Source organism: Meriones unguiculatus, chromosome 11, assembly GCF_030254825.1.
Source record: "Meriones unguiculatus strain TT.TT164.6M chromosome 11, Bangor_MerUng_6.1, whole genome shotgun sequence".
Taxonomy (NCBI): domain Eukaryota; kingdom Metazoa; phylum Chordata; class Mammalia; order Rodentia; family Muridae; genus Meriones; species Meriones unguiculatus.
Window position 1 is genome coordinate 70,584,611 of NC_083359.1, and position 72,089 is coordinate 70,656,699.

A 72,089-nucleotide genomic window follows, 5' to 3' on the forward strand; every position below is an offset into this window, starting at 1 on the left:
CAGGTAGAGCAGTAGCTGTGATATCTACATCTGGATCCAAAGGCAGCAGGAAGAGACAGAAACCAAACGTGGCTTGAGCTTTTGAATCACCAGAGCTCATCCTCAGTGACACACTTCCTCCAACAATGACACACTAGCTCCCACAAAGCCACACCTTCTATTCCCTCTCCAGTAGCGCCACTCCCAAATGATCAAGCATTCAAATACATGGATCTATGGATCTTTTCCTATTCAAACCACCATAATCCACTTTCAAATGGGGAGTTGATGATAATGAAAGGTAGACACAAAGGATAAGCTGGGAAAAAAAAATTACACAGGACCTATTGAATTGTGTTAACAAGTTTTGCTTGATTCAAAGAGAAACTACAGCACAAGAAAATACTTCTAATAATACAACTAGTCAAAGGTTGTCACTGTGTTAAAGAACCTATGTGATGCAAGGGAGAAAGCCTACGTTATTATCACTTTAAAATACATCGGTCCAGACCTGAGAAACGGACTTGAGAATCCATAATACCTTGTCACAACATTGTTCTTCCAACATTTTTCTCAGTAAATATTTTATTTGCTTTTACTTTGTTTTTTTTTATTTGCTATTATGCTGCTTTTATTTCCTATAATAAAGAAAGTGTGGACTAAGTGTTTTGTTATTTTACTTGTGTTCTTTTTAAATATTTACTTGTTAAGTTTTGAATATTTAAGAATTAAAAATATTTTATTGGGTTTTAATTATTATATGAAATAATCCTTGTTTCCATTTTTTTTTAAACTCAGTTTCAAATTTTGGAGACATAGCTCAGTTGATATAGCTTAGCCCATGTAGGCCCCAGGTAAACACTTTAGCAACACACACACAACACACATACACACACACAGGTCTTGAGTCATTGAAAACAGAAACAGTTTTTGAATTGATGAAATGCTATTAATAAAGAAAGTGAAGAGAAATAGCATTACTCATGTTCAGTATCATGAAAATGACTGATCATTTAAAGGACATGAGGTTATCATTTCAAGCACAATGAGACACCATTTACCAAATGATACCCATGTGTCTGGAAGAGTTAATTTACCTCACATGGGTGAACAATTTTCTTACAGGGAGTAGTTTTCCCTTTTCAGTTCTGTGATGGTATTTGAATAAATGACAGAGTAAAATAAATGGACAGAAGTAATCTGTCTTTAGTGTATTGATTATAATTAATATTAATCTCAGTGATTGCCACTGATGAAGACAGATTTATCCTGGCAAAAATGGTAGAGTCTTTACTTTCAGAGTTAACTTCTTATTTTCTTTTTACATATTTATTAGTCTTTCACAAAGTACCCTATTAATCTTCAGAGTCAAATTAGGAAACCCATCAAACATTTGTCTCATCAAGTGCAAGCACTGGCAATTCTGCAATAAAGCAATGCTTATCCAAATTTATTCTGGAATCAAAATCAACATTTGTGTCTACTCAATTTAACCTAGCATGCTTTATGTTTGATTGATATAGATCATTTTCATGGCACATACTTAAGAGAAATACTTTTGCTAGTTCTTAATTCAGGGCATAATTACAATGAGAGTATCTTCTTTGCTCTCCCAGTGAAACTACAGATAAGAAAGTGTCTTGTGTAGTATGTCGAGGTAAGCAGCAATAATTTATGTGAAAAGTAGTTTGACTTCCTAAAAGGTAAAATGTCAAAACAAGGTAAAAGATCAAGAAAATTAGAAAGCCACAGAGCTGGCATGTCTGTGAGGTGTGCCTGAGGATCCTGAGATAAATGAAAACATGGGATTCACCATTCTGAGACTGCCACTGTATCTACTATGCCTTCAAGATCTCCTAAAAACCCAGAAGGACTTGAGAAGTTGCACTGTGTGTGTGTGTGTGTGTGTGTGTGTGTGTGTGTGTGTGTGTGTTTTGGGTTATCTCCAACCTTCTCCTGGTATTCCTAATTTGTGACCTAATTCATTCAGCTGAGCCCAATGTCCCAGGTGGGACCTTTAAAAATATAATTATGGGCTTGCTGCAGTGGGTTTTGATGATGGAAGAACATCTACCCAATAGGAAAGGCTTCAATCTACTCTTCTGGAAGAAGCAGGGGAACCTTCATTAGGGATGAATGGTGCTTACATTTCTGGAAACAGAACTTGCTGCCTTGTTTCAAGGCCATCATCAAGTTTCTAAGGGTCACCTTCCTAAGGAGTGCTCAAATTCATGTGGACTGTCTCCTTGGGTGGTTTGGATGTTGTTTGGTTGGTTGGTTTGTAGAAGACCAGAATTCAGTTCATACACACAGGGTCACAAGTGGTTTGCATACAGAAATCAGAGGAATGGGGGAAAACAGTGAGATTTTTCTCACTCTTTTTCCCATGATTCAGTTTACATAATTTGTGCAATTATGCCTTTATCCCTGGAACCCTCCACCATCTCGTGCCTTAACCTTCTCGTTAGGCAAAGGTTCAGAATTAGAATTGTAGCAGCAGCTGTATTTGTTCCAGCAAGGAAAGGATCAAAGATTGAATGTACAGAATCACAATGGTCATCACTGGTACAGAATCACAATGATCATCACTAACAACATGACCCATGGAATCTTTCTCCACTTCTTCATGCTGCCACAAAGGGCTGGAAAAACAGTTCATTTGGTGTTTCAAGTAAAAGTGAAATGGTCTTAAGTAATGTGATAGAAAATTTCTTACAAAAGTAACAAAGCTAGTAGAGAGTAAAAAGTTATAGCCACACAGTATTTCCAAATAAAAATACTTTCAAACAACAACAGAAGCTAAAGGGACTGAGAAAAGTGTGAAGTAGTCAGGAAATTATAGTTGCCCAGTGAAATATGATGTGATCTTGTGTGAGATGTGGAGAAACTGCTAGTAGACTCAGAATACCCTGAAGTGGAAGGTTCTGATTTCTTTGAAGACTCAGTTGAGTCATGCGATGTTTTGTTAAAAGCTTTCCTGTGAGAGACCATGTGGTGTTCTGCTGGAGACTGGGTTATAAGACAACACATGATGATTCACTGTGAGCTCTCATGTGAGGAGTATGGCTTTGGCCAGCTGAAAACATCCATGAGTAGACTCTGAAAAGAGGAGAGATTTCGAAGCCCACAGACAATGAGACATAACTTTTTGGATCAGCATCACTACACTGATCTTTGTGCTTTGACATTTGATTTCACTGAGAGAAACATTCAAGAGAACTTCTCAGAATCTGAGGCTTGAGGTTTTTGCTGATTTTTCCAGTCTTCTATAACATGCTGATTCATGTTGCTTCTTGGTGTTGTTCTTTGGACTGTAATGCTGGTATCGGTATTGTGAACTCATCCCAAAGAACTGCTTATAAAAAGGTTTACAATCCCCTTTCCCTAATAACCTTCTTTCTCCTCTACTTCTAGTGGGTGAGTGCAATGGCAGTAGACACATTTAGGAACCCTAAATAAAGTAGGTTTTGTGAAAAATTTAAGCCTATAGTATGTCAAGGAATATGGTGTTATGTACTGTAAAAGACAAACAGTGGCCCTCTGTGGTAGGCTCCTGTCCTGTTCCCTTTTTCTCCCTCTTCCAATTTCCATCCCATTTGCCTTTCTGAATGAGGATTGATCATCTTACCCTGGGTCCTCTTGCTTTCTTAGCTTCTTTACGTGTATAGATTTTAGTATATTTATCCTATATTATATGTCTAATAACTAATTGTAAGTGAGTATATACCATGTGTGTCTTTCTGCTTCTGGGATACCTCACTCAGGATAATCTTTTCTGATTCCCACCATTTGCCTGCAAATTTCATGATTTCCTTGTTTTTAATTGCTGAGTAGTATTCAATTGTGTAAATGTACCACAATTTCTGTATCCATTCCTCAGCTGAGGGACATCTGGATTGTTTCCAGGTTCTGGCTATTACAAATGAAGCTGCTACAAACATGATTGAGCTAATGTCCTTGTTGTATACTGACTCTGCTCAGCAGAGTATTGAAGCAGATGCTAAGACTCATAGCGAAATTTTGGGCAGAGTGCAGGGAATCTTATGAAAGAAGGGGGAGACAGAAAGACCTGGTGGAGATGGGAGTTCCACAAGAAGAGCAAAGCAAAAATCTGGGCACAGGGGTTTTTCTGAGATTGATATTCCAACCGAAGACCATGTCTGGAGATAATCTAAAACCCCTCTACAGATGTACGCATGGCAGCCCAGTCTCCAAGTTGTTTCCCTAGTAATGGGAACAGGGACTATCTCTGATAAGAACTCAGTGGCTTGCTCTTTGATCACCTCTGCCTGAAGGGGAGCAGCCTTACTAGGCCACAGGGGAAGACAATGCAGCCAGTCCTGATGAGATCTGATAGGTTAGGGATAGATGGAAGGGGAGGAGGACTGCTCCTATTGGTGGACTGGGGGAGGGGCAAAGGAGGAGAAGAGGGAAGATTAGGAGGGACAAGGGAGGGGGCTACAGCTGGGAAACAAGTGAATAAATTGTAATTAATAAAAAAATAAATTAATAAAAAGACAAAGAGCTGTTTAACATTTTTCAAGATACACATCTCAATATGAGGCCTGATGAAGATATGTCCATTCAAGGAGCTCCCAAGAAAATAGCAATGTCATTCAGGGAGTTGTCATCTTATGTCTGATTCTGTATACTCAGTTCCCAAGACCATGACCTATGAAAACAGAAGCATCTGATACCATGTAAAAATACTTGATACATTGTCAGTTTTTGGTTAAAGTTTACCTCAGGTTACCAAGGCTACTTGAACTACTGTGAACAGTACTGATAAACACAATGGGTTAAAGGAAAATTATTTTTTTAAAAAGGCAGTCAGATTAATACAAAATGATCAATCGGTTATTCAATGTAAAACAAAGTGATAATGCTCTTAATGAGTGTGATGTTATCTTTGCTGTATGGCATAGACATTACAAATCAAACTAGTTGACTTTCACTTATAAAGATTCTGAATACTGTGATCCAATATATAGTTTAAGGACCATCTCTGTATTACAGTACTCCTTTCTTTTCACTCAAGGTATCATTTAAGAAATCTTCTTTTTTGATTAATTTAAATTCATATTCATGAAGTACACTGAGAAATTTAGTATTATTTTTTATACAACAAAGAAGTTATAAATAGAGTTGTTAGTATCAGCGCTTAGAAAATATCCGATGATAGGAAAACTGCTCACAATGCACAGTCTTTTCTTAAAGTTTGAAATATTAAACTCTAATAATCTAAATACCATGCCTGTGATGTTTAGTGTTATTTAATACCTTAATCCCTATTTTTGTTCACTGTGGAAACCACATTTGACACACAATATTAAATGCTGAATTTAAGTGTATTTTTCGCCAAGATATAAGAATGATAATGTATAGGTGTGTACTGAGATGTCACTGTCAAAATCAGTCACATGTGTCTTCATGTAATTCCCAACTTGGCTCTACCAACTACTAGAAAACTTAGCGATCACAAAATAACAAAGGAGTTAAATCATTCTTTCTTGTGAAAGTTACTTTAGTCATGGTGCTTTATCACAGCAGTAGAAGAATAACTAATACATGGACTTAAAAATAACTATAGTAATGTTACCATAAATAACTGAAGTCATTCCTCAATGTCACACTGGATCAAAGCACCATAATTGTTTTCTTTACAGTTTCACATTCACTCTAATGAGCATCTGAAACAGGGTAAGCACATTTTATTTCAGAGTGATGCCTCAGAATACTTAGAGCTAGTGAAAAACCACTGTGTTCTTACTCTAGCCCTCTTTTTATTTATTTACTTTTCTGTTTATTGTATGGAGGCAGTTACCTTGTAGAATGTTTCATAGTGTGATCTTTCCATTTGTTTCCTTCTAGTGTCACTCAACTTGTCTCTGATCATATATCATTCTCCTTTTATTTCCTGTAATGATGAATTGACTTCATTTCCAGATTTCTTGTTTGGGAAAAGAATACCTCACAGATAGTACACCAGAATTTCCTATGTCATATCAAGGACAAACACTGTCCTAGTTTTTGTTGGTGTTCAATGATTTTTCTTCTGGCACCAGATACTTCTAAACTCTCTCTCAATTTTTTCACCTGATGATTCAATTTCTTGATGATTCCTATTGATTTGCCTATCTTAACTGTAGGAAACAGTTATTGCTTAACATCTTCAGTTCTTCATGAGCTTAGCTGAATTCCACCTGCAAAGTAAGTCTTCTCAGAGAGAAGTGCTTGGTTTTCATGAGGTTTGGTTCTAGAGATTTTTACTCCTTTACCACTTGGGTTTCTCTTGCTGTCATCAGAATCATAATAAAGTTATCTTATCGAGGCTTACAATTCAACACACTTAGTCATTTGCATTTATTATCATTGTGATGCCAAATCAGCCATCCTAAGCAGATGTGAGCTCTTTCAACTTGGTACTTCCATTATTTTAACAAAATGCTATCATTTCCTTCCTCTCAGTCTCCTATAGTTTGAATATGTAATGTTATACTGGTGTGGCTTTTAGATGTTTTCTATGTAGCTCTCTCTTGTTCATCTAGATAAATTTCTCCAAGTGTTTCTATTACCATTAGACATAATTAGTGAATGTACAGAGCATTCATATTGTATGTATGTTAAAATATATCCGTAAAGGCATTTTATTCAAGAGCAAAAGCTTAGCTGGCTCTGAAACCTACAGTCCTCCCAGTGTCAATAATATCACAGACCAGAAGGGTATGGAAGAGATTATAAGAGTGCACCTTAAGAGTGAAGCTAAGCCAGCAGGATGTGTAAGAGATTATGAATGGACCCTAAGTGTAAAGCAGTGGCACCTGTGCTCTGGAAAGTAGGATTGTTCACCTTCGTATGATTACCTACAATGAGAAAAACATGCACCTCTGCTATATAACCTTGACTGCTTTTACAAAAACTAGCTGGAACAATTTCTAATTTGTTGACTGAACACCATTTAAGGCATCCCTTATGCAGGTCCAAGTAGAATGCAGAAGAAATATTACCAGAAGAAATCTCTTATGAATTAGAAATTGATCTGCTCTAAGACACTGGGAAACTCCTTCCTATTGGAGAATGGAGAGGTCTGACGATTCCTTACTGTTAGGTACACAATTGCTGCATTTCCTGAGGAAACAAACTTACTCGAGACGTCCTTTCATGTAACTCTAACTTTAAAACTTACCTTTAATACCTTTTAGATATTTAAGCACCCTAAATGGTCCTTTTATTGTTTAATGCGGTTTTCAAAGGGATTGATATTTACATACATGATGATATATGAACACATACGCATGTATGCATGAGTATAAATACATCTAACATATGAAAAAAATTACTGAATTTTTAGATAGAACCAATGATATCTGAAATATATAAATATGAGATATTTAAAAAATAGTTTTTTTTCTACTTGAGACAGTCACAGAAATATAGTAAGTACCTTTTCAGAGATATGAGTAATCACAGTTTGTTTTTCTTATTAAACAATTTGGAAAACTGACCCAAATTCAATCACTGACATATAAAAGAGAAAATTACTTTCTAGATATCAGTCTGACTTTCATCCTTCAAATAACAGCCTGACATTAGATGCTGGTAGTTTAGCAGAAATTCTGGAGCCTGAGCCTGCTTTATGGCAGCCTGCTTTATTGATCCAGATCGTATTCAGTTATTTGTCATGATCTTTTCTAAAAATTTAACTTGCTTGTGTTCGGGGTTAGAAGAAAGAGCAACACATACTTCTTGTTGCCTCATAGCAAAATAAAATGCAAACTCTGCCACTGTCAGAAACCTGAGATCTTCATCATCCTCGGTCCACATATTACAGTGAGACTTTCAGAATTACTTGGAGATGCACTGTAAAAATAGACCTTGTCATGGTTCATGAGATGGCCTCTAGATTCCTATAGATAAAACATGCCATTGACTATATGATTTGGGAAACAGTTCTTAGTGTCTGCTTCTACTTCCTCGCTTATAAAGACAGAAAAGTAACACTTTGCCCTGAAATAATGTTATTTGGAGATGATAAAAGTGCTGGGATAGGCTAAAATAGTGTCTTATTCCATAGTGCAGGGTAGTCCAGATCTCGCTATTCCACAGTGCAGTATAGTCTGGAACTTGTTGTGTATCCCAGAATGACATCAAAACCATGATGATCCTCCCGCCTCCGTCAGGATTCTAGGTGCATGGGCTTTTAAGTGTGTCCCATTGTGTATTAAATTTTGTTAGCATTTAAAGTGAAGGTCTTTACATTCTAGGTTAAAGTTGATTTGCTCTTAGTGCTGCCACAGAAAAGCCAGTTGTAAGGAGAAAAAAGAAAAGAAAAGAAAAAGAAATACAAAGTACTTATTTGAAAACTTTTAAGACACACTTCCCAACACTCAAATTCTAATGTACAAATCAATTACCATAGGCATAACTGTTGTGTTGGTAAATTGTCAATGTAATATCTTACTTAAGAGATCAGACCTCTACTCTTGCCTGATGCGTCTAAAACAAAAAGGGGGAACTGTAGAGAGCTGCGGAATGCTATGCCTTAAAGATGGAGCTGGTTTCCGCCTTCCACCTTCCCGATGGTGAGTGCTCTCTGTCACGAACAACTCCACATTTGGCTAAGGCCGAGGATCTGGCTTGCTTCCATGTATGTGGACCTATCTGCATTGCCCACGTGGCACGCCTGGGTTGGCTACCCAGAGGCTATTTAAGCTGTGGGCTGGCTTTCCCCAGGGTCCGAGGATTGTTCAAGGTTCCTGAATAAACTGCATTGAAAAAAAAAAAAAAAAGAATCCTTGATTTTGGTAAGTGTAAATGATACATTTGAATTAAGAAAGGGGACCTCTGAAAGGCTCTGCCCTGCAGACAATCAATGCAGATGCTGAGACTTGTGGGCAACCTTTGGGCAGAGTGCAGGGAATCTTATGAAAGAAGTGGGAAATAGTAAGTTATGGAGAGGACAGAAGCCCCACAAGGAGAGCAACAGAACTAAAAAAAATCTGTGCACAGGGATCTTCCCTGAGACTGATACTCTAACCAAGTAGCATGCATGGAGATAAACTAGAACCCCTGCACAGATGTAGCCCATGGCAGTTCACTGTCCAAGTGGGTTCCATAGTAATGGGAACAGGGACTGTCTCTGACATGAACTGATTGGCCTGCTCTTTGATTACATCCCCCTGAGGGGGAAGCAGCATTACCAGGCCACAGAAGAAGACAATGCAGCCACTCCTGATGAGACCTAATTGAATAGGATTAGAAGGAAGGAAAAGAAGACCTCCCCTATCAGTGGACTTGGGGAGGGGCATGCATGCAGAGGGTGGAGGAAGGAAGGAATTGGGACTGGAGGAGGGAGGGAACCACAGGGGGGATACAAAGTGGATAAAGTATAATTAATAAAGAATTTTAAAAAAATGAAAAGAAAAAGGTGAACAAGTTGGGCCAATCATTGGTTGAACATTCCCTCAATCTCTGGTCTATTTTTGTCCCTGCATATCTTGTAGACAGGGTAAATTTTGGGTCAACATACTTGTGGGTAGGTTGGTGTTCTCCTCCCTCCATTAGCAGTCCTGTATAGTTAGAGGGATGCCTCTTCAGTCTCCATTACCTCTGTTACTAGGACTCTCAGCTAGAGTCAGCCTCATGTCCTCCCAGAAAACCTACTTTGTCATAGGTCTCCCGCTTGTCACAGAGAAGTACCCACCTAAGGTTTCTCTTATCTCTGTAAGTACTCTGCCTTCCTGCCCCAACTCTCACCATGTCTGATATTAACCACAATTTTCCTCCATGTCCCCCCTCTTACCCTGTTCCTTCTCTTTAACCACATCTGCTCTCTCTTCTATTTCTATTTCTGAGTAGGAGTTAAGTATCCTCCTCTGGGTCCTCCTTGTTACTTATCTTCTTTGGGTCTGTGAGCTGTAATACGATTGTCCTGTACTATATGGTCAAAATCCATGTAAAAGTGAGTATGTACCATGTGTGTCTGGGTCTGGGTTACCTCACTTAGGATCATCTTTTCTAGTTCCATCCATATGCCTGCAAATTTCGAGATTTCCTTGTTTTTAATAGCTGAATAGTATTCCATTGTGAAAATATAAGACAATTTCTTTACCCATTTTTCATTTGAGAGGCCCATGGGAGATAGCCAACCCCTGACACAATCAACAATAGCTTGCTATGCTTGAACCAAGCAGAGATGCCCTCTAAGAGGCTCTATCCAGCCGGCACCTGATGGAAGCAGATGCAGAGACCCACAGCCAAACATTGGGTGGAGTGCAGGGAGCCTTGTCAAAGAGTGGAGGGATGGATAGAAGGATCCAGATGAGACAGAACCTCCACAAGAAGACCAACAGAGCCACGTAACTAGGGCCAGGAGGGCCTGTGAAGCCAGAAGCATGAACCAAGAACCAGGCATTGACTGAATCTAAGCCTCCTACATAGATGTAGATAATGGGTGGCTAAGTCCTCATATAGGTCCCCTAGCAAGGGTAATGGGCGATGACTCTGAGATGGACTTTGTTACCTGCTCTTTGATCACTCTCCCCTGGCAGGGGTACCTTGCCAGGCCACAGGGGAAGAGGATGCACTCAATTCTGATGCAATTTGATATGCTGGGGTGGGTAGATAGGAGACCCTTCCCTTTTCTGAGAAGTAGGGGAGGAGAGATCCTGGAAACAGGGAGGGAGTGTGGGACTGGGAGGCGAGAAGGGAGGGGACTATGACTGGGATGTATTGTGAATAAATAAAAATTAAAATAAAAAAGAAAATTTAATAGACATTAGTCATTTGCTTTGTAGTCTCTGACATATATTAAGGAAAAAATATAGTATATCTAGCTTCATTATGACTTAATATTCTCCTCTGTCACGTGACAATTTTTAACTGAATCGAGGTCATGATGATTTTTTATATTAAGGTGCAGAAAGTCATATGGTTATGAGATCATGACCATATCTTCACCCCTAATGCACATTTATTTTCTTTCTTTGAGACCCCATAACCACATAAATATGCACCTAGGGATACATCAAATGCTAACTTCGGACTTTGAAGACTAAATAAGAACAACAGTATTCAAGTGTCTCAAGGGATTAATTGCCAAATAATGTGAAAATTCATATAAAGAAATAGAGTATGGAAAAAAATAACATCGTGAGAATAGTTCAAATGACATGAAATTGATAACCATTGTTTCACTATTATGGCTCTAATCTTCTTTAAATATAATTGTAAATATTGATTTCTAAAATTTTTCCAGATCTCCAATCTTTTTAAGTCATACTTTAATGTCTCTGCTAGAGAAGTCCATTGCTGAAACTAAATATCTTTGTGTATAATTTACGTATTTTAAAAGAATTGAATCTTTAAATCCTTTATTTTAATCCAGATTCTGGAAGTTAACAGTAATATCGGTGTGAAAATTAGATACTGTAGTGTTACAGTAAAATGTAGAAACAAACTTCTATTTTCTAACTAAATCTTTATACCAGATTTAATCTTTTGTTGTTGTATCCTATAAAGTTAGAGGTATTAAAACTAACTATATTGTCCACATAAAATAACTCTATAATTTAGTTTCTACCAGGAGACTATTAGAATATCTGTTCTCAAAGATGCTGTTAATGCAATTTTGAAATTTAATTTTGATGTATTGATTTTTTCCTAGGGGATAAGAAGTATTTTAAATGGAAAATATGATTTATAGTTTATACTTTACTAACAGGGAAAGCCTAGAGGTAATTTTAATAAAAATAACATTGGGTATAAGAGTAAATGAAAAGCAGAATTAACTTTGGTTGATAATCTTGGCTTTTATTAGAATAAGGCACTTAAGGTCATTCTGTCAGTGCTTAAGGGATAAGGATAGTGATTCCCTTTAACTTGGGACATTGTAAATTAAGAAAATTCTTCTACCCTATAAAATTATTCAGTTCATTCACTAAGTAGATTTACTTAGCAAAGACTCTGGCATTGTGGGAAAGGTATATGGGCTTTTCAAATTATCTTTTACAAGCCAATGTGACTAGCCATGAGGAAATAAAGCATGTTCTATAAATTAATTTATTTCAATTAAGTGGTGTTGAAACCAGTACCTGTAAGTGCTCAAAGATACGAGATAATTTATGTGTTCATGTATGCATCATTTCTCTTCATGATGTCACACAAAAGTCGCATCTGTGTTTTTTCCATCACTCTCTTCATGCAAAAACCATCAATGAAAACAAAATGTAGTTTGCATGAGATTGACTAGAATTATATTTTCAAAGAGAGGGCATTTAAATCAGAACTTTAAACACTATTTTCTAAGATATAACTTGAAATTTTACTTATTCTCTATATACCAATATATACACTTATGAATATATATGTAAATATATTTATATTATATGCATGCATATATCAGATAAATATATTTTCCATAATTTTAGTGAGAACAAATATTCTTCTATTTTTATAAGCCCAATTCAAATTGCTTTCACAATATATCTTCTAGAAAATAGACACTTTTATATTTTATTAACATTAGCATCATATTTTTCTTCAAAAGGTTTGTCCTGAAATCTCTGCTTTTCTAACAGATAGGAGAGTCATCTCTCTGTCTTCTGATTTTTCAGTATCATCTCAGCTACTTCTTTCTAATGATTATAGATTCCTTAGCTTCTTTCTTAATCCATGCCATCATCACAATCCTGCCCAGAGGCCAATGGCTGTCATTCTTCTATCCATACTACTTTGCTGAGTCGGGCATCTAATAGCTACTTAAAAATGGTTCTTGAGCTCATAAAGATTGTAAGTCACAACATTACATTACTTATATCATAACATAGGCAGTACTTATCACTCAATTTCAAGAAAGCACAGTAAGAAAGTAATATAACTCAGAAGGAACAAAGACAATCTCTTGAACTTGGCAACAGCACTGAAACCTGAACTAACCTTGACAATGTGCTCCCCGGAGATTTAAACCTGGAAGCACAGACTGCTGATTCTGCTGCTTTTCATCCACGGGTTGCTCTAAGGAGCTGGGCACACCTGTACTGACAACAATATACAATTTTGTGACTTTATTAAGGACTTCCTCAGTATTTACAATACCCTTGAAATCTACTGGGAGTTGCTTTTAAAAAAGAAGAAAACAAAGGAAATTAAAAAATTAAAAAAAAAGGCTTTCAGGTGAAAATGGTGGTAAAAATTGTCTACCTATATTATACTGAAATTTACATTACAGTATAAAATTGTTAGGAGTTAAAAGATATTCAATGGATATTTGACTGAGCAGAACTATTTTATTTTGTTTTATTTTATTTGAAGACACGTATATTTAGCATTGTCTCTTTCATTTATGGGAGACAAATACTTGAAAAGAAATGATGGGTTTATAAAATAAGAGTCAGAAAGGGTGAGCTCACAACATTAATTATAACACTCACATAAAGGATCCTGGGGCACTCATGTCAGTAAAATCTCTCACAGAGTAACACAATACAGACCTATCATCCATCACTCCTCAATAAAGGGGGTGATGCTGTGTCTCCTCTGACTCAAAATCTGACAAACTCATAAGGAAGACTAATCTTTTCTTGTTTTTTTTAATTTATTTTTTTATTAATTACAATTTATTCATTTTTCTATCCCAGCTGTAGTCCTCTCCGTAGTCCCCTCCCTATCCCACCCATCCTTCCTCTTCTCCTCCCATACCCCTCCCCCAGTCCACTGATAGGGGAGACCCTCCTCCCCTTCCATCTGACCCTAGCCTATCAGTTCTCATCAAGACTGGCTGCATTTTCTTCCTCTGTGACCTGGTAAAGCTGCTTCCCCCTCAGGAGGAAGTGATCAAAAAGCCAGCCACTGAGTTCTGATCTCAAGCTGTACTCCAGAGCAATAGTAAAAATAACTGCTTGGTACTGGCATAGAAACACATGGTGGATTATTGGAATAGAACAGAAGACCCAGAAATAAACCCACATACCCATGGATACTTGATTTTTGACAATGAAGCCAAAACCATACAATGGAGAAAAGACAGCATCTTCAACAAATGGTGCTGGTCTAACTGGATGCTACATGTAGTAAAATGCAAATAGACCCATACTTATCACCCTGCACAAAACTAAAATCCAAGTGGATCAAAGACCTCAACATAAAACCAGACACACTAACTCTGTTAGAATAAAAATGGGGAAGAGCCTTGAACTCATTGGCACAGGTGACAACTTCCTGAACAGAACACCAACAGCACAGGCTCTAAGATCAACCATCAATAAATGGGACCCATGAAACTGAAAAGCTTCTGTAAATCAAAAGACACTGTTGTCAGAACAGAATGACAGCCTACAGACTGTGAAAGGATCTTCACCAACTCTATATCTGACAGAGGGCTAATATCCAGAATATATAAAGAATTCAACAGTTAAAAAGCAACAAATGAAGTAATACAATTAAAAAATGGGGTACAGAACTAAACAGAGAATTCTCAATAGAGAAATACAGAATGGCAGAGAAACACTTAAAGGAATGTTCAACGTCCTTAGTCATCAGGGAAATGCAAATCCAAACAAGCCTGAGATTTCACATCACATCCATCAGAATGACTAAGATCAAAAACTCAAGGGATCAAGGGACAACATGTGCTGGAGAGAATGTGGAGAAAGTAGAACCCTCCCCCGTTGTTGGTGGGAATGTAAACTTCTACAAACACTTTGAAAAACTCTTTTAAAATAAGACATAAGAACTACTTTTTATACCAGGAAGAATCAAATTAATTTAAACCAACTTGTTTGTAGTTAAGATTGTCTCAATTATATAAAACATCATCTTCAAATTCAACTCGTTTTCTCTGTTAGTAATATTGCTAGAACCCATCCAGGCAATCTTTCTAATGATCCACTTATTCTGTTTACAGGGCAAAACCCATCCCTGCTTCTGAATTTCACATTTGAAGACAGATCATTACATTGCCACGGTAGTGATTGCTTCACACAGAATCAACCAATTGATAAAACACTTTCAGATATACCCTGTCATCCTGGCAATGGACTTGTCTACAACGCTGCAATTAATCCTTACTTATAGCTTTGTTTCTAATTTTGGCTTTGTCTCTTGAAAAAAAAATCTTTTAATTTTATCTCTAAAATATAACACAAGAATCTTAAAAACCAAAACTATAATTTGCAAAACATAAAGTATTTTTAAAGTTAATTAAAATGTACAAATTGTTTCTCCAAACTATTTTTTTTCATTCAAGTGCTTTAATTGCTTGGTCTTGATACAAAATAAATTAGTGACGCTGTGTGAAACAATACTACAGATGCATTAAATCCAAGAAAGATTAGATGTCTAAAAGAAGATCGCAATCCTTTTGTCCACTGTAATTTAGAAGTGGCATTTCAAAAGAGTAGTTTTCTGTTGTGCCTCTTCCTTGGCCAGGATGAGAGCACATTCCTGTTTTTCCTTTTTTGCCTCATACTACCAAAGCCTGCCTTTCAGTTGATGTTTATTAGTTCACTCAAACTCTAGCTCTTCCTGAAAATATTCTTCTCATGCTGTATTCTACAATACAGCTCTGAAAATCAAAATAAAATTTCAAAAACCGAAGGAGACCAGGAGGAATAAAGACAATCATGTCACCATTCCATCTCAGTGCAGAAGCCAGTGGAGAGTGCCAGGATTCAATCAAATTCACAGTCACCCAGCTTTCACCAGGAGACAAACTCTCCCTTAGCACTCTTTAGAACCACCTGCATCTACATAATTTGTGGTATACAAGACCCATACGAAAACACAGACTCCTTTATTCAGAATGCAAAAAATAGCTATTTACTTTCTCTATGTGTTCTGTCTCTTGCTGGCATGTATTTCATTTTTTTTCACATTTTCTTCAGTGCAAAGAAACCTATAAGATGTGAGAAGACCTTCTTACAACCAAGGTCCCACCTAGAGACTTGTGTCTGGAGTGTGGGCCCTGAGTTTGGCCCTCCTGATACCCCAACTGAAGCCTCCAAAGAGGGTGGGTAATTGGTGTCAATGGTCACTGAGTAGCCTCTGGAAGTCCACAGCTGAGAAACCATACTGAAAAAGTCAAGATGTGTTACGGGGTAGTGCTACATTTCAGCAGAAATTTTGTTTCCCTAACACATGCTTTACTGTCCCACCCAATGCAGACTCAGAGATACAGCTGTTAAAAATTTAAAGGCAGTGTGTGCCTGAGACTGCTGTCTGCAAACCCATAAATCAGCTCTGACTGAGATGATATGGAAAACACAGGAGCAAAAGCTGGAGAGAGGCAAATAGGAAGAATTGAAATTGCTAGCTAAGAAATTAGTTGTTTTTCCTCTAGATTTGGACTGGTTTTGCAAGTTAAGATGATATAACAATTATATTCTGTATCATAATATCAGCAATAAGCCACGTCCCTCTCTCTTATAAAGAGGAAAAAAACTTAAGTAATGCAATCAAAGAATGTCCCCTGAATGGATGGTTGAGGTAATGAAAACTGGCTTTTTCAGAATAATCATTAGTAGCTCCTAAGAGCTATGGTGCTCAAAACTGATGATTTCAACCATTATTATTTTCACAACCTCATCTTGACTGGGAGACCTGCTCCTGGTCATCGGTGCTAATATTTAGACTTTATCCTTCAAATGAAGTGCATATTAGCATTGCACATGTTGGGAAGAATTATTTCTAGACATATTGGCAGAGGCGTTTGCTTTCCATATTTAACTGCTTATAAAAGATATGGTCTCTTATGTAAGAAGTGGGAAATAGTAAGAGCTGGAGAGGACGGGAACCACACATGGAGAGCAACAGAACCAGAAAACTTGAACACAGGGAACTTCCCAGAGACTCATACTCCAACCAAGGACTATTCATGGAGATAACCTAGAACCCCTGCACAGATGTAGCACATGATAGTTCAGTGTCCAAGTGGGATACATAGTAAAGGGAAGAGGGACTGCCTCTGACATAATCTGATTGGCCTGCTCTTTGATCATCTCCCCCTGAGGGGGGAGCAGCCTTACCAGGCCACAGAAGATGACAATGCAGCCACTCCTGAGGTGATCTGATAGACTAAGATCAGAAGGAAGGAGAAGAGGACCTCCCCTGTCAGTGGACTTGGGGAGGGGCATGCATGAGGAAGGGGGAAGGAGGGTGGGATTGGGAGGGGAGGAGGGAGGGGCTTATGGGGGAATATGAAATGAATAAAGTGTAATTAATAGTAAAAAAATTAAAAAAGATATGATCTTTTCATGAATTTAAGCTCTTTAGTTTCCATTCTTCCCAGAATGCATATACATATGCAAAGATGCAATGATATCTATATCATCTATATCTATATCAATATCAATATCTATATCTATATCCCAATCTTCTAATATGAGAAGCAGTCTATTTTAGGAGTCCAAATTGTTTGCCATGTATGGCAAAGCCCTCAATGACAACAAAGAGTATTTTGTCTGTGTATGTTATTTTTCTCTTTTGGTAGCATTCAGTTTCTTGAGAGAAAAAGTGTTCTCCTATTTATTATTGAATCCCAAGGACTTCACAATCTTAGTTACATTAGAAGCTGAACAAATATTAGTTGATTGAATGAATGTTGACTTTAGAGATTTGCCTGTGAATGAGCAGGTATGGGAATCTGATGAGATTTTGGAGAAAAAAAATAGTACCAAGAATATTCATGGCAGGATTAAATCTGTCCTAACTCCAAGAGCATCAGCTGGCATCTCTCTTTCCCTCCTCTTTCTTCCTACCTGGCACAAGAGTGGAGAGGGGATTGTGATTAGATTTTCATCAGCTCGGCTCCGCGGTCTTTTGGCCATTTAGACTCTACAAAGGCCCCTATCCCTGGAAGGCCTGTGTAGCCTCAGCTGTGGCGCCCTCCCCTAGTGCTGCTTTCCAAGACATCAGGCTGGATTGCAGAGGCTGTCCTTAAAAGCATGAGTGCAGCTGCTGTGAGATCTGCCACCACCTAACGGTGGCTCTCTCCAAGAACGCTCATCAGTACTATAGCATGTTTACAGAAAAATTCAGAGCAGAATAATAGGATCTGTTAGCAGAGGTGGCTCTTACTCCATGACCCAAGTCTTCTCAGTCTGTTCCACTTTGCTTTGGCATTCGTTATTCCTAGGAGAAAATGTATTCTTAGAAGAATGTCAGCAGCCTCCCTTGTGACTATCACATGTGTTTGACTGTCCTGGTTGGTGTTCCGGGGGAGGAGATACAATGGTCCTCGCCATTCTAAAATATCAACTGCTCCTTTTCTTTAGTTAAGTTGTTGTGACTTCACAGCTATTCCCATATCTGCATCTAGTCTCTAACATAATCGATATAATAAAGCCAGAAAATTAACTCATTCTATTTAAAAGAAATAAAAAGAAAATTTCAACCACTAAAATTATCAGAAAGCTAGTAAAATCATCATGAATAGAAACTATTACAATGAATAAAAAGAAAAGAGACACATCCAATTAAAAATAAAATGAATTGTAAAATTTTAAATGAAGAAAATTAAGATGAGAACAATTTACTTTGACACCCTTTTAATTTAATGCTCATGAGAAATTCTCTTTAAGAATAAAACTGTTTTGTGTTTGTCAGCCAGATCTGAGAATCAAACCTCACATGTGTGTCTTTCGGGAAAAGGGGAAATGTTTGACATCTTTTTGGACAGGAGAACATTTATTATGCCCTTCTTATGAGTGAATTTATAACAAGAGAGCCTGTTCCTAGATGTCTGTTAACATCTCTCCCACCCAGCATTCCTCACCTGAGGAACATGACTCAGTGGGACTTCATAAGAGTGACCTAGGCATGAATAATGTCGCCTTGTGCTTTTTTCTTAGGTATATATATACTCTTAGAGACTACACTTATGCTACTATGGCAACTATTCTCCAGAAAAACAGTAACACCTAGGAGAGTAAAAACTATGCTTTGCCTCTCCCTGTGCTCCTTCTGACCTTCAAAAAGAATCATGTCCTCCTCTAGGTAACTTTTATTTCAGGGAAAAGTTTAAGTCAGTCTCATTTAAATGTTCTTATAAACACTGCCAATTAGCAAATATCACTTAAAATCATGTCCTCCAATCTCCAGCAATAAAAGTGATGAGTGGATTTTTCTACCTATTGCTCTTTTCTTTCTCAAGTTGTTCTGAACCAGCACAAAAATTGGGGTCATTATTTTGGAAAGCAACCCTTTGTGACTCTCAATTTGATGAATTTAAGAATTAATTTCCAACAAGCATTGCAGTGTTTTATTGAATTTCTGTTCTCACACAGATGAAGTGAAGTGATTTGTTCTTTGAAAAGCATCAGTGAGATGCTTTTTATCCATTTATTCACAACCAACTAATTTCAGAAATATTTTAGGAGAATTTATCAAATTTTTATAGTACTCTCCATTGGCAAAATAGTCTCAGAGGATTTTGCTGATAAGATTGCAATGAGACGTTCTAAACGTTAAAAGGGGGGATGTTTACAATCCTTTTGGTTGCTTGTCATATGAGACAGTTAAAGAGTACATAATGTCTAGTACCACAGTAACAGTTACTCCACTTCTCATGATTAGTAGCTGTCTGAAACTTAGCATGCCTCTTTTGATTTTCACCATAGCCCATAAGACTGATGCATTTTGTTTCTAATAAAGTTTGTCTTTAATAAAAACAAACTCCAATTCATGGAGATTCACATAGATTACACAAAATGTTAAGGATAGAACCAGTTCTAGTCTGGTTAAAGCCTGAATACCCCTAGTTGAACCATCAATTGGTAAATTTCATCCTCAGAAAAGATAAATTATAATCCATGACAGTAACTTGGCCTCTAAGGCACAGAGTACAGAGAGAGGATTTTTAGAAAGGGCTAATATATTGGAAAAAGCTCAAGAGAGGGCGTGGCTTTGTTCTGGAGGTCAGGCAGCAAATTCTGTTTATTTTGCTAAAGAAAGTAATAAGTTAGCAGGTAGTTAAGATGATGAAGTTTCTGACACTCAAAAACAAACAAACCAAAAAAACCTTCATTCATTGAGAAAGACAATGGAAGAGTAGGAAACATAGTGTCTTTTGAATGGATATCTTCTATGATCCCAGGCTGTGCCAAGCACATTAAAATTATGCTTTTAGCTTTGCTGGCACTATACCAGAGAGATATGTTAAGTTCTGTTTTAGAAGTACATTAAGATAAGCACAGAGGCACATGCCCGCATCACTATAATTTTAGAGGTAGAACGAAGATGATAAGAAGCTACACGGTGAGTTCCTGGCCAGCCAGAACTTTATAAGATTTCATCTCAAACACACACACACACACACACACACACACACACACACACACACAGCCAAATGTACAGAACTGGAACTGTACCGTGGTAAATAACTCACTGCCACTCAAGTAAGTAGTAATTGGCTGAAGTTTAAAATATGTTTTTGCTACCTTCTTAAAAGCGGTCAGATTGGAAAAAAGTCAGTGAGTGAAATTGACTTTATTTGTACACATTTACATTCACAAGAACAATGCTTTTTTATTATTATTATTGGTGGATTTTATATCTTTAGTGATGTTGAAATTTTACAAGGATACTACTATTGGTAGCCAAAGTAGACATGAAGTCCTGCAAACCTTGAACCCACACATACCTCAGGAGATTCACTTTTTGTTCCCTGCTAGAATCAAGAAGATAGAAGAACTAAGGTGGCACCTTGCTCTAAGCAGTATCTGCCTCTATGAAATCCCTATCTCTATTACCACAACCATTGATCATGGAATGAATTTCTATATGGGGAATCCTGATGCTTTGGTTCACGGACAGGCCTGTGAGTAGAATGCTCAAATATGTTTGAAATTGTGAGAAGCTGCTTACAACAAGTCTTTCTCTGGGCTGTAAACATAGAGTTGTTTTTTTTTTTTTTTTTGGCATCATATCATGGAGAATTCAACCAAAGAATGATGCTAACTCCTACTTCACTCAGTCTGAATCTTAGCCTGCCTCTAGAATCTTTAGTCACTTATTCTGTTAGATCTGTTAGTCAACTCATTGCTTAACCCAATTTAAACTTTGTGTGATGGCATAAGCCTATAATCCTAACACTTGGGGTACTAAGGCTGAAAGTTTAGCAGGTTTAAGGCAACCATGGGCTCTTCTATGAATTCGAGGCCAATATGGGTTACAGAAACAATAAATTAAGGGCTTGGAAAATAGCTTCTTAGATAAAGTGTTTGCTTTGCATGGACACGGATAAAAGTTGACCTGCCAACACATTTAAAATGCTAAGCATGTTGCCATATGTTTACAATCCAGGTACTGAGAAACTGAAGATAGATAGATGCCTAAAGCTTGCTAACCAGATAGCATAAACAAACTGTCAAGGTCCAGACCCCAGACAAAGACCAAGTCTCAAAACAATTTCAGTTTTTCTTCTGTCCCTTTGATATGTAGGTATTTTCAAATATCCTTCCAGCTTTGCATACCAGGAATATCTTTCTCAAGAACCTAATGGAACCTTCCTTCCAAATATAGGCTTAAATAAAATAATCTTTTTATCTCCAAGGAGGAAAGGTAAAGAAATCTATACTAATGAGTTTTTGTCTTTCTACAAGGTCAAAATACATTGAATGGCAAAAATTCACAATGTATGATGGTTTCAGTGGTAGCTGTTTGCCAGATGTTGCCACTTTCTTTGGTCATCTTGACTGAGGAGAATACCGGTTCTCCTCCTAATATTAGATCTGAGATCATTTCACACCTGGTCAGAAGGAGGAGGTGGAAACAAGGACAGTAGGTTCATATGGGCAAACAAGAAGACAGGCTGACAACAGCTGACTATGCAACATCAATAGTGAGGAGCAAGCTGATGTCCCTGCGATAATCGGGGTATATCGACACACACGGTAATCAGATAACAGGATGGCAAGGTCAATCACCAAAATAATGCTAATTATCTACATGTTATGTTATCCAAGTGAGTGAGTTACATATTTTTATGCTAATATGTTCAATAAATTCTTAGGCATGGTTTCCTTGATATGATGCTAGTATCCTCAACCGTGCGTTGTTCGACTCACAATTCATCTCAGGAAATGTACACAGTGATCCACCATCCTCAAAACAAAGTCCAACACTGCTTATAAAGTGAACTCATTCAGTGAAAGACAGTCTATCGAGGAAAACAAACAAACAAACAAACAAAAAACCAAAACAAACAAAAAATGATGTTTTACAGAACATGGAGAAACTTAGAGTATAACACGACAACTTGAGCTAAACAAAGTTACCTCTTCCCAGAAATATGAAGAAAGCATATTCTTTTCTTAAATAGGAGCAGTCATCACACCCAGATAACCTGTGAGACCCATCTTCCACCACCAACTCTAAAATCACACCTGATATGTTTTGCCTAAACTGTGTCAAACTTCTGCCTAAATTCTTTTCTCTAATGCAATGGCATTGAATAAAACCTTCTTTGCCCAAGTAATTTTGGTACAGTTTTTACACTGACACCAGTCACTGTAAGTCTGTTAGATGGCTCCACAAATTTTAATGAACCTGTTAGCCTTTGGGTTCAGTAGAAAACTACTGGGAGATTTGACATTGGTGTTTTTTAGGATAATTGAGGATGTTAGCTATTTTGTGCATGTTTTAGTAGGGCTCAACTAGAAAGCAGAGTACTTACTTTGAACCTAAAAACTGAGAAATAATGAAATATGAAATTGCTGAGAACTCTTTCCTGCCTGAGGGCTGCAATTCAAGGTTATTCCTGACCATTAATTTGGAGACCTAGAGACAGGAAAGCAAACTTTCCAGAGCAGAAGTCAGATTTGTGTGAGGTAGGTGGGTGAGAGATAGAACAAGAGATGAGATTGGACCCTGAGAGGAAACTGACCCCTTAGGCCTTTCCTGAACCTTTAAAGTCTTATTTTGGCTGACAAAGAAATAATCATTCCAGCTACAGAGAAGCCTGAGGGTAATGGACTGGTTAGTTGTGTCTCTTCTACCTGCAGCTTTATTTCTAAGTCAGAAACTATGTACTCTGTTAAATACCAAAACTCCATACTGAATTTTGATCTGAAGAAATCTTGAACTTCTCTCATTTCAGTTTCTAATGTCTTGTGTTTAAGCTTGATCACAATATTAAAATGTTATTGAGTTTGTATATTCACTGCACTATTTCTATTTTAACTCACATAATTGCAACTAAATTGTCCCGTGTTAATTATGCATTATAAAACCCAGGCCCTGCTATTCCTCAATGAAGGATCTGAGTATTAGTGTATTAAGGGTTCTGCGTGTTTAATTATAAAATACCCAAGTCATTTATTCAGCTATAATCTATTATGGGTGGAAAGTATATAATCTTCTTGATGATTTGCTTGATAAATGTATTTGTCTTTTTAATGAGCTTCTTTGTTGAGGTGGTTAGAATGATTAATGTGCTGGAACATATCATCAGTAACCTTGAAAACCAAAAGTCAATATTTGGGAAAAATCCTTACATAGTGAAATGTAGTGCTTAAAACTGCAGCAGTCTCCGTGGGATACTAAGCCAGCTGATTAGCAGACATGTTTGACATGTTGCTATTTAAACTGGATTAAATGTGGGTAAGTGGTAAAGGGGAGACAGAGCTGGGGAGGGGGCCCAGAAAACCAATTATAACACAAGACTATGTAATCTCTATTGTTTCCAAACAGATTTGGTAGTTCTTATCACTAATTGCCCTGCCTTTAGGACTACAAAAATATAGAAAAGAGCTATAATTTGCTCAAAGAAAAAAATATTTAAAATGAATATGCATCCCATAGGATAACTGTAATTACTTTTTCATTTTTAATCAATAGTTTGACCCTAAGTATGGCATACTATATTTTCCGTGTCCCACAGATGACAGATATCTGTTCTAGAATATAATCATCACATATCTTAAGAAATTACAGGAAAAAGAATTCATAAAGCAGAAAAGCAATAAAGCAGAGTGAGAAATTCATATTAAAAATGAAGATTAAATACTTCTTGTCAGTTGCTTTGCAGATTTCTCCTGAGAGCAAAATAACTCTGTGTAGTTCCCACAAATTGACTCAGCATCACTCAGATTCACTTTTGCCAATCTTCTATTTCCATTTCTACCTTCTATTTTCTTCTATTTCTAAGTTAGAGTCAAAAATTCTTCCATAAATAACATTCTTATGAAGAAAGGAAAGGATTAGAAAGATAAGGTATAATCATATCATAGCAAGAATAAATTCCTTTACATTTACAGCTTTGTTTAGACCTCAGGCAATAGATTGAACTGTAAGTCCAGGAATAAGATACACGATCATACATATTTAGATAAATTGCTGAATCCTTGTGAGCCCAGGTATATAGAAATTACAAGGTATCTCTTTTCTACATCTTTTTTACTAACCTCTGTGATGCTATTTGGTTTCCTCGTTTCATTAGTGGTTTCATTAATGGCAGCTTGGATAGACAGGCTTTGGTTTAGCTACTTTTCAAAGCCCATCATTTCAATAAGGCATAAATGTGAAAATATGAATACATGAGCCAGCCTCCTTGTGCTTATGCTTTTTGGTCCTAATTGGCCATGACCAAAACTGAATTAACATTCTCACTCAAGTTCTGAGATAGAATAGCGCTTGATCATGCCAAAGCTAAAAGCCACTAGAAAGTGCATCCAAAAATTAACATTTGTAAGGTTTTTATTCCTTTTCATACAGGAATGGGGCCGTCTTATCACACCTGATGAAATCCAGATGTGTTTGAAACCCTCAGAAAGAAGAGATTTATGTTTACAGGATTTCATCCGGAGCGTAGTTGGAAGGCAGCAGGTATGTTCTCCGTATTGAATACTGCCAAAATATAAATATACTTTGATGTTTAGGGATCTTTTTCCTAAGAATCATGGAAGACAACATAGTGCTAAAGTTGCCCCTGGAGAAGCAGCAGTTCTTCCAATGAAGCTGGGAACAAAGGATTTTGTGATCACTATGAGACTTTGTTTCATCTGTTGTTCATATGTAGCTTTGCAAAGGTTCTCAGTGACTCATAGTTCTCATTAAATGAAAGGTGACCAAATGTGAAAGTGTCAAGTCTTTGCTAACAACTGGGCCAACTTTAAATGAAAGCTACCAAAGGGGTTTCTTTTTGCTATTATTATTATTTTTCTTCTTTTTTAAAGATATATTTTATTTTTGTTTTTACTAATTACATTTTATTCTCCTTGTATCCCACTTGTAGCTCCCTTCCTCTTCCTCTCCCAATCCCACCTCCCTCCTTCTGCTCCATCTGTGCTCCTCCCCCAGTCTACTGACAGGGAAAGTCTTCCTCCCCTTCCACCTGATCCTAGCCTATTGGTTCTCATCAGGAGTGGCTGCATTGACTATTATTTTTTAATTCTGTGTCTTTCATTCTTTCTATCTTCGATTTCCTTTCTATCTCTTCCCTGTCTCTCTTTAAGCCAAGAATAGGCTAAAATCTTACTAATTAAAAGAACATACAGACAGACAGACAGAAAGACATATTCTCTAACTGAAGTTGATTTTAGTTTATCTTTTTTCTTTTCTATTATATAATAAACTATCATCCATGATGAAAACCACATCTTAATATAAAGATACTCAATGGTTAACTTCACTACCAGAAATTATTATTGTTTCAGGTAATACACAAAAACAAGAAACCTAGATGATTAGAGTTGGATCACAAAACACATCACAAAGTCAACATAGGTCTTCATCAGTTGACCACACATGTAATCTGGTCTTTTTGTGTTCTGGTCTACATAACAGCATCAAAAGGTGTTTGCTACAGCAAAACATTTTCCTTTGCTAGAGAAAATGACACCAAGCTCTAAAATATTGTCTATTGAAATATGAATATTTATAAAATAAGTATATCACTCCCTTTTCTTTTGCTGATAATGTTATGGCCCAAATTTGGCAGTCTATTAGGAACTTTCTATAGCTTTAACATCTGGAGATTAAGGATACATGTCAATAGTGCCTTTCTGATAGTGTCATCTTGAGGCAGTGCAGACCAACACATGGGAAGTAATGAGCAGCACATTTGTGCATACTGTAAAATCTCTGCCTCTTGGTTAGTTATGAAGATGAAGTCATGAAAGCTGTACTCAGTGATTGCTTTTTCATATCTCTGAAGAGTCCCACCTCTAGCACTAAATGTAAATTAAGATTCCACTTTCTTTTGTAATTTATTTCTTTTTTTAATAATTACAATTTATTTACTTTGTAGCCTCCTACAGCATTCCTTTTCAAGCCTACCTTCTATCCCTCTTTTCCTCTCATACCCCTCCTCAAGTCCACTGATAGGAGAGGTGCTCCTCCCCTTCCATCTGACCCTAGCCTATCAGGTCTCATCAGGACTATCTGCATTGTCTTCCTCTGTGGCCTGGTAAAGCTGCTTCCCCATCAGAGGGAGGTGATCAAAGAGCCAACCACTGAGTTAATGTCAAGGACAGTCCCTGTTACCCTTACTAGGACATCCACTTGGAGACTGAGCTGCCATGGACTACATCTGCGCAGTGGTTCTAGGTTATCTCCATGCATGGTCCGTAGTTGGAGTGTCACTCTCAGAAAAGACCCCTGGGCCCAGACTTCTTGGTTCTGTTGCTGTCCTTGTGGAACTCCTGTCCCCTTCAGGGCTTTCTATCTCCCCCTTCTTTCATAAGATTACCTACATTCTGCCCAAAGTTTGGTTGAGTCTCAGCATCTGCTTTGATACCCTGCTGGGTAAAGTCTTTCAGAGGCCTTCTGTGGTAGGCTCCTGTCCTGCTCCCTGTTTTTGTCCCTCTTCCAATGTCCAGCCTGTTTGCCTTTCTGAGTGAGGACTGAGCCTCTTACCCAGTGTCCTCCTTCTTGCTTAGCTTCTTTAGGTATATAGATTTTAGTATATTTATCCTATATTATATGTCTAATATCCACTTATAAGTGCCTATATACCATGTGTGTTTTTCTGCTTCTGGGATACCTCACTCAGGACGATCTTTTCTAGACCCCTGTGCCCAGATTTTTTGGTACTGTTACTCACCTGGTAGAGCTCCTGTCCCCTCCAGAACTTACTATCTCCCCCTTCTTTCATAAGATTCCAAGCGCTCTGCCCAAAGTTTGGCCATGAGTCTCAGCATCTGCTTTGATACCCAGCAGGGTAAATTCTTTTTTTTAATTTTTATTGTTTAATATTAATTACAGTTTATTAACTTTGTATCCCAGCTGTATGCCCCTCTCTCATTCCCTCCCAATCCCACCCTCCCTCCTTCATCTTCTCCCTACCCCTTTCTAAGTCCACTGATAGGGAGGACTTTCTCCCCTTTCATCTGACCATAGCTTATCAGGTATCTTCAGGCCTGGTGGCAAAATCCTCCTCTGTGGCCTAGTAGGGCTGCTCCTCCATCAGGTGGGGAGGTCAAAGAGCCTGCCATTGAGTTCATGTCAGAAATAGTCCCTCTTCACCTTACTAGGGTACCCACTTGGATACTGAGCTACCATGGGCTACATCTGAGCAGGGATTCTAGGTTATATCCATACATGGTCCTTGGTTGGAGATACAGTCTCACAAAAAGCCCTGTGCCCAGATATATTTGGTCCTTAAGAGATGCACAATGTCCTTAGCCATCAGAGAGATGCAAATCAAAACAACCCTGAGATTTTACCTTATACGCATCAGAATGGCTAAGAACAAAAACTGAAGTGACAACACATGCTGGAGAGGTTGTGGAGAAAGAGGAACCTTCTTCCATTGCTGGTGGGAATGTAAACTTGTACAACCATTTTGGAAATCAATCTGGCACTTTCTCAGACAATTGGTAATAGTGATTCCTCAAGATCCAACTATACCACTTCTAGGCATATATCCAAAAGATGCTCAAGTACACAACAAGGACACTTGCTCAACCTTGTTTGTAGCAGCTTTATTTGTAAATTTTTTCAGAGGCCCTCTGGGGTAGTTTCTTGTTCTGTTCCCTATTTTCTGTCTCTTCCGATGTCAATCTTGTTTGCCTTTCTGAATGAGGATTGATTATCTTATCCAGGGTCCTCCTTCATGCTTATCTTCTTTAGGTGTACAGATTTTAGTATGTTTATCCTATATTATATGTCTAATATCCACTTATAAGTGAGTATATACCATGTGTGTCTTTTGGTTTCTGGGATACCTCATGCAAGATGATCTTTTCTAGTGTCCATTATTTGCCTGCAAATTTCATTATTTCCTTGTTTTTAATTGATGAATAGTATTCTATTGTGTAAATGTACCACAATTTCTGTATCCATTCCTTCATTGTTTCCAGACATCTTGGTTGTTTCCAGATTCTGGATATTATTAATAAAGATGCTACAAACATGGTTGAACAAGTGTCCTTGTTGAACTTAGAGCCTGTGCTCTTGGTGTTCTGTTCTGGAGGTTGTCTCCTGTGCCAGTGAGTTCAAGGATCTTCACCATTTTTCTTCTAATAGGTTTAGTGTGTCTGGTTCCATGGTGAGGTCTTTGATCCACTTGGAATTTGTGCAGGGTGATATATTTGGGTCTATTTGCATTTTTATATATGTAGACATCCAGTTAGACCAGCACCATTTGTTAAAGATGCTGTCTTTTTTCTAATGTATGTCTACAGGTTTAGGCTCTCTAAAGAGCAAACAAATAAATCATCAATAACAGCAAAGAAATCTCTAAGTAGCTCTCTAGGAAACTGTGTTTCTGACTTTTTTCAGTTCAAAAATCTTTATTTCATTAATTTAAAAAATGAGAAACAGAAGGTCTAGCTATCTGCAGTAACAATATTTCTTGGACACACCAACGCCAACGTCATTGTACATATGAACTCATAGCAGCTGACACTTCATGCACAAGACCTTCTCAAGTGTAGCTCAGCCAAAACCTCAGCATGGGCCCAGCAGTGACTCTAGAACTCCCATTTTTACCAAAGGAGCTATTGTTAATCAACAGCTATTGCAAGAAGGAGGGAGAGTTTTTTAGGATCTCAGGGACTGAGACACTGCTAACTCTCTTGTAGATGGTCTCATACCCATATCCATTCATGCAGCACTAAGTAGAATCAGGGTGTTCATGTGTTTTCAAGAGTGCTGGAATTGGGAGGTAAAAGTGATGGAGAATGATAGAGGAAGTCTTTTCAGTGAAGACAGACTGGACCAAAATATATTGTACACACATATGTAAGTTTCAATCAATAAATGATAAAGCAACTAAAATCCAAAATATCAGTTTTAATTATATTAAACTAATTTAAGGTGTATGTTTACATAGGTAACAAGCAGACATATGATTTCAGTTAACTTCTATACAATCCACTGTTTATTAGAATTATTCTTTCTTGAAGAGGAGATCATGAGGATTAAATCAGTCTTTTTTTTATAAAGCATCAACATTACATGCAAAATTCTCATGTAAATTTATTTCATTGTTAACACATAACTAAGAAAAAGCATGAATTTATAGTTCAATAATACTGTGCAAAAAGGAAGCTAGTTTTCTCAGATACAAAGAAGCCCCAATTTGTGTTTTATTGTTATTGTATGTAATGCTCCTATGACTTATGTGCCACGTTTTTTAATGTTCCTACTAAATTACTTGTTTTGCTTTTTATGTCCCTCTCCTTGTAGATGCTTTGGGTCAACACCTACTATTTTTATTTTGTCATACTTTTATGATGGGTAGTATTTCTGCTCTCTATAACATACTGATTTATTTTTATTTTTTTTTTTCAATGCAGTTTATTCAGGAACCTTGAACAATCCTCAGACCCTGGGGAAAGCCAGCCCACAGCTTAAATAGCCTCTGGGTAGCCAACCCGGGCATGCCACGTGGGCAATGCAGATAGGTCCACATACATGGAAGCAAGCCAGATCCTCAGCCTTAGCCAAATGTGGAATTGTTCGTGACAGAGAGCACTCACCATCGGGAAGGTGGAAGGCGGAAACCAGCTCCATCTTTAAGGCACAGCATTTCGCAGCTCTCTACAGTTCCCCCTTTTTGTTTTAGATGCATCAGGCAAGAGTAGAGGTCTGATCTCTGATATTAGAAATAAATTGGGACTTTGTACCGATGTTCATTTAGGTGTCATCCACCCAAAGAGCATCAGACCCGTCCGATACCTTTTTCTCAGAGGCGGGACCTGGGGCATCAACCCACATGCAACCAGACATGCTCTTCTCTGGGTCCAAAGCGGCTGACCCTGAGTGCAGTGCTTAGCCTCGCATCCTGAGCGTTCCAACGAGGGGGTTAAGGCTTCTCATAATATTTCCTATAAGCCCACACCTGTTTGTCTATATCCCCCATTTTTATTCATTATTAGCCAGATAGAGCCAAGTAATTGTGGTAATGATACTTGCTTTTTTGCCCAATGCTGGAATGCTAGTAAATTTAGGTATGCGCTGATTTATTAATGTTAACTGGAATCTTCTTTTTTGTCTATCCCTATTACTCTTAAGTTTCATTTTTTTCAAAGTGTCCTTGATTTCTTGGATGTTTTGTGTTTGTAACTTTCCTGTTTTATTTTTTCTTTGAGAGATGTATCAATTTCTGCAATTCTATCTTCAGCACCTGAGATTCTCTCTTCCATCTCTTGTATTCTGTTGGTGATGCTTACCTCTGTGGTTCCTGATCTCTTCTCTAAGTTCTCCAACTCCAGGGTTTCCTCTGTGTTTTCCTTATTGATTTTAATTCTGTTTTCACATCTTGCACCATTTCTTTCATCTGTTTTAATGTGGATTCCTGTCTGCCCATGATGACCTCTATTTTTTGTTCATTTCCGGTTTATGTGCCATAAATAACTGCATAATTACAGATTTAAAAATCATTTCCTGTGTTTCAGGTGCAATAGAATATCCATTGATCTTTGAAGATTCTGGTGAAGGCTTGATGTCCTGGTTTTTGTTGCTTGTATTTCTGTGCCGGCCTCTTGCCATTTGGTTGACTGTAGTCTTGACGATTATTCCTGGAGCCTGTACTGCAGACTGGATCCACCTGTCTCTGGAGTCCTGAGTGGTCTCCCATGGATTCCCTGTCTCTGCTAGCTTACTATTTGTGACCCAGATAGCTGGGGCACAGGGGAAAAAAATCTCTGAGTCTAGAACTGCTCCAGTATCCCACAGGCCTCCTTGGGGAGCACGACAATGGAACCTGCGTCAGGTGCCTATCTCAGCTCCTCTGGCTTCTGTTTCTGTTCTGGGTTCACTGTTTCTGGCCTATGTGAGCCAGGCTGCTGGGGCACTGGCAGACAGATCTCTTTGTCTAGAGCTGCTCCAGTGTCCCACAGGCTTCCCTTAGATGGTGGGGACTGTATAAGAAGACAGACGTTGACATGTCCCTGTTTTGAGACAGGCTCTGAGTCTATGCAGAAAGCACGCTGGGTACTGATTCACACTGCTGAGACCACAGATGCTTATGAGAGCCCCCCTTCTTTTCTGCCCTCATGTTAACATGATTTCCTATACATTAGATAAAGTGATTTGTTCATCATGTCAGTATGTCAAAAGAAATAGTTACCTTTTCTTAACTTTAAAACAATCTTACAATTTTTATTTCACTTACTGTTACTATATTATGTATCTGCAAGTGTGTGAACGCTGTGCAAGTGAGTGTGGGCGCACACATGCCAATGTACATGTGCATTGCTCAGAGGACAACTTTCAAGAGCTAGCCTGGGCAGCTGAAGAACTAAGCTTTAAGTTTACTTAGGTTTCTCTAATTCAAATTCATTCAAATTGAAATTAGCACATATCCCTAAAGAATAAATACTGAAAAATTCAGTTCGAGATTTCTTATAGTGTTGCTTATTTTTGGTCTTAAAATACCATCTGCATTCTCTCCTTGGAGGATTGGGTCAAGGGTCAAAGAGCTTCCTAGTAAGAAGATTCCTTTTTTAGATGAAAATTTCAGTACAATCAATTTACAAGTAAAGAAAAGCCACAATCAACACTGACTTTAAATTAAGTAAATGGGTAAATATAAAGCACCAATGTATTGCACACCATCTCTAACAATAATGCATATACATTTTGCTTTGTCTTACTATGCGGTAGCTCCATTTGAAACCAATTAACCCAGTCACGTAAACTGATTGAATTCCTCTGAGCTAATAGCAATAATAAAAAAGCAACATCTGTGATTACACTGCCTGTTGGAAAATTTCCAATAATTTCTTTTCAATATACACCATTAACTAACAAGAGGTGATAAAAAAATTAAGAATCATTTGAAATTGAACAATCATGATTTTTTTTTTTGGATAAGTAGAGGAGGACTTTCCTTTTTAATTGCTACAGCGTTAAGTAGCTATCTGAAAGACACTAGACATTCACGTTCTGAGTTTTTATCTGTCATATAGTCTGACTGGGAAATAAATATATAAACATATATATAAATATACTATATATAAATATAGAATCTGGGAAATAAATGATATAAACAGTGATTGTAATGATCTTTACACATGAAATTTTCTTTCACTTAAAAACTTTGTATAAGCTTAAAAATCCTACCACAGAGGGGCTCTGAAAGACTCTACCTAGCAGTGCATCAAAGCAGATACTGAGACTCATAACCAAACCTTTGGTAGAGTACAGGGAATCATATGAAAGAAGGGGGAGTTAGTATGATGTGGAGAGGATAGAAGCTCCACAAGGACCAAATGTATCTGGGCACAGGAGTCTTATATGAGACTGCTTCTCCAACTAAGGACGATGTGTGGATATAACCTAGAACCTCTGCTCGTGGTAGGTCAGTAACCAAGTGGGTTACCCTAGTAAGGGGAACAAGGACTATTTCTGACATGAACTCAATGGCAGGCTCTTTGACTTCCCCCCCCCAAGAGAGGAGCATCCCTGCTAGGCCACAGAGGAGGACTTTGCAGCCAGTCCTGCAGAAGATACCTGATAAAACAGGGTCAGATAAAAGGGGAGGAGGTCCTCCCCTATCAGTGAACTTGGAAAGGGGCAGGGAGGAGATGAGGGAGGGAGGGTGGGATTGGGAGGGAATGAGGGAGCGGGATACAACTTGTATACAGAGTTCATAAAAGGTAACTAATAATAAAAATAAAAATAAATATTAAAGGAAAAAATATCTAACAAAATTCAAGTAATTAAAACAAAGAGAATACCAAATCTTCACCTTCTATAAGTAGCAAAATAAAGGAATAAGTGGGTATTGTTCACAGGCCCAGAAAGAAAAAAGTGATTTATTTATTTTACTTTTATCTATTCTATCTATCTATCTATCTATCTATCTATCTATCTATCTATCTATCTATCTATTATTACAATTTATTCACTTGCATCAAGGCTGTAGCCCTCTCCCTCATCTCCTCGTAGTCCTACTCTCTCTCCCAATTCTGCCCATATGCCACTCCTCTAGTCCATTGATATGGAAGGTCCTTCTCCCCTTCTCTGACCCTAACCTATCAGTTCTCAACAGGACTTGCTACACTGTTTTCCTCTTAGGCCTGGCAAGGTTACATTCCCCAGGAGGAAGAGATCAGAGTCTAACACTGAGTTCATGTCAGAATCAGCCCCTGTTCACCTTACTAGGAAATCCACTTGGAGACTGAGTTTATGGGTTTCATTTAAGCAGGAGTTTTAGGACCTCTCCATTCATGGTCCTTGGTTTGTGCAGGGCCCCCTGAGCTGAGATTTATTGACTGTTGGTCTCCTTTTGGAGCTCCAGGCCCCTTCAGGACTTTCTATCTCCCCCTTCTCTCATAAGATTCCTTGCACTCTGCCCAAAATTTGGCTATGAGTGTCAGCACCTGCTTCAATAACCCAGATCAGTAGAGTTTTTTCAGAGGCTCTCTCTTGTAGGCTCCTGTCCTGTTCCCTGTCTTTTCCCACTTCCATTGTCTATCCCATTTGCCCTTCTGAATGAGGATCCTTCCCTAGGTTCCTTCTTCTTGTTTAGCTTCTTTAGGAGTATAGATTTTAGTATGTTTATTTTATATTATATTTCTAATATCCACTTCTAAGTGCATATATACCATGTGTGTCTTTCTGCTTCTGGGTTACCTCACTAAAGATGATATTTTCTAGTTCCATCCATTTGTCATAAAATGTCATGATTTCCTTGTTTTTAAGTATTGAGTAGTATTCCATTATGTAAATGTACCACAATTGTGGTATCCATTCTTCAGAGAGGGACATATAGGTTATTTCCATCTTAAAAATATTTTCATATATTTTAATTATAATTTTTCCTTCTCAACTTCTATCATATCCTACACAAATCACACATTTCATCTTTCTCTCTCTTTCTCAGACAACATAAAAAATCAAATCAAATCAAACAAAACAATTAATAAGACAAAAAAAAAATAAAACAAAAAGCCCACAAACAGCAACAGCAAACATGGAATCCATTTCATGCTGTCCAATGACTCCTGGGCATGGGAACTGCCCTGGCGTGTGATTGGTAACCTCAGATGAGAAACATTTTAGTATTCTAAATTTGAGCAGAAATTTAGGAAAGCCAATGTCACATTTTTTTTTAAGAGGGAACAGGATCTGGATAAAAGGCATTATTAAATTATTGCAGAAAATATTTTGAAAATATACTTCATCAGGACAGGATGCTTAATAGATACTTTTGTCTTACAAAATTAAAAAGTTAATAAAATATTTACTAAGAGAATTGTTTTTTCATAAACAACATGCATATTTTAATATCTGTAGGGAGTGTAGTTAATGCAACAATCTGCAAATAGCAGGCATTGCATCCTGCTTGCACATGTATAGAGATAAGCACAGATGCATAAATATGCAAATACCTCCATCCTTTGGGATATTATCCGTCATTGCTCTGAGTAGAAAAAATAGCTTTTCCCCTGCTGTACCGTAATCCACATTATGAGAAAAGAGCTTCTTTACAAGGAAGAGACTGGAACTTGTACATACAAATTCTGTTTATATCACATAGTTAAGAACTAGTCAACCATCTAGTTTTAGGCACTATGGAGGTTGCAAAGTAGACTCACATACCTTCTGACTGGCAAAGGAAAAAGAAAATGGGTAATAATGGGACTCATTTGGGAGATGGTATTTTGTTGCATGTGATTCAAGAACATAGCTACTGAGACTAGTGGTGAAGGACTGTAATTCTAGAACCTGGGAGGGTGAAGATTATGAGTTCAAATTAGACTGAGCTATTTCACAATTTCAATGCCCGATTGGGCTATGTATAATACTTGTTTCAAAAACGAATAACTGGATGAATAAATTATAAGTAAGTATGCAAATAAGATACATTGCTAGGCAATCCAGCAATGTTTATATATTTTACATATACATTTCCCATTTCCATCACACGTTTTGTGACTGATATTTCCCTTTAAAACAAATGCTCTATTTTTTCTTGACTATCATGTCTTTACCTAGCTCAGTGTGAGTAAACTGTAGGTCCAGTCATAAAATGTGTATGTGTGTATGTCACAGCTTCCTCACACACAGTGAAGGCTCAGCCATACCCACTACTAAGGTAATTAAGGAAGTAGTGGCAAGCATCCTGTATCGCTAGGAAGCAGCTTGGCTCTCAGTACTATCATAACATCTCCTGCTGGGCTAAATAGACTCTAGAAAATAAGTGTGTTGGTGGGCAGCATGAGACTTCAAAGCCAGCTTGACTGTTTAGTGTTCAGTACCAAAGCCAACACTATCTAAGAGTCTCTTTGGGAAAACACAGCTCTACCTTGGGAGAAATTACATATTTTGCAAGTTAGTTTCCAAATGTGAAAAAATAAAGAAAAACCTGAAATAGTACTTTAGAATCTGTGTTACTTTTTCCTGATATTAACAACATTTTTTTTTTCTGGAGGGAATAGCTGCACAAAGAAATTTGTTCTCTGACTTGAATAAGCAAATCTCTCCTAAATAATTCTTTGCTTCAGGATTCTTTACAACCTTGCCAGACAAAACCATTTCTACTTTCTTATTTAAAACATAGCTCATTATGAAGGCTGACAGAAATCTCCTTCATCGCTTCTTATATTTAATAACTTTGAGAAATCTGCTATGAGCGAACTATCTAAAAAACAAATATTCATATTCTTTATGAATAAAAAAAATAAAATGTTTAAGTTTTAGCTACCACTAGCATGGAACGTTTTGTTTTGGTTCACTGATTAACACATATCTCAGAATGCTGCTTAGTTCATAGTGATTTTGTAAGCATAATTAAATGAATACCAGAGACTGTGCAGGTAAAATATAGCTCATGTGTAGAGTGAGTGGAGAGCCTGTATCTCAGATCAAACAATTCCTTATGAAATACACTTATTAAGAAAGCTTGATAATATAGGAGTGGACTTCCAGAAATAGGCTAAAGGGATGGATGGAATGAAATAGATTCTGGTGCATTCATTGCTAGAAAGAGTACTGGTTGCTTTTTTACAATAAACTATTGAAAACTTCTTCTTGCCTTCGAGAGGGAAGAAAGTGATTTTGGCATCAACTATGTTGGCATCCTTTTTAAAGATGAATAACTCTCCCCCAGCCAGGGCCTTTCAAAAATTATGAGTCTGGGCCTATTTCACTTTCTGAGACTCCTACTGTATTAAAAAATCGTGAACATTTATCAATAGGATTAAAATTGTGGTATATTTACAACATTACACTGAATGAAATAAAATATTTGGAAAACGCATTCATGAAACACATTCATAGGAATAGACATGAACAGAATACACATACTTCGTTTAAAGTAAGAGCAGTGTTTTCATCCGAGGTCTGTTATGAATGTGAAGCACTGACTAGATTTCCCTTCAGAAGCAGCTTACTTGGACACCACTCCTGTCAAGCTCCAACTCTCCAACTCCCTGCAAGTTCTCTTGATGCTCTGAGCAACCTCAAGGGCAATTCAAATTTCTCTCCTTCCTCCCCATCTTCCTCTCTTCCTCTCTCCCCCACTCTCTGTCTCTCTCACCCCATTCTTTAAAATTTTATATTAGTTTATTTACTTTACATCCCATGGGTGCCCCCTACCTCCCCTCCTCCCAGTTCCTCCACTTACACTACTTCCCCCTTCCCCTCGCCTTTTCCCCCACAGAGAAGGATAGCCCTCTCCCCCTAGTGTTAACCTTCCCCAGCACATTGAGTCACAGGAGGACTGCATTCGCTTCACCCCCTGAGGCCAGGCAAGACAGCCCTGCCAGAGGAAAGGGATCCAAAAGCAATCAATAGAGTCCACGTTAGAAACAGAACCCAGCCTGCACCCACCAGGTGCCACATATGAAGACCAAGTCACCATAGGCTACATGTGTTCAGGGGGCCTGGGTCCAGATCGCATATGCTCCTTGGTTGATGTCTGTCTCTGAAAGATCCCCACGAGACTGGGTTAGTTGTCTCTGTTGACCTTTTTGAGAGGTCCTGGCCCCTCCAGGTCCTTCTATTTTTCCCCAACACTTCCGCAAGATCCCCAAAGTTACAACGCATGCTTGGCTGTAAGTCCCAGCATCTGTCTCAATCTGCTGTTGGCTGGAGCTTCCCAGACGACAGCCAAGTTAGGCTCCTGTCTGAAAGCATAGCAGAGTATCTTTATTAGTGCTAGCGGCTGGCTCTCTCTACTGTGGGTAGGTCTTAGGTTGGGCCAATTACTGTTTGGGCTTTCCTTCTATCTTTGTTCCCTCATTATCCATACACATCTTGTAGGCAGCGTAATTTTTGGTTCACGGGTTGTGTTGGTGGGTTGTTGATCCCCTCCTTCCATTAGTTCTACCTGGCTAAAAGGTGGTCATTTCAGTCTTCAGTTCCCCACCCCCACCCCGGATTAGAAGTCTCATATCCTCCCAGGTTCTTACCCGGTAGCAGGCCTCCTGCTTGATCAAGAAATGTCCCTCCTCAGTTTCCTTTTTTTTCCCAGTCCTCTCACCTCCCACCCCCATTCTCCCCACATCTGATCCCCACCCTTGTTTTCCTCCCCATTTCTTCTGCTGGCCAGTTCCCTCTCTACATCCACTTCAGTTGTCTATTCTATTTTCCCTTCTGAGTGACATGCAGGCACCCTCCCTCAGGCCCTCCTTGTTACTTAGCTTCTTTGGGTCTGTGGATTGTAGTACGATTATTCTGTACTACAGGTCTAATATCCACTTACAAGTGAATAAATAACATCTGTTTCTTTCTGCTTCTGGGATACCTCACTCAGGATGATCTTCTCTAGTTCCCATCATTTGCCTGGTGCTTCTCAGCCATTCAGTATTCTTCTGTTGTGAATTCTTGGTTTAGCTCTGTCCCCCATTTTTTAATTGGATTATTTGATTTGTTGGTGTTTAATTTCTTAGGTTCTTTACATATTTTAGATAACAGTCTGTCTTTTCCCAATTTGTTCCCTGTCACTTTGTTCTATGGACAGTGTACTTTGACTTACAGAAACTTCTCAGTTTCATGAGATCCCATTTATTAATTGTTTGTCTCAAAGCCTGTGCTGTTGGTGTTCTGTTCGGGAAGCTGTCTCCTATGCCAATGAGTTTCAGAATTTCCCACACTTTGTCTCCTAATAAGTTTAGAGTCACTGGTTTTATGTCAAGGTCTTTGATCTGCTTGCACTTGAGTTTTGTGCAGGATGATAAGTACTTTTTCATTTTTCTTCATCACATCCAGATAATTTGCTTCTACAGTAAGTTTCTCTCTATTACCTTTGAGTAAGGGATTAGAGAATAAAATAAAACATACCTCTCTAAAACATTCCCAAATAAATAGATGGATTAATGATTCCTTGTCCTACATTTTTTCTTTTCACTTTAAATTCCTAGAAGATGATGCTTTTTGCCTAGTTTTCCAGAATATACTTTCTACTTAAATCATTATCTTTATCTAAATAGTTATTTGTATTATTTTTCTCTGAGAGAATTATAGGAAGGATGGCTCATTGTTACAGACTTCATCATGGTATGGTAGCTCACACCTACACAAGAAGATCAGGAGTTCTAGGTCATGCTTGGGCATATACTGAGTTCATATAGCCTGGACTATATGAAACCCTGTCTCAAAAAAAAGACAATAAAAATGAAACAAATTAAAACATGATACAATTGTATTAAAAAAACATAACTTATTTTTTTTAATGTTTTAGATTGTTGATCTTAGTGCCTGTGGTGTTGGTATTGTGTTCAGGAAGTTGTCTGTGAGGTCAAGGCTCTATCCCTCTTACTCTTCTAACAGACTGAGTTCTATGATTTTATGTTGAGGTCTTTGATCCACTTAGACCTTAGTTTGGTGCAAGGTGATTAATATGGATTGATTTACAATTTTCTACATGCAGAAATCCAGTTCGACTAGCACCATTTGTTGAAGATGCTATCTTTTTTTTTTTTTTTTCATTGTATGATTTTGGCTTCAATGTCAAAAATCAAGTATCTGTAGATTTGTGGGTTTATTTCGAGTCTTCTATTCAATTCCTTTCATCCACCAGTCTGTTTCTATGCCAGTGCCATGCAGTTTTTATTACTATTGCTCTATAGTACAGCTTGAGATAAGGGATGGAGATACCCCCAGATGATCTGTTATTATACAGGATTGTTTTAGCAATTCGTTTTTGCTTCATTTGAAATTGAGAATTCTTCTTTCAAGTTCTGTAAAGAATTGTGTTGGTATTTTGATGGGAATTGCACCAATAATCAGTAAATGAAACTGTAAAGCTTCTGTAAAGCAAAGGACACTGTCATCAGAACAAAATGACTATCTACAGATTGGGAAAGTATCTTTGCCAACCTTATATCTGACAAAGAACTAATATCCAGAAAATATAAAGAACTCAAGAAGTTAAACATAAACAAATCAAGTAATCCAATTTAAAAATGGGGTACAGAGCTAGACAGAGAATTCTCAATAGATGAATATTAAATGGCGGAGGAACACTTAAAGAAATGCTCAACATCCTTAGTCATCAGGGAGATGCATATAAAAATGACCCTGACATTTCACATTACACCCATCAGAATGACTAAGATCAAAAACTCAAGTGACAACACATGCTAGATAGTATGTGGAGAAAGGGGAACCCTCCTCCATTGCTGGTGGGATTGTAAACATGTATAACCGCTTTGGAAATCAATCTGGTGCTTTTTTTCAGCAATTAGGAATAGCGCTACCTAAAGATTCAGCTATACCACTCCTAGGCATATATCCAAAATATGCTCAACTATGCAATAAGGATGTTTGCTCAACCATGTTCATTACAGCTTTATTCATATTAGCTAGAGGCTGGAAACAACCTAGATGTCCCTCAAAAGAGTAATGGATACAGAAATTGTGGTACATTTATATGATGGAATACTACCCAGCTGTTAAAAACAGGGAAATCATGAAATTTGCAGGCAAATGGATCATCCTGAGTGAGTCAACCCAGAAGCAGAAAGACACACATGGTGTATACTCACTAATAAGTGGATATTAGCCACATAATATAGGATAAACATACTAAAGTCTATAGTCCTAAAGAGGCTAAACAAGGAAGACCCTATGTAAGGTGCTCAATCCTCAGAAGGAGAAATATGATAGACATCGGAAGCAAAAGAAGATAGAGAATAGGAGTCTACTACAGATGACATCTCTACTGATCAAGATATGGAAGCAGATGCTGAGACTCATAGCCAAACTTTGGGCAGAGTGCAGGGAATCTTATGAAAGAAGGGGGAGATAGAAAGACCTGGAGGGGACAGGAGCTCCAAAAGGAGACTAATGGATTCATAAAACTGGATCCCTGGGGGTCCTGAAGAAAATGATACCCCCACCAAGGAACACATATGGAGAGGACCTAAAAACCACAGCTCAGAGGTAGTCCATAGACTCAGTGTCCAAGTAGGGTCTCTAGTAAGGGGTGCATGAACTCTGGTATGAACTCTGTAGCAGGCTCTCTAGTCACCTCTTACTGGGGGATACAGCCTTTCCAGTCCATAGAGGAAGGTAATACAGTCAGTCGTGATGAGACCTGATAGGCTAGGGTCAGAGGGCAAGGGGAGGAGAACCTCCCTAATCAGTGGACTAGAAGAGGGGCATGGGAGTATGTGAGGGAGGGAAGGTTGGATTGGGAGGAGATGAGTGAGAGAGCCACAGCCAGGATATAATTTGAATAAATTGTAATAAATGATAATAATAAAAAAGGAAGAAATATTTTTATTATGATTTACTTTTATCACTTAAATAAGCATACAAGTAATGGATTTGATTACGACAGTATCATATATATTCCATTTTTCCTTGTTCCTTCTGTGGGAGAAGAGGAAAATGGATGGTCACTAATGGTTTGGCAGAGCAGGATAAACCAGCAGTGGTTTACCACAAATCTATTGCATCTCATAACTGGTGTGTCAGAAGAAGCTGAATGTTCTTAGCAGAAAGAAATGATAACTGTTTTTAAATTTTGACATTATTTTATAATGTAATAGGTTTCAAAATGTCACACTGTTTTCAACAAATATATATATATATATATATATATAATTACAGTCTGTCAAATTTTAAATTAAAAATAGCTTATCAAAACACAAAATAAACAAGGAAGTAAGCTAAATATCACCAGAGCAACTTCAGTGTCATGGCACAAATTGAAATTAAAAAAAATATATTCCATGTTTATCATATTTACCTAATTGATCGAATGCCTCTTTTGCAGGAGTAAATAACCTGAAAAATAATTTCATTCAGCATACAGGAATAAATTAGTGATTGAAGAATGACAGTTGTAATTGAAATGGAGTCTTGTGAGAAGTCTTTACTTCCAGATGAGATGAAGCACAATCAAACAAGAAGTGAGGGATCTGTTCCACGGAGTGAAGACATGGAAGCCATTCACACTGCAAAGGGACACTTTCCTGAGATTCATTCTTGTCCCATAGTAAGGAACACTGCAATGAAAATACTGACTTTCCTGCTCATCCACCCACCCTCTAACATAATAACAGTTTGGTTATTTAATATATTTGTATTCTGCATTATTTTTTCTAACATCCACATTTGGATGTTTCATCTCTTTCTTTCATACATTTAATTTGCAACAAAAGACTTAGAATATCAAAAGCAGAAAGATGATTCATGAGCATCTTGAGAAATCCCTTTTCTAAAATATAATAGACAACCAGTGTACACAAAGCTGGTATTTGTATTTTGGGTTCTTTATTGAATCGGAGAATGTTTTTTCCACACCAACAGAAATCAGAAGGGCTGGGCTTCAATTTAAAAACCAGAATGTAAGCAGCTTAAATAGACATTAAGTAGAACAGAAAGGCCTTTTCTCATTTATCCTGAATTTGTTTTTATTTGTATACTAGTTTTTAAAAAAAGTATGATCGATTTCTCCTCTGAACCATGATGATCAGATATTGCTTCAGTCGGCATGTAAGGAAGAGAGTGGTTTTTACAAAATGGCTTTATGACCAGTTCTATAAATATCTTCAGTTTTTCTTTCTTGAAACTGCAGTGTCAGGCTCACTGCAAATGTCTAAAAAGCTTACTGTTGGCATCCATGTATATGTACTCATATTATCACTTTGTTGGGTTTCATTTATATAATAGTCACATGTTAAATGGAGTTAATGATTTTGCTTTTTGTTGTACTCTTGGCTACATAAGCTCAGAAAAATGAATGGGAAATAAGTATATCCCAGAGGAGATGACTCCAGTATAACTTTATATTGAGAGTTCTAGAATGGATTTATTAGAGTTATTGTTAGGAAAATACAGTGGTTTTGTTTCTATTTTTATATATATTAACAAATTAGACTCGTGAAAGGAAATGAGACCTTTAAAGAATATTTTTAAGAAAAGAATGCCAACTAATATGTAAATATTTGCATTGGATCAATATCAAGCTTGAGGAGTGGAGTGGGTTTCCCCAGGAAACAACCAATGCAATGAAGATTTGATTATATTTTCTATGGAAAGGTCAGCATTGAAAAGAAGAGGGTAGGAGTCAAGCTGATATGTGAGTACAGTCTCCAGTGAAGACTCCTCTGAACTCACATAGAGATGTATGCTTATTATGAGGAAGGAACAGTACTTGATTTCAGTGATAGCTGTTGAAGAATGAGGAGTGCCTCACTCCAGGGGCTTGTGCACAATGACTCTCTGATGTTTTAACACTGACAGGGCCTAACATCTGAGGGAATCTTGTTATCAATTCTCCTAGAACTACGGAAGTAGGTCTATAATTTATGAAAGAGAAATCTGGGCAGCTCATTGTCCAGCCACAGATGGCCATGCCATATGCCACAAATCAGTCGTGTCAGCTCTCTCCAGTTAAAAATGAAACAAACAAACAAAAAATCTGTAGTCCTAAAGAAACTACACAACAAGAAAGACCCTAGGGAAGAGGCTGAAACCTCATTCAGAAGGGCAAACAGGGTAGATATCAGAAGTAGGAGAAGACAAGGAACAGGACCGGAAGCTTCCACAGAGGGCCTCTGAAAGGTATCTAAGGAGATACTGAGACTCATAGACAAACTTTGGGCAGAGTGACGGAATACCTACGGTAGAAAAGGGAGAAAGACCTGGAGGGGGCAAAAGGAGACCAACAAAGCCAAAAAACCTGGACCCACGGGGTCCTGTAAGCAAGCACCATGCATGGAGAGGACCTAGAACCCCTGCTCAGTGGAAGCCCATAAGCTGCTCAGTTTCCATGTGGGTTCCCTAGCAAATTGAGCAGGAGCTGTCTCTGACATGAACTCAGTGACAGGCTCTTTGATCACCTTCATCTGGGGGGCCACCCTTGCTGGGCCAGAGAGGAAGATGTCCTGATGAGACCTGATAAGCTATGGTCAGATGGAAGGGGAGGAGGTCTTCCTCTATCAGGGGACTAGAGAAAGGACATAGGGGGAGAAGAGGGAGAGTGGGTTGGATAAGAAGAAGACAAGTGAGGGGGCTACAGTGGGGATACAAAGTGTATAAATTATAATAAATAAATAAATTGAAAAAATGTGCTTCAGGAACTTGTGCTGGTGGTTTGAAGTTCATTAAGAGGTATAAATAAAAATATTGTCATCAACAATACCTACTATGCTAGTTGCATTTTCTTGCGATGTTTTGCATAAGAAATAATTTATGATGTTTATGCAACAAGCAAATTGGAGGTTAAAAAAATAGAGACATGAATATGATAGTAATATAACTGTCTAAGTTACCACTGATCTGGCAATTTAGATAACACAAGACGGTGACATAAGGAAGTATTCTATAATGATGAGAATTCTATGTAGGGAGGGTCAAACAAAATGTGTAGAGCTCAGTACAGTTCAGAACTTAAGGAACAAGAATGAATTTTTTGTTGTTGTTGTTTTAAATGTAGCTTGGGACTGAGATTTAAAGACTAAGGAAGATTTCTTTATTAGTACATGATACAAGATGCTTTGATTTGGGTAATGAGCAAATATTTTTGACTAAAAACTGCTTTGAAAAAAATGGAAATTTAATCAGTATGATGAGATTAAACTGTGATGGCAACAAGATGATAATACGATGATCAAGTCAAAGCAAAGGTAAACTGAAACAAGGCTGGCTGCTGGAACTAGATATTTTCTGTTGTAATTGATTTTTAAAGAAACTTGAAAACAGTCACCTGAAACTTATATATCTTTTAAAAATATTATATAAACATTAAGGCCATAATAACAGTAAGTCCAGGTAAGCAATAACCAAGATAATTTCTTGATAGGAAACTTACTACTGAAGAAATGATCAGGAAGATAGTAAAGCTTAAAGGAAACACTTCCAGAGAGCAGGAAGAATCAAGAGGCCACTTCAATGATTAACAGCAACTTGTATTTTTTTTAAATTTATTTATCAGGCTATTGATCGCCAAAAGACAATAACGTATGACCAGTTTTCCATACTTGTAGAAAAGGCTTACATTGTGAATGAAATGATAAATGGCAGAGTGAAACCTAGGTGACTATTTCCATTTAAGAATATGTCTTTTGCTGCCTAGCAAACTGGTTCAAAAGCAAGGTACAGCATTAGTATAAGTTGGGAATTTGCCAGAAGCAAAAATTCTCAGTGCTGAATTAAATTGTTACTGAAAAAAATATATGTTGCTGGTAGTGTAGTTGCAAATATTGACATTTTAATAATCAACCTACTTAATTCTGAAACACAATATGTCAGCACACAAAAATAGGAATTACCCATCTACTGGCACATACCATTTAAGAGAATTTTTCTTTGTTTAAGGGGCCTGGAAAGTAATTGGTAACAAATAAATTTTGCCTAACAATTTATTATTCATGAATTCACCAAACTGTAATTTTCAGAGTATACAATGATGAATATTCATTTCACATACTTATATAGCCAAATTAATGGAGATTATACATATTCTCCGCAGATAGAAAAATATTTTATCAAGTATGACACCTTTAAGTCATTCTGTTACTAAACATGGATGTTGAGGGTACTAAAGAGACGGCTCAGAGATTAAGAGCACACACTGATCTCTCTGAGGACCCACGTTCTCTTCCCAGCAGTGAAAACTGTGTGCTCACAATCAACTGTAACTCCAGAAAAAGGGACGCCAAGTCCCTCTTTTACCCTCAGAAGACACCTATAATTATAAACACAAACTACACAGAGAAACACAGGAATAAAATTAAAAAAAAAAATCTTTAAGACAAAAGGTGTTGAGCTTGTGTCGTGGACATTAAAGTCTTCAGAAGCCTTCTTAAAGCACACCCAACAGTGATAAAGTGCACCCTGTGCCCTGTGCTCTATTTTCCAGTCCACAACTGCTTTCTCAGATGCCTGTTAGCCTCGCAGACAACCAGGTAAGATCCAGCCTCAAGCCTCCTTAAAGTACACCCAACAACTATAAACTGTACTCTGTCCCCTGTGCTACATTTTCTTGCGCACAACTCTGCCTACTTTCCTGGATGCTTGCTGGCACTAGGAACACCAGGTAAGATCCTTCTAAACACTAGCCCACCAAGAGCCTAAAACTGAATCCCAGCCCCTGGACTCCAGCCACAACTCTACGTGCTTTCCCAGAAGCCATTTTGGCATCAGGGAACATCATTCCACACTGGTAATGGAAACCTACAAAGGAGATATCCTTCTGGACCTGAAGACTCTCTGGTCATCAGAACCCCAGACCATTCAGGCCTGAAGACAGAGAAGAATCAGAAACAAAGTGGGAAAAACATCCAAAAACCCTCCATCTAATAAAGATAAACTCTGAAGTCAGCATCTAAACTGATAATTACTGCAAAACTCAGATGTCTGAAAGCCACCATAAAAACACAGTCAACAAGATCAAGGGCAACATGGCCTTACCAGAGCCCAGCTACCCTCCTACAGTAAGCCTTGGATATTCTAACTCAGCAGAAACACAAGAAAATTACCTTAAACCCAATCTTATGAAGATGATATAGGCCTTTACAGAGGAAATGAATGAATCTCTTAAAGAAATATAAGAAAATACAATCAAACAAGTTAGGAAATTAATAAAAGTGTTCAAGATGTGAAAACAGAAATAGAAGTAATAAAGAAAACACAAACTGAAGGAATCCTGGAGATGGAAAACCTAAGTAAGAAAACAGAAACCACAGACACAAACATTACCAAAAAGAATACAGGAGATGAACTAAAGAATCTGAGGATGTGGAAGATACAATAGAAGAAAATAAAACATCACTCAAAGAAACTATTAAATCTAAAAAGTTTCTGACGCAAAGCATCCAGGAAATCTGGGACACCATGAAAAGACCAAAACTAAGAATAATAATACAAGGATAAGATTCCCAGCTCAAAGGTCCAAAAAATATTTTAACAAAATCATAGAAGATAATTTCCCTAATCTAAAGAAAGGAATACCTTTAGAACACCAAATATACTGGGCCAAAAGAGAAAATCCACACCCCCCAACAAAATAATCAAAACATTCAATGTACAGAACAATTCAAGAATATTAAAAGCTGTAAAGAAAAAAGGCCAAATAACATATAAAGGCAGACCTATTAGAATTACACCCACCTCCTAAACTGAATGGCATGTGCAGATGCATTGCAGAGTATAAGAGACCACAGATATCAACCCAGACTACTATACCCAGTATAACTTTCAATCACCATAGAGTAAATAAAAATTTCCTTGACAAAACCAAATTTAAACAACATCTATCCATAAATACAGCCCTACAGAAGATACTGGGAAAAAAAAACTCCAACAAAATGACATTAACTACACCCAAGAAAATACAGGGAACAATTTCACACCAGCAAATCCAAAAGCAGGGAAACATACACACATATAACACACACAAGCACGCACACATACACACTTCCACCACCAATGTAAAATTAACAGGAATTAATAAGCATTAATTGATAATATATCTCAAAGTTAATGGGTTTGATTTATCTCAAAAATGACACAGATGAAAAGAAAAGATGCAAAACCAACTCTATTACTCTGTTGCATACCAGCAACAACTCAACATCAAAAATAGGCATTATATCAGAGTAAAGGGCTAGGAAGAGATATTCCAAGCAAATAGACCCAAGTAGCCATTCTAGTCTCAAATAAATAGACTTTCAACCAAAATTAATCAAAAGAGATGAAGAAGAACACATTTTACTCATCAAAGGAAAAATCTACCAAGATGTCATCTCAGTTCTGATTTTCTATGGCTTAAATGCAATGACACCCACATTTGTAAAATAAACATTACTAAAGCTTAAATCACACATCCCATGTCATGCGTAAATAGTAGAAAACTTCAACACCACACTCTCACCAATGAAAAAGACATCAGACAAATAGTAAACAGAGAAATAATGAAACTTATGCACATTATGAATCAAATGGACCCTAACATCAGAGACTGAGGAAATCGAAGAATCATTAGGTCTAACTTCCAAAGCCTGTGTTACACTAAATTAGAAAATCTAAACAAAATGAAGGATTTTCTTGTTAGAGACCACTTACCAAAATTAAGATCTGGTAAACATTGTAAATAGACCTATAGCCCCTAAGGATGAAGCAGTCATTAAAACTCTTCCAACCAAGAAAAACCTAGGCCAGATGGTTTTAGTGAAGAATTCTGTCAGTCCTTCAAAGAAGAGCTAATACCAATACTGCTCAAATTATTCCATGAAATAGAAAGAGAAGAAACACTGCCCAATTCATTTTATGAGGCCACAGTCACCCTGATCCCAATACCACGCAGATTCAACCAAGAATTTTGAACCCATTCCCTTATATTGATGCAAACAGAATAAAAGAGCACATAAAACATCACCCACAATTTGATGATCAAGTAAGCTTCATTCCAGAAATTCAGAAATGGTTCAACATACAAAAATCCATCAATGTAATTCACCATCTAAACACACTTAAAAAAAAAATATATATATATATATATATATATATATATACAAACAAACGATAGTCTCATTAGATGCTGAAAAAGCCTTTGATAAAATTCAGCACCCCTTCATGATAAAAGTCTTGGAAATATCAGGGATACAAAACAATACTTAAATACAACAAAGACAATATACAGCAAGCCAAAGGCCAACGTCAAATTAATGGAGATAAACTTAAAGCAATTCCACTAAAATCAGAAACAAAGAAATTAGGGAAACAATACACTTCATAACAGCCACAAATAATATAAAACATCTTGGTGTAACTCTAACCAAACAAAGTTCCCATCTATATGATGGGAACTTCACATGTTAGAAGAAAGAAATTAGAGAAAATATCAGAAGATGGAAAGATTTTACATGCTCATGGATTGGTAGGATTGACATAGCAAAAACATGGTCATACTACAAAATGCAGTATACACATTCAATGTAATTCTCATTAAAATTCAACACAATTCTTTACCGACTTCAGAAGAACAATCAACTTCACATGGAAAAAACAAACTCAGGATAACTAAAACAATCCTGTACAATAAAAGAACTTCTGGATGTATCTCCATCCCTGATTCAATGCTGTACTGCAGAACAATAATAATAAAAACCACACGGTACTCTCATAAAAACAGACAGGTTAATCAATGGAGTTAAATGGAAGATCCAGAAGTAAAACCACATACCTGTGTACAATCAAATTTTAACAAAGAAGCCAAAACTATACAATGGAAAAAATAAAGCATCTTCAAAAAATGGTGTTGGTCTTACTGGATGTAGAAGAATGAAAATAGATCCATATCTATCACCGTGCATAAAACTCAAGTCCAAGTGGATAAAAACTCTCAACATTAAACCAGATGCACTAAATCTAGAATAGAAAGTGGGGAAATATCTTGAATACATTGGCAAAGGAGTAAACTTCCTGAACAGAACATCAGTGGCTCAAGCTCAGGCATTAAGATCAACAATCTATAAATGGAACCTCAGAAAATGGAAAGCTTCTGTAAGACAAAAGCCACTGTCAATATGATAAAATGGCAACCTATAGAATGAGAAAAGATCTTCACTAGCACTATATCCAACATAGGGCTAATATCCAAATATATAAAGATCTCAAAAAATCAGACAACAACAAATCAAATAACCTAATTAAATTAAAAATAGGGTACAAAGCAAAACAGAATTCCTAACAGAAATCTCAAATAGTCGAGAAGCATTAAAGAAATGTTCGTCTTCACTAGTCATCAGAAAGAATGCAAATCAAAAAAACTCTGAGAGTCTATCTTACACCTTCCAGAATGACTAAAATAAAATACTCAGTGGACAGCACATGCTGACGAGGATGTGGAGTAAGGAAAACACTTCTCCATTGCTTGTGGGAGTGCAAACTTGTACAACCATTTTTGAACTCATTGTGGCAGTTTTTCATAAATTTGAGAATAGTTTTACCGCAAGAACAAGCTATACCACACCATGTGTGTCTTTCTGGGTCTAGGTTGTCTTATTCAGGATGATCTATTCTAATCCCATTCATTTGTCTGCAAATTTCATAATGTCATTCTTTTTAATGTCTTAGTTCTACTCATTGTACCACATTTTCTTTATCCATTCTTTGGTTGAGGGACATCTGGGTTGTTTTCAGTTTCTGAACATTACAAATAAAGCTGCTATGAACACAGTTGAAAAAATGTCCTTGATGCATGGTGGACCAGTTTTTAGGCCTTTGAGTGGATGCACTTCATTCTGAAGAGCGTCTTTACTTTCTCAATAAACCAAAGCTATTTTTACTTCTAAATATGCATACATTTAAAGCAGGAAGTAAATATTTGATGAAATATTAAAATATAAAACAGTTCAAAATAGCATAAAATTAAGTTCAGAAAAATTATCTAGCTCTGCATTTCTTTACCTCAAGCTAAATACTTAAAACTATTTTTAAAAGGCTTATTTATTATTTATACAACCAGTCCACGGAGGAAGACAATGCACCCAGTCCTGATGAGACCTTTTAACTAGAGTCAGATGGAAGGGGAGGAGGACATCCCTATCATTGGACTGGGGAAAGGGCATAGAAGAAGAGGGAGGGAGGGTGGGATTGGGAGGGGATGGTGGACCATGTTACAGCTGGGATACAAAGTGAATAAACTGTAAGTAATAAAAATAAAATAAATTTTTAAAAGATGAAAAGAGGGCATTTATATTTTAAAATTACAAATGAAGATTAATTTTACAACAAAGTAGAGTGTATTTACTTCAGAGGAAGTGATACTTTTCCTTCTATGATATTTATATTGTTTCTTGTAAGGAGAGGACTCCAGGTATAACTAGATACAAAAAGAATTCTAACTTTTTAAAGGCTTCATATGTTCACATTTCATTGAACAACATTTTAGGTTTTTTCTGGGTTTCTAATATCCTCTTTGTTCCCCAAGCATCTGCCATAATTGCACCATTGCATAGCTGCTTTTAATTAAACTACTTATTGTATGTAATGCATAGTTTGCAAAAGGGCATCCTTGTTAGGAGTTGACACTTTTCTGGTAAAGCATAAAGTATTTGCTCTGGGGGCTGACTGCACAATTAGCCGTTCGTCTTGGATTTCTTTTCCTCGTTTATATTGCTTCTTTTCTGTACTATGTAGTTGTTGAACGATTATTGCTTTTCTTTAATTATCATCAAGTTTTTGCAGGAAGAATTCATAAAAGTTAAATTTTTCTTTACATTATGAGGATCTGAAATTGGAGTTTTTCTTATATTTCATCCTTATGCTGACGTTTGTGAAGTGCTAAGCTTATAAAAGCTGTTTCTGTCATAATCTCGGTACATTAATGCCAATGAGAATTAGAATCTCAGCTTTGTTTCTTTGAAAATATAATTACTTCAATTGTGTCTAGCATCATGTCCATCTGATACATTTAAGGAAATTTTGGTAGAATTAATGTAGCTGTAAAAATATTCAGACTTGGTTTGCATAACAACATTTTTTGCTAGTTTCTTTGCCTCTCTTTTTTCTTTTTTTATTTATTATTTTTATATTAATTACAGTTTATTTACTTTGTATATCAGCTGTAGCCCCCTCCATCATTCCTCCTAATCCCATCCTCCCTCCCTCATCTCATTCCTGTCCCTCTATCAGTCCACTGATGAGGGATGTCCTCCTCCCCTTCCATCTGATCCTAGCTTATCAAGTCTCTTCACGGCTGGTTACAATGTCCTCTTCTGTGGCCTAGCAAGGCTGCTCCTCCCTTGGGCAGGGGGGAGGTCAAAGAGCCAGCCATTGAGTTCATGTCTGAGACAGTCCCTGTTCTCCTAACTAGGGAAACCCACTTGGATACTGAACTTCCATGGGCTATATCTGGGCAGGTGTTCTAGGTTATATCCATTTATAGTACTTGGTTGGAGAAACAGTCTCAGAAAAGACCCCTGGACCCAGATATATTTGGTCCTTGTGGAGCTCCTGTCCTCTCCAGGTCATACTAACTCCTTCTTCTTTCATATGGTTCCCTGTACTCTGCCCAAAGTTTGGTTTTGAGTCGCAGCATCTGTTTTGATACACTGTTAGGAAACTTTTTGAGGTTTGTGTGATCAACTTTCCATTTAGCTTATTTGGAATTTAAAATATGTTAGTATTTGAATATATATTTACTTGTCAAAAATGCTAGGCTACTTTATTTTTGTTATTATTTTTTACTTCATAGTTAGTTTCTTTTTAATTTCAAGGAGCTGAGGACTGGATTTGGAACTGATCAGATCTAAGACCTTGTTCTTCTATTTCTGTTTGTCTTTGATATTTTAAGATTCCTTTCTGACTCTATTTTCTTGATTTTATTCTCATATTTTCTGTTGTGACAATGTTTGTACTGTTTACATTTTTATTTTAAGAAATTTCTTTTGATTTTTTTGCAAATAACTATTAAATATAAATATAATGTAAAATTATAGATTTTATATGTATACACATCTAAATGATAGCAATAAAATGCTGTGTGTTTTGCTCTTTCTATTCTGTATTCTTTTTTCTCATAGTTTTATTTTATTTCATCCTTCCTTTTGCTTTCATTTTGTCAAATACCTATTGTGTTTTGGATTCCAAATTACATATTAGTATTTTATTTCTTGTTTGAGAGTCTCTGATATATAATACATTTAGTTCAAGTCTATCAATACTTTCCGATCTCCAGCTCCTTCTATGTCCTTCTCTACTACTTTTCTTTTCTTGATTCATGTATCACCCCCCTTTTCAAACTACAGTGTCCCTATCCCCTCCAAGTCTTTCTATCTCCCCCCCCTTTTTTTTTTCATAAAATTCCATGCACTCTGCCCAAAGTTTGACTATGAGTCCCAGCCTTTGCTTGGATACTTAGATTAATAAGAGTATTTCAGAGATCCTCTGTGGTAGGCTCCTGTCCTGTTTCCTGTCTTTTCCTGTTTCCCATATCTAATACATTAGCCCTTCTGAATGAGGATTGAGCATCTTCCCTAGGGTCAATAGGGCCAATCAAAGAAACAAACAAAAAAACTGGGCCCAGGGAGCCCTGCTTAGACTGATACCCCAACTAAGGACCATGCATGGAGAAGACCTAAAATCCCAGGTCAGATGTAACCCATAGACTCAGTCTCCAAATGGGTTGCCTCATTAGGGGAACAGGGCTGTCTCTGATATGAACTCAGTGGCTGGCTCTTTGATGACCTCTCCCTGGGGGATGCAGTCTTACCAGTCCACAGAGGAAGACAATGCAGCCAGTCCTGATGAGACCTGATTAGCTAGGGCTGGATAGAAGTGGAGGAGGACTTCCCCTATCAGTGGACCAGGGGAGGGACATAGGTGGAGAAGAGGGAGTGAGTGTGGGATTGGGAGGATATAAAGAAGGGGGCCACAGCTGGAATACAAAGTGAATAAATTGTAATAAATAATTAATTAAAATTAAAAAAAAAACAAAGAAGACCCAAAATAAAAGAAATAAACAGGGTTTCCTGGGCACTTCTGCTAACTCTTTGGGGTCAAAGTCATCCCTGGGAACATGGGCTGCACATCAGGGACCACTACTGAGGAAAACTGGCTCTCCATCTTCCAGAAGTTATCAGTTGTCAGTAGTTCCTCAGCTAGGGGGGGAGAGATCCTCAGAATTAAAATCAGAGTTACACCACTGCTGCATATATACCCAAAGACTATATCTTATTAAAGAGATTCTTGCTCATTCATGTTCATTGCTTCTCTATTCACCATACTCAGAGAAATGTAAATGTCCATCAATTTACATTTGGGAGTGGATAATGAAAATAAGGTACACATAAACAGTGGAACCATATTCAACTATAAAGAAAATGAACTTACAGAATTTGGATATAAATAGATAGAACTAGAAATAATTCTAAGTGAGATAACCCAGAAAGAAAAAAGCTTTCTAATAAATGGGCCTCATCTTTGAATCTTAAGCTTGTAGATGAAACTTGAAATGTCCATGGAAGCCAGGAAACTAGAAAGCGGTCATGTGGTACGTCAAGACAGGGTGATGTCAAGGCAGGGGGATGTTACAGTGAAGGCACAGTAAAAACACAGGTAAAAATACAGGGGAAAAGAGAAATACTGGAGTAAGAGGATTATGTGGAGTAGGAGACATGAAGTCAGGGTAAAGGAGCATGCCAAGGAATAACTAATGAGAAAGACATTTGAAGAAGCATTCACATTTAAAAATCGCTAATTTGGCTCATATCAGAAGCTGGTCTCTTCCACATTCACAAAAGTTAAGATTTTTTTTTAATTTCTTTAACACTCACTTACCTTCAGTTATTAGACAATTTACTTGAAACTCCATTTGTGTGGACTAGCGCTGAAAATCTCTCTTAGGCTGTCTGGCTACATGGTACAGATCTGTATTCTATAATGTGCTGGGTTTGCTCAGGAGCATTGGTAGTATAAAAGACCAGCTCCTCTGTATCTCTAACAAGCGTACACTCTTGTTTTTACTTTTGCCAGAGAGAGACTCTCCGGTGACTGTACCCCTTACTACACACAGGGACATGAAGCAGTGCTAGCCAGACACACCCTGCAATCAGTAGACTGTGGGGCAAGATGAACTTCTGCAAGTTTCTCCAGAGTCGCTGATCTGCCTTTCCCACCCCCACGGATTCTGCAAGCAAACTATTTTCGCTCAGTCCCCCTTCAAGCGTCTCCTATCTTAATTCTAAGTGCATTTCTGCATCGCTGCATCTAGTTTACCCTTCCACAAATCCATGTACACCCTTAAGGCCAATCCCTTGCACCCAGTTCATTCTCTTCGCTGTCATGTATTTAAGACCTTTCCCATCTTCCTAATATTTTCAGCATTGTGAAAGAAAACAAAATAATCACTTCATTATTTCATCTGAACCTAATAATTTGTTTCCTATTTATTTATTTATTTATTTATTTATTTATATTTGTTTTTCAAGGCAGGGTTTCTCACTACATCCCTCCCTCTACTGGACATGTTCTGTAGGCCAGGCTGGCCTTGAACTCAGTGATCTGCCTGCCTCCGCTTCCTTAGTACGGGGTTAAAGACAAGCACCACCATGCTATGACAGACTAACTTAGTTATTTCTAGTAAAGGATGAAATTAATATTTTGAAAACAGTTCTTTGGTAAGAAAAAGGGTTGTTTTGTTGCTGTTCTGTTTTGTTTCTGCTTAAGGAGGTGAGACCACAATCACACAGAATCACAATCACACAGAGCTGCTTGTCATCCACCAGGTCAGCCCTGAACTTATAGGTGCCAGCCTGTTTCAGTTCTCCAAGTCATAACCAAGAAAAACATTCCCTGTTAATGACGAGGGTGGGAGAGATAGATATAGATAACTTGGCATGATTAGGATTGTTTTAAATAATAATAAGTTTGGTATTCTACTAAAACTCTGTACTTTTGAGATATGGTGAAAGAAGTTTCTCCATGAGATTTCTGCTTAGATTGGAAATTCAATGAGAAAACCTGCTTGACAGTATTTCAACATTCTGAGCTCCCGCTCTGCTTATTATCTGAAAGCACTGAGGGATCAACAGAAAAAAAAATAGTGAAAATGGAATTTTGATCTAACTTTTTTGAAGTTCTAACGGGTTGTGACTCCAGGCAAAATTGGAGAATGGGTTGAAAAGTGTTTTTCGCATATGTGCTTAACTCTTATGGATCCACTTGAAAAAAATAAGTAACAGAAACCAATTAAGTTGCATAACTATTTTTCTATCTTTAACCTTAAATTTTTAATGAAAATGCTAAAAAGCAAATGTTTATTCTGCCAAAACAAACTTTTTTAAATTTAATTTTATTAAAATATTTATTACAATTTATTTATTCACTTGCAGACCTGCTGCAGCACCCTCCTTGTCCCCTCCAAGTCCCACCCACTAGCTCTTCTCCCTCTAGGCCCTTTCCCTAGTCCCCTGATAGGGGAGGATTTCCGCCCTTTCTATCTTACTATAGCCTATCAGGTCTCATCAAGACTGGCTACATCCCCTTCCCCTGTGGCCTGGCAAGGCTGTACCCCACAGGGAGAAGTGATCAGGGAGCCTGCCACTGAGTTCATGTCAGAGACAACCACTGTACCCCTTACTAGGACACCCTTTCTGGAAACTGAGCAACCAATGGGCTTTCTTTGAGCAGGGGGTCTAGGTCCTCTCCATGCATGGTCTTTAGTTGGACTATTGGTCTCTGCAGGCCTCTCTGGGCCCAGGTATTTTGGCTCTGTTTTTCTCCAAGTCTTTCTATCTCCCTTCTTCCATAAAGATTCTGGCATTCTGCCCAAAGTTTGGCTATGAGTTTCAGTGTCTTCTTCGATAAGCTGGTGGGTAGAGTCTTTCATAGGTCCTCTGTGGAAGGCTCCTATATTGATAGTATAATGCACCAAATATTTTTAAAATAAATCACCTTTTAAAGTTTGATGTATTTCTCTGAAATCAGACCTCTGGACTTAGTTCATTTTGATTTCACAAAAGTCAAGTTTTATACAGGTAAAGTTAGTGTTACAGCATTATCATTGGATGTCAGGGACCTATTAGACATATAACCTAACTTATTATAACCACTTCACAACAAATTGATATGCAATGATTGTTTTGGTGTTTGTATCACTTGTTAAAACACAACTCACACAAAGTGTCAAATTGCCTTTCATCCTGAAAGAAAAATTGACCCAGAGGGAAAAAACATCTAATGAAAAGCCTTGGCGACAATCTTAAAAGAAGCAGAGAATCAGGGCCAGCTTTGTTTTCATTGTATTCACAGCTGCTGCACATCCGATAGAAACATAATACCACGTGCTGTCCTAGTTGAGATGGACTTTCAACTACTCTATGGCATTTGTATGTGGACATCTACTTGTGTTACCAATGTTCGTAAAGTATTTTTATTTAATTTTTAAAGAGATACGCTGTATTTTTTAATTTTAAGGACTGCAGGCCACTGAGATGGGTCAGCGTGGAAAGTCGTTTGCTGAACAAGCCTAGACAGCTGGGTTCAATCTCCAGATTCTACTTAAAGGTGAAAAGAAAAAACACCCTCCGCAAAGTTGTCTTCTGAATTCCACATGTAAGCCATCACATGCTCATTTGCACACAACACACATCATGCTCCCTCATAAAACAATAATAAAACTGTGTGAACAGAAATTATTCCTATAGCTTAAATGCTTCATGAGACAAAGAAATTTTGTATTCAGGAAAAAAAAAATCCAAACTGGTGTCAAAACACGGCTTCACACAGAGGTGCCCCGGCCATTCAATTTTCACTATGGCTTCAGCTGTTGTGAGTGAGTGACTATGTATCTGAAATTCAATTTATTCTTCCTGTGTTGATCTTGTTAAAAAAGTCGTTTTAAAAGCAGTCTGACTTGATGAGTGTGCTTCTGTGAGACCACTAGGAAGCAAAATGTCTTGTTTCTCTCTAGTTGAGATGTACCATATTTTAGAGTACAGGTTTCATGAGCAGACATAATTGTTGTTAACCTCACGTAATCTGGCAGATATAAAAATAATAGAAGAAAATATCTGAGGAATATTGCTTCACACAGGGTAAGAATTTAGGAAAGTATAGAAATTATATTCACATTATATTTTCTTGTTTATTTATTATGCTTAAATATGAACCTATAAATCTTAAGGATAATGGACCTAAGACTTACATTAATAAGTTCAGGTAATCTCAGGTTGTTTCTAAATCAACTATGACATGTCAATGGTATGCCTCTTAAAAAGAGGAAGGTTACATGGGGTAATGATTCACTAGCCTCTTTGTAATTGAAGACATTTTAGAGAGTTTTTAAATATGTATTCACTAAATTCTAGGAAAGAGACAATGGAGTAAGTAAGAGTTTGCTAGCATACCCGAAACCTAGACTACAGTTGCCCTGTCAGAGTCTGTTTGATATAACTGTTTAGAAGTTCTAGACTTTGTTGAAGTATAGCTTCTGAAGGAAGCCTTAGAAGGGAGTTCTAGTTAACTTTGATGCATTATTTTTGTTGTTGTTCTTGTTTTTTTTTTAATTTATTCATTTTATATTCTGATTGTATTCCTCTCTCTCATCTCTTCCTGGTCCCACTCTCCCTTTCTCTTCCCCCCGTCCCGATCCCTGTCCCCTAGTCCACTGAAGGGGGGAGTCCTCCTCTCCTGCCACCTGACCCTAGCATGGAATTCTTAACTACTTATAAAAGAATGAAAACAAAATAGTAATAGTTACGTGAAGTCATATGCTGAAAAAAAAAATAAAAGCATGCAAGACACCAGTAGAACATGGCCTACCCCATCAACTAAGCTGGGCTCACATGAGCTCACTGAGATGGGAGTAGCACACATGGCACCAAGCCCTCTGTGTATGTGTTATGGCTACTGGTTTGGTATTTTTGTTGGACCCTTAACAGTGTGTGTGGGTGTTTCTCTGGCTTTTGCCTGCTCTTGGAACTCTTTTCCTCCTATTGTGTTGCCTTGTCCAGCCTTGATTAAGAGGATTTTTACCTTGTTTTATTTTATCTTGTTTTGTTCTTGGCTGTCATCTCTGGAGGTCTTCTCTTTTCTGAAGAAGAAAAGAAGAAGGAATAAATCAGGGAGAGTGGAGGGTGGAACTTTGAGTTGTGGAAGGGGCCTACAGAGACTGATACTCCAACTAAGGACCATGCATGGAGAGGACATAGACCCCTATTCAAAAGAAGGCTATTGACTGTTCAGTTTCCAAGTATGTTCCCAAGTAAGGGGTACAGGGGCTATCTCTGACATAAACTCAGTGACTGCCTCTTTGATCATCTCCCGTTGGGGAGTGTAGACATTGGAGCTAGCCTTAATGAGACCTGATAAACTAGGGTCCAATTGAAGGAGAGTTCCTCTCCTATGAGGGGACTAGGGAAAGGGCATAGGGGGAGAAAAGGAAGGGTGGGTGAGACTAAAAGGAGATGAGGGAGGGGGCTGCAGTGAATAAATTGTAATAAATAAATATGTAAATTAAATTAAAAATAATAAAGAAAAAAGAAAAAAGGAAAGGAAAAGAAAAAAATGAAAAAACTGAAATTGTAATTCTATTGATAAATTGTAGAGAAAAAATTGAATCTGAGAGTTCTTAGAACTCAGGTTTTGAAAATAAAACCCATATGTATTATTATACTTATATATGTACATAAAGATAAATGTGCTTGCGATTTTACATTATAAATTATTAAAAATAAAATCATCTTTCTTAACAAAAAGAGAATGTTGTTCTCTAGTTCCATGGGCTAACATATTTTACAGAGGTCACAATCCTTATGACTGGATATGAGGATTACTTTCTCCTGTCTGGAAACTAAGTTATAATCAGGAAAAGAGAGATTGAGAGAGAGAGAGAGAGAGAGAGAGAGAGAGAGAGAGAGAGAGAAATGACTTTAAAATATTTTAGATCTCTGGATCAAAAGACAACATATTCAGAAGAAAAGGCAATTTCATACACAGAAAATATTTGAAAAATATGTGATAAAAGATTTTCAGGTATAAATATACAAAATCCCTAAAACTTAATAGCCCCAAACCCAAACCAAAATCTGAGCAATCTTTTCTAATAGATGGAAAACAGAGATGGTCATTTCAGATCATATGATCTCTTGGCAGATAAAAGGGTTTTACAATATTTGGATTTGTAATTCTCCAAAAAATACAGAAACAATTTATGCAAAAGAATTGTAAAATTATAAAACAATTGTGAAACAAATAGAAATTTGAGAATAAACCAGGGCATAAGTCAAATTGTCAAATTTGTGGTACTTATTAAGATGTATAACTAATATCCTTGATTTCTCTCATTTCAAACAATGTATATAATGTGTTTTGAATAACACAGAATAATAAAATAATTAATATTATTATAAAAATTTTGAAAGTAGACATAACAATTTTTAATACACAAACATAAAATAAACCCACTTAAACATATAAATTGTTAGTGAGTTAAAATTTATAACTACAATAAAACTCTGCTCCTTCCATTAAGATAGCCTTTATAGAAATGTATAAATATTTTTGAACAAAAGGGGACTTTGGAAACTTTCTCATCATTCAATGAGTTTGTAAAATGACTTGGTGGCTGTGGAGACTGGTAATTCCTCAATAAACTGAAACTACACTTAGCCCACTACCCAGAAGTTCAACTGCTCAAAGAACTATTGTCTTTTAAATGAAAATGAATTTTGGTTACACATTTAGGCACTTATTTTCACAACAGCATCCTTTGTAGAAACCTCATCAAAGAGGCAGCCTTAGCAACTATGGTTGAGTTCCCTGCAGGCAGTATTTAGTGAACACAGATGATATTATTCATTCTTTAAATTGAGTATGACTCTTAAATGGCTTTTAGTCTCTGTATGACTATACCTAATCCCATTGAGTTCTACATCTGGAAAACATAAAATTGAAATTATAACATGTTACATGTTTTAGTCTGATAAAAACTGAGAGCTGTGCATGTTAGTGAATGCTGATAATTTGCTGGGGAGGCTGTTTGATTTGAAAGGCAGTTTGACTGTATGGTGAGTAGTTAGCCAGCCAAGATTGTACAACAAGGCTCTGAATTCAGAAAGCAAAACCCAGTCCCAAACCAAACAGCTTTTAAAATAATAAATTTTGGAAAACAGAATCATATCTATTAAAACTGTTTCTAAGTATCATCAGAGAAATAGAATATGGCCAATGTATTTGTTTCTACCAAATTGTATGAGTGATCTGTGGGCACACAACCAGGAAATTCTCTACACACTACACATTCGAAATCTGTAATAAGAATTTTGAAAAGAAATAGTAGATTGATCTGATGATGGAATATGATGTGTACAGGGAAGAAATAAAAGAAGAAGGCACAGCTGATGGAAATGAAATAAAGTTTCTGTTAGTCTTCATGGAGTCTGATAGATTGGAGCCAAGAAAGTATTTTGAGCAGAGGAATTAGATGAGCTACTGTTGTGAGTCAATGGGTGATCTAAAGTGGCTAGGTGAGCATGCTCCATATAAGCAAACCACACTATGGTTACTATATGATGTAGTCCAATCTTTGCACAGTCTTTGGAAAAATTTTGGTCACAGTGATGGATGCTGAAGGACTAGTTTGTGCAATTGGCTGAAATAGTAAATTGTGAATTATCCAGTTTGCTAAGCTCAAATATCAACTTTTATTCATCAGCTATCATATTTTTAGAAGGTTTTACTTTTTATACAGACATTTGTCTTTTATAAATGAAATTAGTGACAAAATCTACTTGTAATGGGTGGGATGGTTCAATCCAAGTCCCTAGAACTTGTGAATGTTACATTTTTTAAAAAATGGTTGGACATAAGAGATTTTTCATACATTATATAGGTCTTTAACTAAATTAAATGGCAAGTGTTCTTACAGGGGAAAAAAGCCTAGTAGTATTTTATCTGAGAAAGAATAAGAGTTGCATGACAGAGTGATGATAAAGGTGCACAGAATTAGCTCTGAGAATATTTTGAGGGCACATAGTCTTGCTTACATTTTGGTTTGGGAATTCTGGCTTGCAAAACTGAATAGAGAAATATTTACTATTCTTCACCACTGTATGCATTATTGCTGATTTATTATAGTACTTACTGATGCTGTTTTTCACATAGAGCCCAACAGAAAAGTTAAGAATGATACTGCTATTGAAAGTGTTTTAAGGGCTGGGGGCTTAGTCAATAAATGCCTATTGGCTAAGTATAAACAACTGCATTTGACCCTGAGAATACTCACTCATATAAAACCCGAGGCATGGTGGTTGGTTGTGACCCCATTGTCAGAGAAGAAAGATAGGCAAATTCATGGAACTCAATGAACAGCCAGCCTAGACTACTCAGGAATTTGCAGTTCAGTGAGAGACCCTATTTTAAAACAGCAAGGAAATGGGAGCCTCTGATTGACAACAGGCATCCATATGTGCCCACACATATATGTACACAACATTCATTAGAATAAACACACGCAAACACACACACACACACACACCACGCATAAACATTTTAGTACATAATGAGGAAGTTATTTATTCTGCTTACAATAGAACATTTCACTCATAGTTTGGATTTAAGAACTGGTTTTGCTTAACAATAATACATCATATGTGTATCATGTGTATAGATACATGATTTATAATGCGGCACGCATTTTCAAAGTCCAGAGAACAACCTAATATTCTAAAAATATTGTACAGGATAAATACATGTTCTTGCCATCATAAACTTCTGTTGATAACAAATGCAAAGATTTATACTAGTTTATTTCAAATTTAGTAATTTTAATAATAGAGGCAAGCAAGTTGAGAGAGGAAAGGAAAGATTTGATCCAACATGAGTGGAGGAGAAGATAAAGACAAAGCCTTATGTATAAATAAAAGATCTTCTCAGTTATAGCCCATGGCTTCTCAGTCTCCAAGTGGGTTCCCTAGAAATTGGAACAGGGACTGTCTCTGACATGAACTCAGTGGCAGGCTCTTTGATCAACTCCCCATGAGTGGGATGCAAGCTTGCCAGGCCACAGAGAAAGATGATGCAGCCAGTCCTAATGAGACCTGAAAAACTAGGATCAGATGGAAGGGGAGGAGGACCTCCCCTATCAGTGGATGGGGGAAGGAGCAAGGGAGAAGAAAAGGGAGGGAGAGTGGGATTGGGAGGGGACCAGGAATACAGCCAGGATACACAATGAGTAAATTGTAATAAATTATAAATAAAAATAATAAAAGGTCTTATCTAAACAAAAGTAATACTTTGTCCTTGACAAGTTATTCACTGGAATGAGTGTCAAAGGGGCTTTGTAGAAGTTACCATGAATAAGATTTTTTTTACAGCATTGATTTTTTTTTATTCTCACTTTACTAGCTAGCTATTCTATTCTTGGAGTATGTGTAAAATATTGACTCTGTTCCAAAAAAAAAAAAAAATCCTAATTGCAGTTTTGGCTCCATCTATGTGTTTGGTACTAGTCCTTTGAATATTTTCAGTCTTCAGGATCCTATAAACACCAAACACATGCATATTTGAGAAAGTATTGACTTCCTAGATAAGGATCATGAACATATTTTCCACTGTGAAATAGGCTATCCACTCAAGATTATGTATTTAGTCCTACTATGTGTTTGCTACTGTTATATTAAAATATGACTTCCAGAATATACTATAATAAATCAATTAATTAAAGATCTTTTCTTTTGCTAGGTAAATATTACATTCTTTTGTTAAGAATTAAGATTTTAGCATCTAAATGTTAGATAAATTTATAAAAATCATGCATAGAATATTGAAATTTATATCTTATATTTCCCAATTTAATAAAACACTGTTTAGACAGACAATAAGAAAGAAGTGAAATATGCTACTGAGCAATATTTTTTCCCTACATAAATAGAGAGAGGAGCTGGATGCCTGATACAGTATAGGGAGGGATTGGAGGGGTTCATTTTAAGCAATTTCTTCTTATGCTGTAATTGTTATGGAAATATAAAGTTAGGAGTCAAACTGAAATACTGAGTTACATTGGAGTGGATAATGAATCTACAAAGGTAAAAACAGTGACCATATGTGTACCAGTCATGGCTTCTAGGCAAACAGAACCAGTAGGAGGCAGAATATATAGAGGTGGATTTGTTTGATAAATTGGATCAATGGGTATGAAAGCAAACGCTGCAGATGCTGTCTTGCACAAGCCAAGCCGAGAGCTGACAGTGCAACTCACCTCTAACCCAGGAAACCTGCAAATCAGTGAAGCCAATGATGTGAGTCACAGTACGAGTCCAAAGACCTGGGGACCAGGGCTTCGAGAACTGAGATGGAAGTCCACCTAGCCCTTCCTTGTGTTCTATCAGAGTGGTTGATGAATTGTGGAGTAGCCACTGGCACTTGTGACATCATTCTTTCTCATTCAATTCATTGACAGATATAACACTTTCAGAAAGTTTCTGAGAGAAAAACACTGTGATAAAAATTATGTTTCACCAAACATCAAGACTTCAAATTAATAGTAAAATTACCATTGCAGACTTAACAAGAAAGCTACCCTAAAATATTAAATAAAAACATACCTGGAATAAGAGCTTTCTGCAAATGTTTTATAACACACAGAAATAAAAATCAATATAAAGAAGCCAAATCTCACCAGCAGGTGAGACAAAACTATAAAATCAACATAACTAAAATTACATACCCTAATAGGATGTGCTTAAGGCAATGAATACCTGACTCCTATCTGCAAAGTTCCATGAGAACAAATTACAAAAACTTAAATATTTTAAAACAGAACATTAAAATTTAAAAATGCTAGATAATTTGGTGTAAATTTTTAAGTGTTAATCTTCAAGAGGGAAAATATCCTAATTATGTTTTCAAGCCTATGAATCATAAGTAAGTATACATAAGTACATCAAAACTTAAAACTTACTTATTTTTCAATGGCCAAATCTATCAAAATTAAAGTTACTATTAATGATGAAAACTTAAAAGTTATAAATGGGGGATGCAACTACTCACTCATTGGCGCAGTCCAAGCAGAAATGCCTGACAGTCCATCCAGCAGATGAGAACCTGTTAGAACTCTGGTACAATGTGAATGAAGTGTCAACTCTGTAACCTTCTTGGATATATTGGTGCTGTTCCAGACTTCTAAACAGACATATGATTTTGTAGCAGTATTCCCCTCTGAAGCAGATGCAAAAGTGAGACATAGAACATATCCAAACCAGGACACCAGACGAAAGGAAACTAAGTGCACATAAATAAAAATGTTTAACACAGTATTACTGTTAATAGTATGAACCTGTGAGTTTATTGTTGCTATTTACATATGCGTGGGTGAAGTCATACTTACAAAAGCACAAACAAATCAAAGGCAGTTGCATCAACTGAAACACTCAGCCCACACTGGGGTACAGTTTCCCAAAAGCTGTTCCTGGAGCTCACTCTTCACCTTGCAGGGTCTCTTTTCCCCAGAAATTCTTACTGCTTTAATACTATTCGATGGGGTCTCTGTGAATCTTTATGAGCTTCCTAAACATGCGTTTTACTTGTCTCCTGAGTCTTCTGAGTCTTACATTGATGAAGATCCTCATTTGTGAGGAACTTCTAAGAAACAAGAAGTGGGTATGAGTGAGTTATAACATCATGCAGTTGCACTGGTGTAAATTCATGAACTCAGTACTAAGCAGACAATCCAAGCATGGCAGCATGTGACTTAGAAACACTGCAAAGGTGAAAGCCATCCTGGCCGATGTAATGGGTGACACTGTATAAATTAAATCAAATTAAAATTCTTTTAAAATAGGAATCCAAGCTCAGAGAAATGCAAGTTGCAATGATTAGTGTATTTAATTTGGTAACAGCACTCTGTCTAAGTAGAGAAACTGGGACATGAAAATCATTTCCCTTGTGATTGCCACATTCTATTACTTGGCCTGAGTATTGGTTACAAAGGTTCATTTGCTTTTACTTTCTTTTTTTTTTAATATTGTTTTTTTTTATTTTAATTTTTATTAATTACACTTTATTCACTTTGTATTCCCCCATAAGTCCCTCCACCCTCCCCTCCCAATCCTACATTCCCTCCCACTTCTCCACACATGCCCCTCCCCAAGTCTGCTGATAAGGGAAGCCTTCCTCTCCTTTCTTTTGATCCTAGTCTATCAGATCTCATCAGGAGTGGCCGAATTGTCTTCCTCTGTGGCCTGGTAAGGCTGCTCCCCTCTCAGATGAAGGTGATCAAAGAGCAGGTCAATCAGTTCATGTCAGAGGCAGTCCCTGTTCCCATTACTATGGAACCCACTTGGACACTGAACTGCCATGGGCTACATCTGTACAGGGGTTCTAGGTTATCTCCATGCATGGTCCTTGTTTGGAGTATCAGACTCAGAAAAAAAACCCCAGTGCCCAGATTTTTTTGGTTTTGTTACTCTCCTTGTGGAGCTCCTGTTCCCTCCAGGTTGTTATTCTTGAAGAGTAAATCCAATTTAGTAATTGGACAAAGAGTTAAAGGGAGTCTACACGGGTTCCATGGAGTTGGACTTTTAAAATTTATTTTTAAGTTGACTAAAAGTCAATTACAGTCAGGCATGGTAGCACAAGCCTCTAATCTTAGCACCATGGGAGGCAGAGGCAAGTGAATCTCTGTGAGTTTCAGGTCAGTCTGTTCTACAAAGTGAGTCCAAGACAGTCAAGGCTACAAACAAACTCTAGCCCAATAACCAAACAAACAAATAAACAGAAAAGGTTAATTAGTTAATTCTTAGATTGGTGTATAAAATGAGCCTCATCATCTTTTCTTACCTATACAAGGCATACACAAGATTGAGTCATCAGCCTTCTACCACATATGGGGGAGGGGAGCAGGAAGGTCCCCCTAGCTAAGGGTCCATTGGCAGCAGATGGCTACTAGGGCAGAGGAGCGTTTTTCTTCAGCCATATAGCTAAAGGCTCTGCAAGCAACCTCACACCCAAGTTCATGCAAACAATCATAATCTCACTTAGTCATTGAAAAATATTATTAAGTAATTAAATATCCACATGTTTGGGAGAAAATTGTCAAATAATGAAATAAACTATTCTGGGAATTCAGTATAGATTGAAAGACCAAGAGATTAAAAATCAGTGGCTATAAACATGGTTGAGCAAGTGTCCTTTTTGTGTACTTGAACAAACTTTGGGTATATACCTAGCAGTGGTATAGCTGGGTCTGGAGGAAGCACTATTCCTATTTGTCTTAGAAAGTGCCAGATAGCTTTCCAGAGTGGTTGTACCAGTTTACATTCCCACCAGCAGTGGAGGAGGGTTCCCCTTTCTCCACAATCTCTCCAGCATGTGTTATCGCTTGAGTTTTTCATCTTGGCCATTCTGATGGGTGTAAGGTGATATCTCAGGGTCATTTTGATTTGCATTTCCCTGATGGCTAATGAGGATGAGCATTTCTTTAAGTGTTTTTTTGCCATTCTATATTCCTCTGTTGAGAATTCTCTGTTTAGCTCTGTTCCCCATTTTTTAATTGGATTACTTGGATAGCTGCTTTTCAGCTTCTTTAGTTCTTTGTATATACTGGATATTAGTCCTCTGTCAGATAAAGGTTTAGTGAAGATTCTTTCCCAATCTGTAGGCAGTCGTTTTGTTTTGATGACAGTATCCTTTGCTTTACAGAAACTTTTCAGTTTCATGAGGTCCCATTTATTGATTGTTGCTCTTATCCCAGAAGGAGAAAGACAAACATGGGATATACTCACTTATATAGACCTATAAGATATGATAAACATAATGAAATCTATACACCTAAAAAAGATAATCAATTGAGCGGACATGGGGTAAGATGATCAATCCTCGTTTAGAAAGACAGATGGGATGTGCATTGAACATATGACAGGAGTCTACTGAGCGCATCTGAAAGACTCTAACTAGCAGTGTTTTCAAAGCAAAGACTCATGACCAAACCTTTGGCAGAGTACAGGGAATCATAAGAAAGATGGAGAGTTAGTCTGATGGGGAAAGGATAGGAGCTCCACAAGGACAAAATATATCTGGGCACAGGGTCTTTTCTGAGACTGACATTCAACCAAGGACCATGTATGGATATAACCTAGAACCTCCACTCAGATGTAGCCTGTGGTAGCTCAGTAACCAATTGGTTTCCCAAAGTGAGGGGAACAGGGACTATTTCTAACAGGAACTCAATGACTGGCTCTTTGGCCTCCCCACCCCCCAAGTAGGAGCAGTCCTGTTAGGCCACAGAGGAGGGCTTTGCAGCCAGTCCTGAAGATACCTGATAAAACAGGATCAGATGAATGGGGAGGAGGTCCCCCTATCAGTGGACTTGGAAAGGGGCAGGGTGGAGATGAGGGAGGGAGGGAGGGACTGGGAGGGAATGAGGGATCGGGACATGGCTGGGATACAGAGTTAATAAAATGTAACTGATAAAAAAAATTAAAAAAAAAATCAGTGGTTATTATTTCAAAGTTTAAAGCACAGGCCTGAACTAAGGCTAGCTGGGTGGAGATATGTCCTTAGGGGAAGGGCTAGCCTTAATGCCCTGAGGGAAAGAACTAGCCTTACTGCATTCTTTCCCCACCCACTAGAGATACAGTTGTTAGGAAACTGGCCCATCTCCCTAGGAAGGGACACCAGATCCTTAATGGGGACCTTCCTATAGCAAATCAATTCAAAATGCAGAATCCCTTTTTTTTGTGTGTTTCAACCAATAGATATTGCCAGGCAGGAATCCCCTGCTTTGGGCATGCTGGGAGGGACCAGAATCTTTAAACCACCCAACTAACCTGAGCACAGTACTCTCAGCTCTCACTTCTTCAGTGGTGGGGGTGTGAGCCCAACCTGCAGCCTGTAATATTTTGTAATAAAAAGATCCTCAGGTATTTTGCAATGGACTTGACTCCTGGTGGTGGTGTTTTCTGGTATCACAATTAGGACATAACAAGATAAATTCACAAATATTAGTCTTTCAGAAAGAACCTTTCCCAAAGCTGGGCTCTCTTTTCTGACCTCAGTGAATGGGGTTGCATTTAGTCTTGCTGCTACTTTAGATACCAGGGCTGGTTAGTACCAAGATGGGGTCTTTCTTTTTCTTCAAACAAGAGGAGAGGGAAATGAGGAGAGAAGGATTGGAGGCCAAGCTTGAGAGAATTGGAAGGAAGGGGTTGTGACCAGGCTGTAAAGAGATTAAGTAAATGGAACAATATATCAGACTAATCTTAACATGGTAAACAAAAATGGAAACTCATACATATTTATTAATGATTTTTTTATTTAATATAATTTTAATTTAATTTTATTTTTATTAATTACAGTTTATTCACTTTGTATATGAGCTGTAGCCCCATCCCCTCCTAATCCCATGCTTTCTCCTTCATCTCCTATGTTCCTCCCCCAGTCCAATGATAGTATTGGTTCTCCTCACCTTCCATCTGACCCTAGTCTGTCGAGTCTCAACAGAACTGGCTTCTTTGTCTTCCTCTGTGGACTGGTAAGTTTGCTCTTCCCTCAGCTAGAGGTGATCAAAGAGCCAGCTCATGATTTCATATCAGAGACAGTCCCTGTTCCTATTATTGGGGAACCCTCTTGGACACTGAACTGTCATGGGCTACTTCTATGCAGGGGTTCTAGGTTATTTCCATGCATGGTCTTTGGTTGGAGGATCAGTCTCAGAAAAGACCCCTGTGCCCAGATTTTTTTTGGTTTTGTTGCTCTCCTTGTGGAGCTCCTGTTCCCTTCAGGTCTTTCTATCTCCCTCTTCTTTCGTAAGATTCTCTGTACTCTGCAAAAAGTTTGGCTATGAGTCTCAGCATCTGCTTTGTTACCTTGCTGACCAAGTAACAGCTTTTACTAGAGGCTTGAACATCCAGTCATGGAAATCTTCCATGAATTTATGGTTTCCTTATAAAGAACAATGTTCACAACATATAAAGTGAGATTTTAGGTCCATTTATCTTCACCATAGGCACAATTGAAAAATAATAATAAAGTTGCTACAAACATGGTTAAGCAGATGTCCTTGTATATTTGAGCATCTTTTGGACATATGCCTAGGAATCATATGGCTGAATATTGAGAAAGCACTATTCCTAATTGTCTGGGAAGGTGCCAGATTGATTTCCCTTCAATAATTAAATTAAAAAATAAATACATAAACATAAAAGAAAATGGTGAGACAAAGTGCCTCTCATCCAAAACAAAACAAAAGCCATAAAGTATCTTGGTGTAACTGTACCCAAACAAGTGAAAAACCTGAATGAAAAAACCTTCAAGTCTCTGAAGAAAGAAACTGAAGAAGACATCAGAAGTTGGAAAGATTGCCCATGCTCATGCCTCAGTAAGGTTAACATGGCAATATTAACAAAAGCAACAGAGATTCAGTGCAATTCCATCAAAATACCAACACAATTACTGACCTTGAAAGAAAAATTTTCAACTTCATGTAGAAAAACAAAAAACCCAGAACAGCTAAAACAACCATTTACAATAAAAGATCTTCTGGAGGTATCCTCATCCTTGATCTCAAGCTGGACTATATAGCAACAGCAATAAAACTGTTGCTAAAATAAAATAAAATACTACTGGGATACAAACAGACTGGAAGATCAAGGGAATAGAATTGAAGACCCTGAAATAAACCCACAAACCTACAAACACCTGATTTTTTTATAAAGATGCCAAAACCATACAATGGGAAAAAGCATCTACAGCAAATGGTGCTGGTCTAACTGGATTTTGACATTTAGAAAATGCAAACAGATCCATACTTATCATCCTGCACAAAAGTAAAGTCCAAGTGGATCAAAGACATCAACATAAAACAAGACATACTAAATCGGTTAGAAGAAAAAGTGGGGAAAAAGCCGAACTCATTGGAAGACAACTTCCTGACCAGAACACCAACAGTTCAAGCTCTAATATAAACAATAAATGGAACCTCATGAAACTGAAAAGCTTCTGTAAAGCAAAGTACACTGTCAACAGAGCACAACAGCAGCCTACAGATTAGGGAAAGGATCTTCACCAACCTTACATAGCATAGAGGGATAATATCTGAAATATAGAAAGAATTCATGAAATTAGAAACCAACAAACCAAATAATCAGATTAAAAATGAGGTACAGATCATCTCACCCAGGGTCCTCATTTCTTAACTTCTTTAGGTGTACACATTCTAGTATATTTATCTAATATTATATGCCTAATATCCAGTTATAAGTGAGTATGTGCCATGTGTATCTTTCTGCTTCTGGGATACCTCACTCAGGATGATCTTTTCTAGATCCCACCATTTGCCTGCAGATTTCATGATTTCCTTGTTTTTAATAGCTGAGTAGTGTTCCATTGTGTAAATGTACCATAATTTCTGTATCCATTCTTCAGTTAAGGAATTTCAGGGTTGTTTCCAGATTCTGATTATTACAAATAAAGCTGCTATGAACATGGTTGAGCAAATATCCTTGTGGTATTCTTGAGCATATTTTGGATATATGCCTAGGAGTTGAATAGCTGGATCTTGAGGTAGCACTATTCCTAATTGTCTGAGAAAGAGCCAGATTGATTTCCAAAGTGGTTGTATAAGGTGACATTCCCACCAGCAATGGAGGAGAGTTTCCCATTCTCCACAACCTCTCCAGAACGTATTGTCACTTGAGGTTTTGACCTTAGCTATTCTGCTTGGTATAAGGTGAAATCTCAGGGATGTTTTGATTTGCATTTCTCTGATGACTAAGGAGGTTGAGCATTCCTTTAGGTGTTTCTTTGCCATTCAATATTCCTCTATTGAGAATTCTCTGTTTAGCTCTGCACCCCATTGAAGAAGGACTGTATGTAAGATGCCCAATTTTCATGCAGAAAGGCAAACTAGATGGGCATTGGAAAAAAGAGAAAAGAGGAAACAGGACAAAGGCCTACCACAGAGGGACTCTGAATGACTTTACCCAGCAGTGTATCAAAGCAGATGTTGAGACTCATAGCCAAACTTTGGGCAGAGTGCAGGGAATCTTATAAAACATGGGAAGAGAGGGAGACAAGGAAGGGAAAGAACCTCTACAAGGAGAGCAACAGGACCAAAAATCTGGGCACAGGGGTCTGTTCTGAGACTGATACTCCAAACAAGTATCAGTGTTGGAAATAACCTAGAACCCCGGTACAGAATTAGCCTGTAACATTTGAGTGTCAAAGTGGGTTCTAAAGTAATGGGAAAAGGGACTGTCTCTGACATGAACTGATTGGCCTGTTCTTTGATCACCTCCCCCTGAAGGGGGAGCATCCTGACCAGGCCACAGAGGAAGACAATGCAGCCAGTCCTGATGAGACCTGATAGGCTAGGGTCAGAGGGAAGGGGAAGAGGATCTCCCCTGTCAGTGGACTTGGAGAGGGACATGGGAGGAGATGAGAGAGGGAGGGTGGGATTGGGAGGAAATGAGGGAGGGGGCTACAGCTAGGATAAAAAGTGTATAAACTGTAATTAATAAAATAATTAAAATTAAAAAATACTTCATTTATTTTTATTAATTACAATTTATTCACTTTGTATTCCCCCTGTAGCTATTCCCCCTGGGGCTATAATAAGTATTTTAATGAATATGAAAAAGAATGAAATTTATATCACCATGAAAAATACTTGTTTTAAGGGGAATATTGACTTGCTTCATGTTATTAAAATTGAAAGAGGAAAGACAATGCCTAAGCATATACATATTTGGTTTTAGTTTTAGGGATTTGAAACTTTCAGTCTTTCATGATTAAGGGCTGTGTGCATATAAAACATCCCTATA